The sequence below is a fragment of the Erythranthe guttata genome, chromosome 7 (assembly GCF_056151865.1).
Source record: "Erythranthe guttata isolate IM_541 chromosome 7, IM_541, whole genome shotgun sequence".
Lineage (NCBI taxonomy): Eukaryota > Viridiplantae > Streptophyta > Magnoliopsida > Lamiales > Phrymaceae > Erythranthe > Erythranthe guttata.
Genome location: NC_142539.1, coordinates 3,686,152 through 3,747,099, shown reverse-complemented (window position 1 = coordinate 3,747,099; position 60,948 = coordinate 3,686,152). Strand labels below are relative to the sequence as shown.

The 60,948-nt window shown below is 34.5% G+C and overlaps 5 protein-coding genes and 1 long non-coding RNA gene across 6 annotated transcripts; 1 reads left to right on the top strand and 5 right to left on the bottom strand.

Annotated features, from left to right (window-relative positions):
• Positions 1–2,889: 2,889 nt before the first annotated feature.
• On the bottom strand, positions 2,890–4,315 carry LOC148769003 (chalcone synthase). The gene is made up of 2 exons (XM_088820770.1): positions 4,040–4,315; positions 2,890–3,909 (listed from the first exon to the last, which is right to left on the bottom strand). Exons 1-2 carry the CDS (start codon positions 4,218–4,220, stop codon positions 2,915–2,917), a joined length of 1,176 nt encoding a protein of 391 aa, XP_088676896.1. The 5' UTR covers positions 4,221–4,315; the 3' UTR covers positions 2,890–2,914.
• Positions 4,316–11,852: 7,537 nt separating this feature from the next.
• On the bottom strand, positions 11,853–13,576 carry LOC148769002 (uncharacterized). The gene is made up of 4 exons (XR_016031994.1): positions 13,248–13,576; positions 13,005–13,157; positions 12,197–12,328; positions 11,853–12,118 (listed from the first exon to the last, which is right to left on the bottom strand). It is a non-coding gene; the product is annotated as an uncharacterized LOC148769002 (long non-coding RNA).
• A 5,224-nt stretch (positions 13,577–18,800) lies between these two features.
• LOC105950456 (chalcone synthase) lies at positions 18,801–20,681 on the bottom strand. The gene is made up of 2 exons (XM_012973820.2): positions 20,414–20,681; positions 18,801–20,070 (listed from the first exon to the last, which is right to left on the bottom strand). The coding sequence occupies exons 1-2, from the start codon at positions 20,595–20,597 to the stop codon at positions 19,076–19,078; spliced, it is 1,179 nt and encodes a 392-aa protein (XP_012829274.2). The 5' UTR covers positions 20,598–20,681; the 3' UTR covers positions 18,801–19,075.
• Positions 20,682–32,268: 11,587 nt separating this feature from the next.
• On the top strand, positions 32,269–34,366 carry NCED6 (nine-cis-epoxycarotenoid dioxygenase 6). The gene has a single exon (XM_012974092.2). It carries the CDS (start codon positions 32,369–32,371, stop codon positions 34,196–34,198), a length of 1,830 nt encoding a protein of 609 aa, XP_012829546.2. The 5' UTR covers positions 32,269–32,368; the 3' UTR covers positions 34,199–34,366.
• Positions 34,367–35,691: 1,325 nt separating this feature from the next.
• Positions 35,692–40,645, bottom strand: LOC105950708 (PB1 domain-containing protein tyrosine kinase). The gene is made up of 9 exons (XM_088820769.1): positions 40,410–40,645; positions 38,000–39,881; positions 37,808–37,894; positions 37,350–37,502; positions 37,110–37,273; positions 36,867–37,014; positions 36,420–36,542; positions 36,213–36,300; positions 35,692–36,106 (listed from the first exon to the last, which is right to left on the bottom strand). Exons 2-9 carry the CDS (start codon positions 39,590–39,592, stop codon positions 35,916–35,918), a joined length of 2,547 nt encoding a protein of 848 aa, XP_088676895.1. The 5' UTR covers positions 39,593–39,881; positions 40,410–40,645; the 3' UTR covers positions 35,692–35,915.
• Positions 40,646–42,810: 2,165 nt separating this feature from the next.
• On the bottom strand, positions 42,811–46,316 carry KAB1 (potassium channel beta subunit 1). Its single transcript, XM_012973808.2, has 4 exons — positions 45,586–46,316; positions 44,413–44,556; positions 43,230–43,394; positions 42,811–43,103 (listed from the first exon to the last, which is right to left on the bottom strand). The coding sequence occupies exons 1-4, from the start codon at positions 46,168–46,170 to the stop codon at positions 42,990–42,992; spliced, it is 1,008 nt and encodes a 335-aa protein (XP_012829262.2). The 5' UTR covers positions 46,171–46,316; the 3' UTR covers positions 42,811–42,989.
• Positions 46,317–60,948: the final 14,632 nt, after the last annotated feature.

Below are 60,948 nucleotides of genomic sequence, written 5' to 3'. Positions count from 1 at the left end.
TTTATAGGCTTTTCTTGATAAGGAAGTAGTGGAAACCTAATAGGAATCAATTTCCGCCACTTTCTCCCACCAGGATTTGTTCTTCGATTTTCGCCATGTTGGAGTCAGAATTTTGGAATGTTGTGTAAATAAGAATTGTAGACCTTGAAATAAGCTTTCCAATGCCGCCAAAATCAGCTGATTTGGAGTTCGTATGAGAGAGATATGCTTGAAATGGTGGACACACTGCCAAAGCTGTGGCGAGATTATATTCCTTCTTCCAATTTGATTTGTTTCCTTATTTGCAACTTTTTCCTTTATTTTTGATTTTATTTCCTTCATGGACACCTAATTCTTGTTTTTCACCTATAAAACACAAAATCAATCAATAAAAGCACAAATATAATTAAATATAAACAAAAGATCCACGTAAAGTAAACGTATTGAGCGTAAAATCTACACTCAACAAGTCACATGTGGTCATATACGTAGTCGTATATAGTCACATGTGGTCATATACGTAGTCATATATAGTCACATGTGGTCATATACATATAGTCATATATAGTCACATGTGGTTAGGGGTGGAAATCGGACGGATCGGATCGGATTTGGGTGTTTCGGAAATTTTCCGATTTTTTTCGGAAGGCTAAAAGGACTTCCGATTCCGATTCCGATTTTTTCGGAATTCAAGAATCGATTCCGATTCCGATTTTTTCGGAAATTTCGGAAAATCGGAATTTTTCGGAATCATTCATTTTCGGATTTTTTTCGGAATATTTTCGGAATACCAGGATTTAATAAAGAAAAAAAATGAAAACAGAATAAAGGGCGGCGGGGCTAGTGCTCGTCGAGAGAACGAGAGCGGCGTGGCGGAGAGAACGAGGGCGGTGGGGCTGGTGCTCGGCGAAGAGAACGAGGGCGGCGGGGCTGGTTTTCGGTGGAGAGAAAGAGGGCGGTGTTGCCGGTTCAAGGCGGAGAGAATGACGTAGGCAGCGCTGGTGCTTGACGGAGAGGAAGAGGGCGGCCCTGGTGCTCGGCGGAGAGGAAGAGGCGGAGCGGGTGGTGGTTGACGGAGAATCGAGGGTGGTTTTATTGGGAGAAAAGCAAAAGGCAGAAAAAAAACAGTGGGGAGCGACGTGAGGACTGAGGTGAGAAGATGAGAATGAGAGGGTAATTCAATTAGGGTTAGAATTTACATTTTAATTGTTTAGAAAATAAAGTAATAAATAATAATATATTTGTACGGTGTTACTAGTTAGTGTGTGTGTGTGTCTATATATATATATATATATATATATATATATAATCGGAAATATTCGGAAATAATCGGAAATAATTTCGGATCGGAATTCGGAAATTCCAAAATTCTGTAATGTATTTCCGATTCCGATCCGATTTTTTTCGGAAATTTTGGAATTCGGAATTTCGGAATTCGGAATTGAAAAAATCCTTCCAAAATCGGAATTTTTCGGATCGGATTCGGCGGAAATCGGAAATTTTGTTCCGATTTCCACCCCTACATGTGGTCATATACATGTAGTCATACATGTCACGTGTAATAACGTGTAGTAATATATAGTTATATATATGTAAGTTGTGGTTTTTTTATGTATAGTGATGTTGATCGTTGTATTTTTCCAATTTTTTGTTGGGTAATAATTGATTTATAATATCAAGATTCAAATTGTGAATTTTGTTGTTTGTGTAGATGACGATTTTTTTTATGTATAATCAGCGTTCTACGTAATCAGTCGACTATAACTTTGGGGTAAAAAGACAGTATATGACTAGTTACATAACTATACATGACTATAGAACATGTAGTACTCTATAGTCATGTGTAGCTTTCAGTAGTCAATTTTTATCAAATTTGAATTAATGAAAAAAAAATTAAAAAATTAAAAAATTAAATAATTAAAAAAATTAAAAAAATAAAACAAATAAAAAAAATCGAAAGATTAAAAAAAATAATTTATAAAAAAATACAATAATAAAAAAAACAGTAAAATAATATTTAGGAATAAAAACAAACAAAAAGAATTTTATTAAAATAAAAAATCAAAAAAATTATAAATGCAGATCCAAAATGGTGAATGCAGTCGGTGGAAATGTTGAATGCAGTTGGGCGAAAATTGCATTAAAATGCACAATAGTAGTATTGCCTCTCGAGGAGGTATCTCAAAAAAAAATTTAAAGGTGGACCTATCCCTATTTATTTTACATATAAATCGTGTATATCAAATGGTCCAAAAAATAAAAATAAAAATAAAAATAAAATAGAGAATAATGAAAAGCATAATAACTTAATAATACAACATATTCATTTAAACTAGAACAGAACTAGGGGTGTGAACGAGCCGAGCTCGAGCCGAGCTCGCCTCTTTTGGCTGGCTCGAGCTCGAGCTCGAGTTTATTTTGTCGAGCTCGAGCTCGAGCTCGAGCTCGTCGAGTTCTTCTTTTTCTGGCTCGAGCTCGAGCTCGTGTTAATTTTGTCGAGCTCGAGCTCGAGCTCGAGCTCGAGCCCAATCCCTTTTTTTTTTTTTTTTTCTTTTTTTAAATATTATTTTATTATTATTTTATTATTAAAAAATATTTTAAAAAATTACAAAATAAACACAAAATTGTGATTATATATTTTTTTTAATATTTGTATTTATTTCTATAATATTTTATATTATTATACATTTTTAAATAAAAATAACATATAAAAAATAAAAAATAAATAAAAAAAAATAAAAAAATATTAATAAATCCGGCTCGCGAGCTGATGAACAACTAAAATCGGGCTCGAGCTCGGCTCGTCAGAAAGCTCGAGCTCGAGCTCGAGCTCGAAAACCTCGAGTCCGAGTTCGAGCTTTTTACGAGCCGGTTCGTCGAGCTCACGAGCCGGCTCGGCTCGTTTACCACCCCTAAACAGAACCACTCATTCTTCTCAGTTGATAGCGACGCTGTGCAGAACCACCGTCTCCACCGTCAGGCCCGGCCCGAACCCGAAAAGCACACCCCAGTTCAGCCCTTCTCCGGTGGTGCTCATCCCCTCCTTGGCGGATGACTTCCTCATTTCGTCGAGTATGAATAGTACGCACGCGCTCGACATGTTTCCGTACTCGCTCAGCACGTGCCTTGTCGATCGGAGTTTCTCCGGCTTCAGTGCTAGAGTTGACTCAACCTGGTCAAGAATCGCCGGACCGCCGGGATGGGCTATCCAGAAGACGGAGTTCCAGTCGGAGATTCCCAACGGATCAAACGCCTCCTTCAAGCTTTTTCCGATGTGCTTCGAAATCAGGCCTGGAACATCTTTCAGTAGGTGGAAAGTTAAACCCACTTCCCGGAGGTGACCGTCGATGGCGCCGTGGCTGTCCGGCAGAAGCGTCTGCGCCGCCGAGACGAGCTGGAACAGCGGCCTCTCAACTCCGACCACCGGGTCGGAGCCGACGATGACGGCGGCGGCGCCGTCACCGAACAGGGCCTGCCCCACGAGGCTGTCGAGGTGGCTGCCGTTGGGTCCCCGGAAAGTGACGGCGGTGATTTCAGAGCAAACAACCAAAACCCTAGCGCCGGCGTTGTTCTCTGCCAGATCCTTGGCCATGCGGAGTACAGTGCCGCCGGCGAAGCAGCCTTGCTGGTACATCATGAAACGTTTGACGGAGGGGCGGAGGCCGAGGAGCTTGGTCAACTGGTAGTCGCAGCCGGGCATATCAACGCCGCTGGTGGTGCAGAAAACGAGGTGGGTGATCTTTGACTTTGGTTGACCCCATTCTTTTATGGCCTTCTGTGCAGCTTCTTTCCCCAACTTCGGGACCTCCACCACAACTATGTCCTGACGCGCGTCTAGAGAGGGTGCCATGTACGCGCACATGTTTGGGTTCTCCTTCAGTATTTCTTCCGTCAAGTGCATGTACCGCTTCTTTATCTGCGATTTCTCGCCTGGAAATATTAAAAAAAAACAAAATTACTATTCATGCAAAAACTTTACTATTTTCGGTCAAGCGGCGGGAGACTCTTTCTCTCTCTAGAATGAAAATTAATAATAAAATAGAATATAAAAAAATCTTACACATGCGCTGAAATTTTTCCTTAAGATCGGTCATATGTTCGCTATCAGTGATGCGAAAATAGAAATCAGGGTACTCGCTCTGTTCGACGCAGTTCGCCGGAGTAGCGGTTCCGATGGCGAGGATGGTGGCGGGGCCCTCCGCCCGTTGAGCCCGGCGAATATCCTCAATGCTGGCGGCCATTTTCGCCGGAGAAAAGTAGGTTTTAATTTCAGCGGTGGTGGTGGCAAATTAAATTAAATATATTATTTGTTATGTAGTTGTTATAACTAGTAGAAATGGAGAGTGTATTTAGGGGTATATATATCTATGGAGTTAGTTAAGTTGGTAGCTGGAATATCAAACGGTGGAGGAACGCTCTCCGGTTAAGTAAAGCCGTAACTACGTGCGGTGGAGAATAGCTACCCACGTGGCACAAACCTCCAACGTGATTCCTTTTTTGTTTTTTTTAGCTACCTAATTTTTACATTATTAGATTGTTAAGGATTTAATGTTTAGTACATAGTCCAGAATTATTTTTATTTCCTTAAGTATTGAGAATGTTAGATTATTGGGAAATGTATATTATATTAGTAGTCACGGCCAAGAAAATTTGACATAAACTATATTATATAATTTTAATTTTATATATAAAAAATAAGAAACATTAGGAGAACCTAAGAAATTATAATGATATATTTGTAAAAAGAAGTTATATATATATATATATATATATATATATATATATATATATATATATATATATATATTTCGGAGCCACTTTTTGCGCGCTAATTACTTTCACGCTAAATCTCGGCTAGCACAATCCTAATCCATTACTTCTATATCTTTTCAATTGTTCTTATTATTTTTATCTCTTATCTTCCGGCATATTTTCTCTACTTTTTCTTTATTTCATTTATTTAATAATTGATTTTATATTATGAAAATTAAGTATATAGAAAAAATATTTCACAATCAGTTTGTATTTAATAATATTTAATAATCCGGTTAAGTAAAGCCCTAACTACGTGCGGTGGAGAAGAGCCACCCACGTGGCACAAACCTCCAACGTCATTCTTCTTTTTTTTTTTTCTTTTCTTTTTTTTTTCTCTTTTTTCTTTGCTACCTATTTTTTTACATTATTAGTTTTTAATATTCAGTATCAGTAGACAAGGCCAATAAAATTTAACATAAACTATATGATATAATATTAATTAAAATAAAAGATATGTATATTTTTGAGAGAATTGAAGTTATTATTCCCCATAATTTTCAATGAAACTTGATGGCTAGCTTAATAAAATCTAAAATATTATTTTAGGTTTATGGTACTAAACCTAAGTGGTAAAATAGGAAAATTACAAAAAAAATCCCTTGAATATAATTTAAGTTAAATTTTGAAAAATACCGCCACTTATATGTAATTCTCAAGGTCCACTGATTTTTTTTGTTTCCATCTTAGTACATCAATCCCCTTACAGTGTAATTTTCCAATTCCAACTATTATTTCTCGAAAAATGTGAATTTTTCCCTTGCAAACAGCATTTATTTATGCTAATTTTTAAAACACAAAAAATACTCTCAAATGGGTAATGGTGTACTAAAAAATTGTGAATGTTTTATTTAAGAAATAAAGATTCCGCATAAAATGCAAAATTTTGTCTATTAAAAGTAGCATAAAGAAATATCACGTCTATAGGGATAGAATCGGCAATTCTCGAAAATATTATTTTGAATAAAAAAAGATTCCATGAAAAAAAATACACTGTAGGGTAACATATATGTGTGATTATATTTTAATTTAATCTAAATTTCATGGATTTCCATAATTTACCCTAGTTAAATATCACGTCATAATATTTTATTTTTATTTTTCCTAAATTTGCATATTCAGTAAAAAAATGCATTAAATAATGTCACCGTAAAACGAAGAAGAGGTAGTTGGTATGAGAGATATACGTTTGGCCACGTAGCACGTATATATTCATATCCATTTCTTTAGCATGACATTTATTTATTCATTTCACGCTTTTTTCTTTGTCTTTTGCATTCAAAGTACTGTAATGTAATAAAAATATATTTTATTACAGAAAATAATTATGTAATAACTTTTCAAATAAGGTTCTTAATTTTGAAAATAATCAAAGCTAAGAAAAATATATACATAATTACTTAATTCAAACCCACAATTAATAACTCATATTTCACTCCTTTTTAATATGAAAACAAATATAAGTATCCAATAAATATTTTTATGTTTGTAAATAAACTAGTAAAGACATATTTAACCATGCTTGGAATTTTGGGTACCCATATAAACAAGAAAAAATAGATAAAATAAAGTACAATAATCCTAATTGATTCAATAGTACATATAAAGGAGTGTTCATTCAGCCAGTAAACTGACTGAATCGAATCGAATCGAAAATTTGGTACGTGCCAAATATCGAATCGAAAATTCGATACGTGCCAAATTTGGTTCAATATGTGGTAAATATTTTTTAAAATTTCGGTATTCAGCACGGTATGTCGCATTGATGTCCGATATACAGTACCGTATCGAATACCGAAATATTAAGTAAATATGTATTTTTTTTTATTTTTTTTAAATTATCTAAGGTTATACCAAATATTAAATACTTTTAGATTGATATTTTTTCCCATTATTTACAAATTAGCCTCTATTGACAACTACCATTTGTTTGTAGAGCCGGTTATTGAAATTTGAATGTCAAATTCAAGAATTAATTAGTTTAAATATGTTTTTTTTAATATTAAAATAGGACTTTCTGTTTTATCCGTACTTAACCGAAAAAACCGAATTAATTCGGTAAAACTCCGCACCAACCAAAGAGTTCGGTACGGTAAACGGTACAAATATTTGAATTATCGAAATACCGAAATTTCATAACAGTTCGACAGTATTACGGAAAGAACATCCCTATATACATCAACATAACTAAGAAAAAAAATGAATCTACTTTGATGTTTAGCCTATTTAGGGGTAGAATTAGGCAATTAGCACGACTAATTAGTGAATTATTAATAATAATTAATACATGCCATTACTTGTGCTGCAGAAATTCCTCCCATTTATTGACTATATCATCAATCGATATTAAAATAGTTGTCACACAAGGTGCCAAGTATTGAATAAAATCATCATTTGTGCCACAAAAATTCAGATTCATGTATAATTTATTCCTTTTGTAGCTGCAATTATTTAAACGGGTATGGGTTCAATAACGTGACCTAGGGGTGCAAGTTGGAACGGAAATTCCGATTTCCGCCGGTTCCGATCCGAAAAGTTCCGATTTTGGAACAACTTTTTTCATTTCGATTTCCGAAATTCCGATTTCCGATTTTTTTGGAATGGAATTGGAATTATATAAAAAAAAATGGAATTTCCGATTTCCGATCCGATTATTTCCGAAATTAATTCCGAAAAAATTCCGATTTTTTCCCGAAAAAAACCGATTTTTTTCCAGAAAATACATCTTTGAGTAATATATATATATATATATATATATATATATATATATATATATATATATATATATATATATATATATATATATATATATATATATATATATATATATATATATATATTGATCCGCTCCAAAAACAACGTGGCTGAAGGCCTTCCCTGCTATGGCGATGAACCTGCAAAGAAAGGGAAACCGGACTGATGCCGGAGTTAGCACTCCGACGATCAAGTCAGTATATGTAGCAGTGTTTTTGTGGGATGTATCGTATTATATTTATGATATGACTTATTTAATACCCATAAAAAACCTCCTTTCCATTTGGGCCTCTAACCCCTTTTATAGTGTTTTGGCGGGATTGCTCCCCAGCTTCCTCGGACCCTGACTCGGAGGACCTGCTTTCGGCGGGGTTTCCCCTTTTCGGCCGGTCGGCCCGGGCCATCATGGACTCCCTATTCCATAGGTATCATTATACCCACAAGTCTATCCCCGTGTACTTCCCGGCCGCACATGGTCATTCGATCATTAAATGCTCTTGTCAGAGCATTTAATGGGCCTCTGGGTAAACCTGTCAGGGCATTTATTGCCCCTCCTTTTACCTATTCTATCCCGACTTCTTCCTCCTAGGTCGGGGCCGCGAGCACCTCTTTCCTGTCGAGTCCTCGTATCAGCGTAACCCTTTCCTCCTTTTTGGGCTCCGCATTCCATCTTGGGCTCTTCCCTTTTCCGTGGGCCGGTTAGGTGCCCCTTGGACTATTTCTGTGGGCTGGGGTATTTGGGCCTTGCACCTCTGGCCCCGATCCGGATCAACTAGTCCCCCACTCCGAGTCCTATATCCACGCCCGTGCTTAGGTTTTAGGGCTCGGAGTACTCTATGTTTTCGCACCTGTCTCAATCCGGTCGCACGTCTCTTCGTCTGCCTTGTTGGGTCGGGCGGCGTTCTATTTTCCCCTTGGTGCGTGTCCCTATGCAGCCGTCAGCTATGCGGGGACTCCTCGTTTCCTGTGCCTCTTTATGAGGGCTGTCTTTTCGACTGCCATGGGGGTCCCTCCTTATTTTTATTTAAAAATCTCCTCTTCTGCCACTTTCTCCTTCCTCACGCCCTCTTTACTTTTCCTCCTATTTCCTCCTTGCTAGTGTGCCCCCCGTTCCCCAGGTACTTTCTGCTTTCCCCTCTTTTCTGTTATTTGCTTACCCGTCTTTCCTGCCCTCGGCAATGGTTTCCCATAGTACCTCTACTTCTTCTTCGGAAAGGACCGCCCCCGTCCCTGCTCCTGTGCAGCCTGCTCGGAGGGCCGGAAGGCGTCCGAAGCCGAAGAAGAAGGGAGCCTCTTCTCCTTCTTCTCCTCAAACCAGCAAAAAGAAATCCGTAGAGAAACCCACTCATTCCTTAGTGGATAAATTTGACATTGAGGCCCTCTACGCCACCCAGGGTGTGGATTCTTCCTTCCACCTTCTGGTCCCTTCTCGTTCTCAATCCTCTTCTAATCCTCCCCCGGGTTACCTCACCTGGTACCTTGACCAGTTCAAAGCTGGCCTTACTCTTCCCCTGCATCCCTTTTTCCTTGACGTGGGTCGTCTATATAAGATTCCCCTCCAGCTCTTCCACCCTAACGCCATCAAATTCATGTCATGTTTCTACATAGTTTGCGTCGGTACGGGCGTAGACCCTCGGCCGGAACTGTTTTTTACCCTCTTCACCCATAACCGGTCCCCGTCCGGCTACTATCACTTGTCCTCGCGCATCGGTCGCCTTTTTGCCGGACTGGTGACGAAGATTGATTCCTGGCAACGGCGCTTCTTCTTTGTCCGCCCGCCTTCAGCTTGGCCTTTTGACCCCACTCCCCCTCCTAAGTCTCCCAAGCGCGTCACCCTCAGTGTGGACTTCGAGGACGAGATCGCAGGCCTATTGGCCCGCGTCCGTCCCCGCGCTTGGAATGTAGAAAAAATCATTAGTAGCCTTCCCCTTTTTTCTTGTGCCGGTTTGTGGCAGATACCCTCCTTCGATCGCCGTCCTTGGGGTATACCTACTTTATTTTCTCTCTCGCCCGGGTTTCAGATGTTACTCGGGTGGTTACATATGTGTTTGTTTTTTTTTTTTTTTTTTTTTTTTTTTTTTTAGGCATTTTGCCTTTTCTTGATGTGCGTCCTGACCCCTTTTGTTTGTATTTTTCTTCAGCTGAGATGATGATCGACATGCTTCTGGAACTGGCCGAAGCAGAGAAGAAAGATGCCGGGACATCAGCCCCGGAGGTCGCAACCGGGGTTGTGACCGAAGCTTCCTCCCGGGGGCTCGAGCTACCTTCGCACAGCTCCAGCTCTCCCATTCGCCCTTTGTGACGAGCACCGCGTTTGACAGCCAGGTCGGGAATCTTATTTCTTTAATATGCCCGGCCTCTAGTAATTTCCGCACCTCTCCTTCGATAATTTTGTCCTTTTCTGGCCCAAAATGTCTCCTTTTTTGCTTGACTGGATTTGCCTCTGGCCTCAGGTTTAGCTCGTGGACCACCACCGTGGGGTCGATCCCTTACAGATCTTTAGGGGACCATGCAAACACGTCCTGATTTAGGCGCAAAAAGGTTGATAGTTCCTCTGCCATGTCCGCGCTCAACGCGGTTCCTATTTTGGTAGTCCGGGTCGGGTCGCTTAGGTCGAGCTGGATCACCTTCAGCTCCTCCATTGGCTGGACATGAGCCTCCTCTTTTTCCTCCGGGTCCACCCGAGGCCTTTTCTCCTCCGTTCTTCCGATATCATCGCACCCATGCCGCGTGGCTCCTTTATCCCAGGCCACGGGGTTGATGCGTCGTTGTCCCCTGAGGGCCTGGTTGTAGCATCTCCTGGACGTCTCCTGATCTCCTCGTACTTCCCCGACTCGATCAAGGACATGGAACTTCATTTTCATGTGAAATGTGGACACGACGGCCTCAAATGCATTCATTGAGGGTCGCCCCATTATCATATTGTAGGAAGACGGGGCATCGATAATTAGGAACCTTACCGCTCGCGTCGCTTTTAAGGGGTCGGTTCCTAATGACACCGGGAGAGTAACCTCACCCATCGGTTGTACCACCTCCCCTGCAAATCCTATAAGGGCCGTATCCACTCTCCGTACTTCGAAGTTCAGCCGCATTTGTTTAAAGCATTCGTAATATATTATGTCCGCCGAGCTGCCTGTGTCTACCAGTATCCTTGCTACATCGTAGTTTGCTACCATGGCCGTGATTACTAGGGCGTCGTTGTGTGGCTGTTGTATCCCTGTCTCATCTTCTATCCCAAAGGTGATAGGTGGGGCGATGGATACCCTATACATCATCGCGAGCTCCCCTCTTAACTCCTGCAGCTCTCGTAAGTGGGCCCTTCGAGACCGATTCGAGTCCCCACCCATAGGGCCCCCGAATATGGTGTGAATGTAATTGTTGGGAGGCTGAGGGTCGGTGTCCTTCCCCGGCCTGCCTGGAATCTGTGCACTGCCCTTTCCTCCCTTCAGTGGGTATTTGGCAGTGGCTCCCGGACTATTCTCAACGAACTCCGAGAGATTCTTCATCCTGATCAGTCTCTCGATTTCATCCCTTAGGTGTTGACATTCGTCGGTAGAGTGTCCATGCTCATTGTGGAAACGGCAATAAGGTCCAGCACTAGCGGGCTTCTTTGGGACTTCTGAATAGGTACGCGGCCACTTGAGTTTTGGATGATTCACAATGGCCGTCAAGATCTCTGATGGGGCGGTGCTCAAGGGGGCGTAATTCTCAAAACGGGGTCCTGCGCGCCGTTCCGCACCCACCTCCTTGCGTGGGAACAGCTCTTGCTTCCTCACCTCCACTCGGCTCTTATCTCTGCGTTTGTCGCTCTCTCTCCGTCCGGGACCCCCGGTCGCCTCACTTGTCGGGACCGGCTCGAAGGTCCGGCTCCGACGCGCTTCCTCTGCATTGATATATTCACTAGGCCAAAACACAAGACTGGCGACGAAAATTCGCGACGAATTTTACCTCCTAGCGACGTTTTATCACAGTTAGCGACGTTTTATTTTCGTCGCCAAATCAGTCCAAAATCGACGCCAAATACCCCGTCGCAAAGTCAGCGACGAAAATACAATTGCGTCGCCAAATTTGGCGACGAAAAACACACTTCGTCGCTAAAACCGTATTTTCTGAAAAAAAATATTTATTTATTTTTCGCGACGGATAATAAAAATTCGTCGCAAGTTGTTGCTACGAAATTCGTTGCTTGTGAGGATTTTGTTTTCGTCGCAAACGTTTTTTTTTAATTAGTTTATTTATTTTACAAATTTTCTATTACAAAATAAAATCAGCTGTTAAAAAAAATAAAAAAAAAAAAACCAAAACCATATTTACTCAAAAATATTAAAAACCACGATTACCAATTAAAAATCAAAATACAACACAAACATCAATTCAAAAATTACATAAAAACTTGAAACCATAAATGTATTAGTTGAAGAGGCACACTAATTTCATCTCGTGTTTGTACTCCACTATTAAAACGCTCGAGCAAGGAGTTCAAAATACCTCGGGTTTCTTGCAATTGCTCTTCTAATCGATCAACTTTTTCATCTTTAACTTTATTTTGTTCTTGCATTGTTTCTCGGGTTTCCTGCAATTGTTGTAAGGACTCAAATCTCAATTTAACTTAATTGAAACTTAATGACTCAATTGAACTTTTGAAACTTACCCAAACTAGAAATTGATTGAAATGAAGCTCTGGTTCTTCTTCTCTTCCATGTGGGAGTTTCTCCCCCACTATTTTTTTCTTGACTAACAATACCCTTTGAAGGGTAACCTCTCCCCATGTGCATCAAAATTCCTGGAGACAAATGGAAAGAAAGAAGGGGCCCAGCGGCGATGGAATTGAATTTCGTAAGCCTATCATACTTTAACTAAATCGGACACAAACTATAGCACAAATCAGAGCTGTTGTCGATTATTTTTATTTTAACAGTTTAACCTTTTCTTCTAGTCGAACACAAATACGAGTTTGAGCCAAGTATATAAGCATTTCCAGAACACAAATACGAGTTTAAGTTTATTCCGTACTGTTAACAAAGTGAGTTTCAATAATCGTTCGAAAGTCCGTAGTTTAATTTTTTCTTGAATTATCGAATGTTATGGAATATAACATTCGATAATTAAGGATTAGCAAACAGTATATATCTTGTTTTGACCAAATTTTGTAGTAGAAGACTTCTTTAGGGAAACGCCAATAAGTTCGAAAATGATCTTCGAATGTGGGGAATCCAATCATAAAAAAAGGCAATAAGTTTCTCACTGTCACCCGAAAATAATTTGAAGCAACTTTTCCTTGTTAAATAAGTCCAAGTGTTGGGCCGAAAAAAATGTCAAACAACAATCTAAAGCCAATCAATTCACATTCAAAGAAAAATGAACATTTCAGAGAGATTAATTGCAATTCACACATTAACCAAAACAACTGCAGCAAAACAATGGAATACGGGTAATAAGTAAAATAGAAAAAACCTTACCCAAAGGGAAAAGTTCAGCAAAACCACCAATTCCAGGAGCCATCTTTGCTATTCTCCTAACAAGTTCTGAACCAGCATCAATGTCAACACCCGCATCCTTGTACGTAAGTACCTCACCTTTTTCTCCACCAGAAGAAACGTAAGTGTAGGCACCTGCAAATTAGAAAATGGAATCAAACTCGCTATTCCTGAAGAAAAAAAGAGGGGAATTAGGGTTCGGAGGAAGAAAAAAGCAATACCCACCACTCAATCCGAAACCTTAAAAATAACGGATTTTTCTAAATGTCGTTTACGGAGAGGGCTGACGGCGACAGCGGCAAGGGCTGGCGGGAGACTTCTACGGCGGAGGGCTTACGGGATCGGCGACGATTACGGTTCACGGAGGAGGGCTAACGCCGGTGGGCTGACAGGGAACGGCGGGCAGCGGACGGCAGGCAGCGGGCGGCAGGCAGCGGGCGGCGGGCAGCAGGCGGCGGTGGGCTGATCGGAGAAGGAGAGAGAGAGAGAGAGAAATTTTAAAGAGAGAAGGAGAGAGAGGGAGAAAAATGTTAGAGAGAGAAGAGAGAGACATCAAAGTAAACGAATTAGGGTCTGTGCAGAATAATTAATCTAAAATTTGCGACGTTTCTACATTAACGTCGCAAGATAATAATTTTTTAAAAGGAACCCTAGCGACGTATACAGATTTACGTCGCCACCAAATTCAGGAAAAAAGAACCATGGCGACGTATTATACATTTTCGTCGCGAGTTTTCAAATATAAAATTGCAAAATTTGTAAATCGTGCGACGAAAGTCCTGTTTCGTCGCAACAAAAATATCTTTTTTTTTTTTTTTAATACGTGCGACGTTTTTATATGTTGCGTCGCGATCTAGAGACGATTATCCAAATCGTCGCGAGGGTTTTTAACAAAACCGGGGTTAGCGACCATTTTAACTCATAAACATCGCAAACATGCTACGAACATAAAAACGTCGCTAAAAAAAACGTCGCCAGTCTTGCATTTTGGCCTAGTGATTTTTCAGCTCTCCGGAGTAGGTCGTTGAAGGAAACGGGCGCTTTTTTGGAGAGGGAATCGAAGAACTCTCCCATTTGCAGGCCCTGGGCCAGGGCGTTGATGAGGACCTCCTCGCTGGTGACAGGCACTTCAAGGGTCGCCGCATTAAACCTCTGCACATAGCTCCTCAAAGGTTCGCTGTCTCTCTGCCGCACGGCGAACAGGGTGAGTGTGCTTCTTTTCTGTTTCTTGGAGCTGGCGAAGTGGTTCAAGAACAGCTCGCTGAACTGGGTGAAGCCGTCCACCGAGCTTCGGGGCAACTGGCCGAACCACCTTTGGGCGGGACCCGCTAGGGTAGTCGCGAAGACCCTGCACTTTACTCCATCCGTTAGCTTATGAAGGGAGGCGGACGTGACAAAGCGGGACAGGTGCTCCCAAGGGTCCGTGGTCCCCGTGTATTCATACGTGACGGGCCGATAAGTGGCAGGCAGCTCGCCATATTGCAGCCTTGCCGTGAAGGGGGTTCCCGCCATTCCCTCGCTTTCTGACGGCGGCGGCATTTGGAGCTCATCACCCTCCATCGACCTCCCGGATTGTGCATCCGACTTTCGTTTTTCCCCGGTGGCGCCTCCTCCGCCTTCGGAGGGCCTGCCCTGGGCTGCAGCCGAGATTAATGCTTGGAGGTGCTCTACCGTAAGGGTTATGGTGGTGCCTGCTCCTTCCAATGAAGAACCGGCGATACCTGGGGTGGGCTCCTCCGGCGATCCTCCCGCCGGGGCTCCGCGACTGCTGACGGGCTCCGGGAGGGGAGTCACTTCCCCTTCTAATAGATTTGATAAATTACGAGCAACTTCCTGGGTTGACGCCATAGGAAGTGTCGGTGTGCTTTTAGTTGCGTGATTCCCACAGACGGCGCCAATTGATCCGCTCCAAAAACGACGTGGCTGAAGGCCTTCCCTGCTATGGCGATGAACCTGCAAAGAAAGGGAAACCGGACTGATGCCGGAGTTAGCACTCCGACGATCAAGTCAGTATATGTAGCAGTGTTTTTGTGGGATGTATCGTATTATATTTATGATATGACTTATTTAATACCCATAAAAAACCTCCTTTCCATTTGGGCCTCTAACCCCTTTTATAGTGTTTTGGCGGGATTGCTCCCCAGCTTCCTCGGACCCTGACTCGGAGGACCTGCTTTCGGCGGGGTTTCCCCTTTTCGGCCGGTCGGCCCGGGCCATCATGGACTCCCTATTCCATAGGTATCATTATACCCACAAGTCTATCCCCGTATACTTCCCGGCCGCACATGGTCATTCGATCATTAAATGCTCTTGTCAGAGCATTTAATGGGCCTCTGGGTAAACCTGTCAGGGCATTTATTGCCCCTCCTTTTACCTATTCTATCCCGACTTCTTCCTCCTAGGTCGGGGCCGCGAGCACCTCTTTCCTGTCGAGTCCTCGTATCAGCGTAACCCTTTCCTCCTTTTTGGGCTCCGCATTCCATCTTGGGCTCTTCCCTTTTCCGTGGGCCGGTTAGGTGCCCCTTGGACTATTTCTGTAGGCTGGGGTAATTGGGCCTTGCACCTCTGGCCCCGATCCGGATCATATATATATATATATATATATATATATATATATATATATATATATATATATATATATATATATATATATATATATATATATATATATATATATATATATATATATATATATATATATTATACTTATTTTACATTATTTAGTTGTATTTATTATTTATGGGCCATGTCACCTAAAAAAACCCTAGTTTATTTTATGTAAAATCCTAGTTTTACGTTTATTATTTCTTGTGCAAAGCCGAGGAGTTTATTTAATTTTTGCTAGAAGTTTTATTGGATATTATGATGTTGTTTATTTTTATTTATTTTTTGAATTGAAATTTAGTAGTTATTTTTATCGACGTGGATGTTTTTATTTTTAGCAAATTATGAAATTTTCAGCGAAGTTTCGAAATTTTAATACTTATGTCATTTCCGAAAAATTTCCGAAATTCCGAAATTTCCGAGCCTTTTGGAATTGGAATGAATTTTTAGATTCCGAAAATTTTTGAATTGGAATTGGAATTGATTTTGTACGTCCGAATTTTTTTGTAAATATTCCGAAAAGGCTAATTCCGATCCGATCCTTCCGACTTTCAGCCCTAACGTGACCAGTCGGATCTAAAAGTTGCAATTTATTAATGTTTTATTTTACTGTCTCCTATATTTTTAGAGACACATAATTAATTAATTTGTTAGGTTATGCATTTTAGCTTTGTCTAGTTAGTACACGTTTAATATATGCAATAATTTAAACAAATTATCAACGTATTAGACTTACTTAGGGGTGCAAGTTGGAACGGAAATTCCGATTTCCGCCGGTTCCGATCCGAAAAGTTACGATTTTGGAACAACTTTTTTCATTCCGATTTCCGAAATTCCGATTTCCGATTTTTTTGGATTGGAATTGGAATTATATAAAAAAAAATTGGAATTTCCAATTTCCGATCCGATTATTTCCGAAATTAATTCCAAAAAAATTCCGATTTTTTTCCGAAAAAAAAACCGATTTTTTTCCAAAAAATACATCTATATATATATATATATATATATATATATATATATATATATATATATATATATATATATATATTATATACTTATTTTACATTATTTAGTTGTATTTATTCTTTATGGGCCATGTCACCTAAAAAAGCCCTAGTTTATTTTATGTAAAACCCTAGTTTTATGTTTATTATTTCTTGTGCAAAGCCAAAGAGTTTATTTAATTTTTGCTAGAAGTTTTATTGGATATTATGATGTGGTTTATTTTTATTTATTTTTTGAATTGAAATTTAGTAGTTATTTCTATCGACGTGGATGTTTTTATTTTTAGCAAATTATGAAATTTTCAGCGAAGTTTCGAAATTTTAATACTTATGTCATTTCCGAAAAATTTCCGAAATTCCGAAATTTCCGGGCCTTTTGGAATTGGAATGAATTTTTAGATTCCGAAAATTTTGGAATTGGAATTGGAATTGATTTTGTACTTCCGAAATTTTTTGGAAATATTCCGAAAAGGCTAATTCCGATCCGATCCTTCCGACTTTCAGACCTAGACTTACTATACTAACTTATAAGTGTAAAATATTTTTATTTGAAAACCAATTACATGCAAATATATAATTTCAACAAATTTTTTTTTGAGAAATAATTTCAACAAATTTGTCGCATCATAAGTCAAGGTTTAAAAATATATTTTGCCATGAATTCAAAATTGTCAATCTAAATGTATCTTATATGCAAAAGATATATTTGACAACCCTAACCAACTCTAACCAACTCTAATGATATATTTGTAATTTTTTTTTCTTTTCAATATATTTTCTATTTTTTTATCTCATTATTATTATTATTATTATTATTATTATTATTATTATTATTATTAGTAAGTATTAAACTAATTATTGTTATTAATTTTGAAATGAATTTGCATGGGAGAATATACTAGTATTATATAATGTAAACACCAATAAAGTGGTTAACTTAAAAAAAGAAAAAGAAAAAAGTGATATAAAATTATCAATTGTTTGAAGGCCGGTTAATGCATTGGGAAAACATCAATTTAAATATATATTGTCTTTTATCCACTTCATTTTCAGAGTATAATCTCATGGAATAATCCTCAAAATATAATTAATTTGCAGTCGCGAACAAAGAGACAAGAACACCAATCCTTGTATTAGGACATCTCACATGGCATCTTTTAGTACAATAATTTGAGTAGTAACAAAAGAGTTGAAAGATTCCTTGATTCTTAATTCTTTTACTCTTCCATTAACAAAATTAAATCATTTTTTTCAAATTAATTAATATATTGAGTCAAGTATATTCCTTGACGAAATTAAATCTCACAGCCATATATACTTTTATTTTGGGAATTCTCTTTGAAAAGCTTAATTTATATTGGAAAAACAGTGAGAAAAAATAATCTAAAACATTGTCTTGTATTTCGGAAGAACATAAAAAAAGGAAAAAAAAAAAAAAAAAGAGAAGATAAAACTTTAAAATATATTATGTTCAATGACAATAACACTCTGCATTAATTGACTGGTCAACGCAGAAATATTAGTGTACAAATTTCTTATAATTGTTACAGGCTTACAGCTAGTGGTTAAAATTTCTCAATTTGTTAAATTAAAGAGATTTCTGTAAATTTAAGATTTGAGGATAATTTTTGTTATTAAAAGGGATTTGAAGTTGTTCAGATAAATGATTTTTTTTGTGTGAACCAATTGGTTAAAAGGTATAAATAATAAAAAGGGAAAATTACAGTTTTCACTCCTCAATTTGCACTAACCCCTTCAACACTTTTGGTCATTTCCGTCAATTTACTGTTAATTCATCAGTTAAGACAGTGACGGGCACAAACTTGATTCCGTTAGTACTAACGGAAAATTGACGGAAATGACTAAAAGTGTTAAATTTTTGATATATGATGGACAAAGTGTGTTTTTTATGGACATTGAGGACCAAATGTGAAATCCGTACAAACTTGAGGGATGAGAACTGTACCATTTACCGTTAGTTAAGGTAGTGATGGGAACACACTTGATTCCGCTAGTTTTAACAGAAAATTGACGAAACGATAAAAATGTTGAATTTCTGAAATATAAGCAACCAAATGTATTTTTCTGTGAATATAGAGGACCAAATGTAAAATTTGTGCAAACATGGGTTGAAAACTGTAATTTTGCCATAAATAAAAACCAAACCATGTCACAAGAAATCCATTTTCCAATAATATAAGATAGTAAATAAAATCCAAATCCAGGTGAAATAATATACCACACCTTAACAAACATTGATGCGTTATTCTTTGTTATTCCAATATCGACTTGTCACTCCCAATCCAGTAAATTATCATACATAAATATAAATATAAAAATAAAAATAAAAATAAAAAGAAAAAGAAAATAGAGAATAATGAAAAGCATAATAAATTAATAATACAACATATTCATTTAAACTACAAACAGGACCACTCGTTCTTCTCAGTTGATAGCGACGCTGTGCAGAACCACCGTCTCCACCGTCAGGCCCGGCCCGAACCCGAAAAGAACACCCCAGTTCAGCCCTTCTCCGGTGGTGCCCATCCCCTCCTTGGCGGAGGACTTCCTCATTTCATCCAGTATAAAAAGCACACACGCGCTCGACATGTTGCCGTACTCGCTCAGCACGTGCCTGGTTGACCGGAGTTTCTCCGGCTTGAGTGCTAGAGTTGACTCAACCTGGTCAAGAATCGCCGGACCGCCGGGATGGGCTATCCAGAAGATGGAGTTCCAGTCGGAGATTCCCAACGGATCAAACGCCTCCTTCAAGCTTTTTCCGATGTGCTTCGAAATCAGGCCTGGAACATCTTTCAGTAGGTGGAAAGTTAAACCCACTTCCCGGAGGTGCCCGTCGATGGCGCCGTGGCTGTCCGGCAGAAGCGTCTGCGCCGCCGAGACGAGCTGGAACAGCGGCCTCTCAACTCCGACCACCGGGTCGGAGCCGACGATGACGGCGGCGGCGCCGTCACCGAACAGGGCCTGCCCCACGAGGCTGTCGAGGTGGCTGCCGTTGGGTCCCCGGAAAGTGACGGCGGTGATTTCGGAACAGACGACCAAAACCCTAGCGCCGGCGTTGTTTTCTGCCAGATCTTTAGCCATGCGGAGGACGGTTCCTCCGGCGAAGCAGCCCTGCTGGTACATCATGAAACGTTTGACGGAGGGGCGGAGACCGAGGAGCTTGGTCAACTGGTAGTCGCAGCCGGGCATATCGACGCCGCTGGTGGTGCAGAAAACGAGGTGGGTGATCTTTGATTTCGGCTGACCCCATTCTTTTATGGCCTTCTGTGCAGCTTCTTTCCCCAACTTCGGGACCTCCACCACAACAATGTCCTGACGCGCGTCTAGAGAAGGTGCCATGTACGCGCACATGTTCGGATTCTCCTTCAGTATTTCTTCCGTCAAGTGCATGTACCGTTTCTTGATCTGAGATTTCTCGCCTGTGTTGTTGTTTTCAATAAACAGTGTTTAGATTTATAGAAACATCCAAATCAGGAAAAAAAATTCAACTACAGAATAATGAAATTAATATCAAATCTACCTAATTTGGATATAATAAAATAAATTGGAAATCCCAGAATTAAATAGTTTAATGTATGTAATAATTAAAGGACACAATTTATGTGTCGTCTCACTTGTCGGACCCCTTTAGACACGTCAATATATATATATATATATATCCATGCAAAAAATAGTGTTTCTCTCTCTAGAAATATTGGGTTTTTTTTTAACCAAAAAGAGAAGAAATTCGAAAGAGAAATTAAAAAAAAAAAAAAAACTTACACATGCGCTGAAATTTTTCCTTAAGATCGGTCATATGTTCGCTATTAGTGATGCGGAAATAGAAATCAGGGTACTCGCTCTGTTCGACGCAGTTCGCGGGAGTAGCGGTCCCGATGGCGAGGATGGTGGCGGGGCCCTCCGCCCGTTGAGCCCGGCGGATATCCTCAATGCTAGCGGCGGCCATTTTCGCCGGAGAAAAAGGTAGGTTTCAGCGGTGGTGGTGGTGGTGCAAATGTTGTTTAGGGTTGATAGTGAATTATGAGAGGGAGTGTACAAAAGGGGTATTTATATATATAAAGGATGTTGTGTATGCAGCTTATAAGTTTTTTTGGTAGCTGAGGTTGGTTCACGTGGTTAAGTAGCAGCAAAACTTGAGGTGGAGAAATTGGCAGGCACGTGGCGCAAACTATCAACATAATTCTAACATTCTTGCTACCTAATTTTTTTTTTTTCTTTTTTTCTGAATTTTAATTATTTATTTTAATTATTTATTTAATGTTTTGTAAATACTGTATAGTGGTCTATTCAATTACGCTTTTTACACCATTATTGATAATACTGGGACAACTGGGAATTCAATTAAATGGTAGATGACTAGATGCAATAATAGGTATAGCTTGAGAAACCTAAATAAAATTGAATGAACCGACAAAAGGGAACCAATAATTTGTAACAAATACTTCTATTTAATTACCATAAAAATCTTAGTTACATTTTGCATTATTAACTTATAGTTAAAAAATAAATATACACCCGAGGGGATTTGAACCTCCGACCTGTTATCGAATTGGCTAAACTTATTTTAAATAGCTGATAAGTTCTGATGTATAATTATGTTATTTTAAGAGCTGATAAGTTTCTACTACTTATTTTTAGAATTTGGTTTTTAAAGTGTTTTGATAATGAACTTATAAGCTATTTTTACTAATTATAAGATCTTAAATAAAAATGTCGGATAGATGAACTTTGTAAAAAAAATCTTAAAAGCTCTCTAGCAGCTTATTTTATGAATTTTTAAGATTTTTGTTTTTTAATATAAGCTCTTTTTACCAGATTATAAGCTTAGCCAAACACCCTCTTAGGCTTCCGGAAAAAAATAACATTTAGATGTATGCATAGGTTTTGGTTAAGATGCATATACACATGAATATGAAGTTTAAAAACAATCAAAAGATGAATTTAATTAGTTTTCAAACTGAGGTTAAAAAGGGGGAAAAAAAAAAGTTAATTTGCCTAATTAAACAGTCCAATGTAGTAAGTACTATGAACCCCTATTCAGCAAATCAGTTGAGAAATGTTAAGTTTGGCATTAGGTGGGAAAGTTATTTGTGTGACCTAAAATTTGTAGTAAAAAATGGGTAAAGCTTTTATTTATGTTGTCAAAAATTAAGGATAAATTTATGTCCAAGGATTGTGTTTTCCTACAAATAGGGATGACAATAATAAAATAAAATAAAATAAAATAAAATAAACATCTCCAAAATTCATTTTTCATATTCAGTGACGGAATCAGAATTTTTAGACTAGATGCGATATATGTAAATATATTTTTTTGTACGCCCCGCCGTGATGCAAATATATATATAATCCTATTAAAATGAAAGTTTAAAATTTTAAATTATAAAATACACAAAAAATACCATAAATGAAAAAAAATCTTATTGCAAAATTCAAATTTTTCTTATTTAAATTATTATAAAACATTAAAATTTATGTAAAATTAGTTCACATAATCAAAATTCAAATTTTTCGTATTGCAAGTTATTACGATTTCAATAATTACCAGAAATTGGAAAAGGACAAATTTGCTCTAAACATCGCAAAATTCTGACGTATTTTCGTAGCAAAGTTGTCGTTTTTTTCGTGATTCATCAGATAGCTTAAATAAGACTTGTTTTTAGTAAATAATTAATGAGGAATTTAATGAAAATCTAAAATAATTTTAATACGAAACTACGAAACAAACAGAAATAGATAACGAAAATGACAGTGTTAACAAAACATGTAGTATTAGAAAACGCAACACCTAATTTATTGTATATGGGAAGTTAGGTACCTGAATAAAAAAAATTGTGTAAACAATCCATGTGCATGGTAACAAAAACAAAATTGATTGAGATTAAAATTTACCAAACTACATGGAAAAATAAATTACTTATATGATCTAAAGAATTGTATATAAAATCAAATCATACAACCTTGGAAATCCTTATTTATTTATAAATTTCAAGTTCTAAATGAAATACTTAATCGTACTTCGCCCTTAAAAAAATACACGTAATCTCAAATTCGATATCTTAGTTAAATAGAACATAAAAAACAATCAATTTTTATATATTAGTTAAATAAAAAAAAATTGATTTTCCTACACTACAAGAAAAAAAAAATTGGATTTCAGTGACAATAGTTGTCGATATAGAACAAACATTTGTCGCTAAAAAGAATCAGTGGCAAAATATTACGTTGCTTCTGCGTTATTAAATAATCTCTCGAACGAGAGTTGAATTAGCAGATCGATCGAGGTTATGATTTGCAAGTTATAACGATGAACTTTCGGTAAATAAAAAGTTAGTAATTTAATTGCAAATTTTAGTGACAATTAACTTTAAAATAAAATAAATAAACTTCTACGAAAAATTGATTACGTGTTTCTATCTCTTCCTATCTTCTCATATGGAGTGTTTCACAAAAATATTTATTCATACGGAAATTAAAAACGTATAACTTTTGTTAAGTGATCATTTATATGTGTGTGACAGTATATAAATGCAATTTTATCTCTCCTAATCCTCATTTTCTTAATAATTATAAATGTATATATTAGTGTAACTTTGATTTTTCGTATTAATCATTTAATTATGAAGGCATGTGAAAAACTATCTATCTACCCACACACTTGCATAATGCCAGAAACTATAAATGCAACTGCAGACCATTATATTTTGTTTGGATTCAATGTATAAATATCAAGATAGAATTAACTCAAAAAATCTAATAATAAAGAATAATTAAATTGACAAAATTAATATCGGCTTAATTTCATTTTGTACTCTTGAAATGTAGAATTTTGGCACTTTGCGCTATTGAAAAATTTTGTATCATCGAAACACAATAAATTGGTCACAATGAGTTGTGAATTGAATATTTAAAACTTAGTGAGGGTATAATGGATTTAGGAATGCAGAATCAAACGTTGGGTGGCGCGAGCAAAAGTTTCGGTTTTCGGTGCAGTGCCTCGATTTTTTTTTAGATTCTCAAGACATTGCAAATAAGGTTTATATTGCTAATTTTCAATTAAAATAATATATATTATAATCTTATCATATTTCAAGCATGCAAAAAAAGAAAAAATATACTACTTATCCAAATGATTCTAATAATGTATTGTATTGCACTTAATATTTGTGTCGACCTCAAAGCATTACCCTAAATTATTTTTCAGAGGAATAATAAAAAAAATCATAAATTTTATTTTTATTGTTATATTAAATATGATTTCATATCTATTATTTATATAAGATCATAGAGAAAAAAAAACATTAAAAAAAATAAAGGGTCGCATATTTGCAAAAACTTGTAGGGGCCAAAACAAATACTCTAAAAGTATAATTACAAAATACCTAACATTATAATCACTTCGGGCTTGAGAATTTGTGGATTTTCACCAACAAAATGAATAAAAATGATAAGGATATTTTCGTAAAATAATAGAGTGAGGGGTTTCCTATAATAAAAGAAGAGCGAGGGGCTTTACTCTAATTTTGACAATTTGGTGGTAGTTGAAATTTGGACTCATTTTTTCCATTTGTCGTGATTTTGAAATATCATGTCACACTTGTATGAAAGAGAGGAATATGTCATTAAATAGGAAACAACTTAAACATGATTTTGAAATTGAGCAAATCCGAAAACTAATAATCATTTATTTATTTTAAATTCTTAAAAAAGAATACGATGTTATATACTCCCTCCGTTCCTTATTAACAGTCGTTTTTGGCTTTGCACAAGTATTAAGAAACTCAATAAATGTGTTTTGATTTTAGGTAAAATACATTAGAAAGACTAAAATAACCTTGATTATTTAATGATGTGATAAGAGAAAGTTAATACTTACTTATAGTTGAATTAATAAGGTTAAAATAGGAAAAAAAATGCATTTAATGCAGTATTGGAAATGTAAAGTGACAGATAATATGGAACAAAAATATTTTTAAAAAGAGACAGTTATTGTGGAACAGAGGGAGTAAAATAAATAATTAAATTTCGTGTATGTATACCCAACATTCAACAAACCACTGTAACACAATTATTTCACCAAATTTGTTGGAACTTATGACCTAATTTTAATGCATAAATAAATTGTGAGCTTCTTACATAGTGTAACATTTATTGATCAAAATCCAAAAACTAATGTCATCTAAATTCTTTTCTACAAAGGCCAACTACCCTAGGCATCTCGTGGACAACCTAAGGCCAAAGGAAACACACACACACACACAATATATATATATATATATATATATATATATATATATATATATATATATATATATATATATATATATATATATATATATATAAACTTATATAAATTGATAAAGTCTGAATCAGCCAAATTCTATTAATTTAGCGAAATAATAATTTAACGAAATATTCTTTTAGCACGCTGCCTTTAAGTTAGGACTAGGAAAACATATTATCTACACGAGATTATTAGTTTATCGAGTATCTACTATATATATCTCCAAATTTTGGAAGTATGTTTATGTTACTTTGTTAGGTGGATTTTTCTGTACGACGATATTATATATTCTCTTTATTTATGTGATTTCGGTTTTTAAAGGCAATATATATATATTTCTCCTTAATATTACATCCTTCATTTTAAAATATGTGATGTTTAAGATTTCGACACACGTATTATTAAGAATATACAATATAATTTTCTTCTATTTCTCTCTTTATTAGTGTTTTTTTTTTTTTTTGCTTTGGTGAATCAATATTTAAAATAACTTATAAGCAATTAGGGCAATATATTGCCATCGTCGAATTTAAAAAAAAAAATTGCAAATAATATAAAACAATATTTTTTTTTGTTTTTTGAAATTATGGGTCTAAGATTAAAAAATTTAAGGACCACTCATTCAACATATATCATTCACTTGCTATGATATCTCTAAGATCAAATATTAATTGTAGGGACGGTTGCAATAAATTGATCGACACTATCATTCACTTTCTTTCTTTTCGTCCACTTTCTTCTTTTTCAGCCATCAATTTCAACTTTAATTTAACCACTTCTTTTTTCTTTTGTTGGAAGCTGTTTATAGGTAGATCGGACGGCCATTAGTTGTCCACGTTTACGCCCCTTCTTTCTAGGACCGTCCGATTTCGCAAATTTACAGCTTGAATTTGGTCTCCATGCCCAATTGTTGTTCCATTTATATTCAATTGTTTTTATGTCACCGACTACAAATAAACATTTATAAATTTATACAATCGGAACTGATAAAATTTTATTAATTAAGTGAAATAATGAATTATCGAGCTAATAATTTTGTGGGTTAATCTCAATAAAGCCCATGACTAGGACATTTAATTCAAACAGGGACATCCAACTTTTTTGTCTTGCAAATATTTCCAGCTCATTCAAAATTATTTGCAAATAAGGAAAACCCTTATATATATACCAAAATTACTCCCAATTCATTGAAACTCATTTCAATTCCAATTTCATGATTTACGCCACAATTTAGCCCAATTTCACCAATTAACCAATTTTGACCCTAATTTTAATTTTGACCTCAATTTTGACCCGCCATCACCGGAGACCGCCGGTCAGCCGTCGTTGACTTTTTCTCTTTTTTCTCTTTTTTATTTTTGAATTTTTTTTTTCTAAATTTTTTTTCCGGTAGGTTAACCGTCGTTGACCGCCGGATCTGCGGCATTGAATTTTTTTTTAATTATGTTTTTTTTTTGTAATTTTTTTAATTTTATTTTTTCTTACGAAGAGTCAACGCATAAGACTGGCGGTCAACGGTGGTTGACCGGCTGGAAAAAAATTTCAAAAAAAAAATCAACGCCGGAGACCGGCGGTCAACGCCGGAATCTGGCCGCAAAAATAAATTCAAAAAAAAATATTTTTTCAAAAAATTATTAAAATGGGGATTAATGTGATATATTTGTTTAAATTCGGGTCAATGTGTAATATTAAGAAAGTTAGAGCATAATGGATGGAATTGACAAATTTTTGACTAAAGACAAGGGATGAGTGTATTTGAAATACTGTTTTTTTTGTGGATCAATGTGTATTTAAGTCACTTGGGATTGGCCTTCTTGTCATTCACCCTAATCTTGTATGTCTTTATCAAATTGGAACTGAAATAAATTATTATTTAAACAAAATTATTAATTTTATCGTATATTAATTTATTGATGTTCTTTGTAATTCAGTTCTTCTCTCTCCCTTGATTTTGCTTTTGTCTGAGTTAATAAAATGCTATTTTCCATCAAAAAATTATAATTTGAACCGGTCATTTGGTATAACTTAAAATTTGTAAACAAAATGAAAATATAAATTTTGGAGGGAAAAGATGAATAAATAATGATAAGAGGAAATTACACCCACACCCCTGAGGTATGCTAAAATAACGTTAAGGTCCTTGTGGTATTGATAATTACACTTACTCCCTGAAACATGGTTAGAAGCTCTAATGAGATAATACATTGGATACGTTATTCCGATAGAGTTCTAACGGACTATTAGTTTCAGGAAGTGGTTGATTTAAGAAATGTTGGGGGAACCATGTCACCTTCTAACTCTATGTTGTCTCCACCACTAGTTGAAAGTAATAATCCGTTAGAACTCTATCGAAATAACGTATCTAATGAATTATCCTATTAGAGTTTCTAGATATGTTTCAGGTGTGAGTGTAATTATCGATACCACAGGGACCTTAAAGTTATTTTAACATACTTCAGGGGTGTGAGTGTAGTTTACCCTTATAATAAATATATATAATTTTATTAATAAAATTCTTAATTTTTAATTATGAGATAATTAATTTTTTTTATCAAGATTTGGGAGAGAATTCAGTTGGCACAAAACTAAATAAATAAGGCATTTAAATTTTTTAAAAAATACTATATCATCAAAACTAAAAAGTCAAAAACTCTATTTCCAAAACCAATCATATAATCATTTCCACAACCACATAATCATAAATTGTGGTCGTGGATTCGAATGGACATATATTCCACTGATTTTGTTTCCCCTTTTAAACTAATCATTAGTTATTCATCATTTTTAGAGTTAATTGCAAAGAAGTCCCAGTATAATCTCGAATTGTCAAAAAAACTATCATGTTAAAAGAATTAGTAATTAACTCCTTTACGTTATGTTTAGGGGTGCAAGTTGAAATGGATTTTTCAATTTCCGTCGGTTCCGATCCGAAAAGTTCCGATTTTGGAACAATTTTTTTCATTCCGACTTCCGAAATTCCGATTTCCGAGATTTTTCGATTTTTTTGGATTGGAATTGGAATTATATAAAATAAATTTGGCATTTCCGATTATTTCCGATCCAATTTAATTCCGAAAAGATCCGATTTTTTCCGAAAAATACACCTATAAATACACCTATATTATACAATACTTATTTTCTGAAAAATACACCTATAAGTTTTGTTTTAGGATTTTGTCATAATGAATTGTTATTTGAAGTTTTATCAGATATTATACTGTGTTTATTTTTATTTATTGTTTTTGAACTGAAATTTAGTAATTATTAGTTTTACTTTTATCGACGTGGATGCTCTTATTTTTGAAAAATTATGAACATTTTAGAAAATTTCGGCTAAGTTTTGAAATTTTAAAGCTTATGTGATTTCCGATTTTTTTCCGAAATTCCGAAATTTCCGAGCCTTTTGGAATTGGAATGAATTTTTAGATTCCGAAAATTTTGGAATTGGAATGGGAATTAATTTTGTACTTCCGATTTTTTTTGAAAATTTTCCGAAAAGGCTAATTCCGATCTGATCCATCCGACTTTCACCCCTAGTTATGTTTTACAAAGCGCATTGCAAATTATTTTATTTTTTGATTTTGACTTCGATAAAATAACAAAATTGCCCTTAATTAGAAAAAAATGAAATCAAAATTCTGAAAGGAAAAAGATAAAAAAGAAGAAAGAAATAGAGAGAGAAAATAATGTTGAATGTTGATTCATCTTCCTCGTCAATCCAGGATTACACAAGAGTTTCTCGCTAATTAGTTTAATACGAGGATTGTTTCGACAATTTGAGATTATACTTTGATGTTTTTCGCAAAAAAGAAAAGAAAAGAAAAGAAAAAAAGACATTTTTTTAATATATAAATCGGTGATTCCAATTTATACAAAAATAAATTTATTATTAATTTATTATTTTCAATAATTTAAGGGGAAATTGGCTAAACAACCCTAATTATGGATTTATATAGGTGGAGGTCCATTCTATTACATGAATATAGATATAAGTCATTTACCCAATAAAATTAATATAAATTAAATTAAATTATTAGTGTATAGACAAAAAATCCCTCCTTAATTAATAATTAATTTTATAAGAAAGTGGTTAACAAATCCCAGTTATTACTCTTCTTCTCTCAATCAGTCTCACGTGCCCCCCTCTCTCTCTCCTACTCATTCTCTCTCTCTCTCTCTCCCCCTCCCCAAATACACGCCCCCTCTTTCTCTCTCCCTCTCCTCTCTTCTCTTTCTCCTCTCTCTGTATCTCTTTCAATTTTAATTTTTTTAAGTGAACTTTTATTTTTTGTTTGTATTTTCTAATTGATTTTCATTCGATAAATACCAAAAAGAATTGAATTGCAAAATAAATTAGCAACATGAATAGAAAACTGCAAACTGCAATTTGTAATATTACATTTTTTTTTATTGTTATTGTTTGCATATAGATTATGCATATCATATTGTTCAGTTTGTTGTTTGTAATTAAATATATGTAGTTTGTTGTTTATAATTAAATATAGACGATGCATAATGCATATCCTACACGTAATTTGTAATTTCAATTTACATTTTTTTTTGTTTTATTTATTTTATACAAACAAAAGCATGTCTTATGTTCAAAATAGGCTGCCTTATACAATATTAACCCAACTACGTGCGAATCAAAATTTTCAGTAAATGAGTTTTTTGCAAATGAAAAACGAATAAATGGGTTCTTCAAAGTACCAAAAAATATACAATCAAATAATTTATTATTTGAACAAAACCGGTAAAATGTAGAAATCCAAAACGCACATATTGATGCAAAGACAGAACACATAATTAGGATCTTCAAATGTATTGTTTTAGAATAAACATAACCAAAGTCGTAACATAAACAAACCCCTCAATTTACCTGATTTCGGGGATTGGAAATCATCATCCTCCTTTGCTGTTAAGGGGGAAAAAAAACGGGTTCTCAAATTATTATTGAAATATTTGAAATAAATAGCAAACAAACAAAATACAAAAGCAAAAAAGGAACAAAATACAAAATTTGAGATGAAAGAAAAAAAATCAAAATCAAAAACCCAACATGCAAATAAAATTTTACACAAAGGATCATTGATTACCAAGACTTAATCGTATTTTGGCCATCGTATGAACTCCAAACAACAAACCCTAAACACCAGCCGTTGATCCCGAGCAACAAACAATTTGTAAACTGCAAACAGAACGAAGTCAAATTGGGCAACAACAAATCGAACGAAGGCAAACGGAATAAAGGCAAAACGCTTAGACCTGGTAATTTGTAAACAGCAAACGAAACAAATGCAAATATTGAACAGCAAATCGAACGAATACAAAATGCAAACGACCTGGTAAAACTGCAAACAATCAAACACCCAAAACTTATGGAAGGATTCAAAATTCGTGGTGAGATTTTCGCTTTGAAGAAACAGGGAAGAAATCGATTTCCATATTTTTGCAATTGTAATTTTCGGAACAACAAACCCTGTAAACAACAAACGAAACAAATGCAAATAGTGAACTGCAAATTTGTAAACCGCAAACGAAACAAATGCAAATATTGAACAGCAAATCGAACGAAGACAAAATGCAAACGTAAAACTGCAAACGACCAAACACCCAAAACCTATGGAAGGATTCAAAATCCGTGGTGAGATTTTCGCTTTGAAGAAACAGGGAAGAAATCGATTTCAATATTTTTGCAATTATAATTTTCGGATTGTGGATTATAATAGGGAGAAAAATAGGGGATTTGATTTTGAAGATATATTTTACCGTATATTAATAGGGATATTGATAGGGGTACTTATGACAAATTATAAATACAAAAATTTGCTGGAAATTAGAGTTTATTAGATGGATTTTAACACATATAATCTCTTATACGAGGACCTATAGCAAATTGCCCCATTTAATTGTAATTGATTCTTATATTTAAGGGTGGGTTGTTGTCCTCGTTAATATGAACCGGTCTCCGGTTGATTTTTTTTTTCTTTTTTTTAAGAAAATAATTATATTATGAAGCGATATTCGGTAAATCCAACGAGAGGTCATAGCCCTCAATACGTCATTACAAAGAATTTTAGGCTAACAGATTGCCCGAGCGCTTAGAAAAGCTAAATGAACATAATTTAAACCCTCTCCCCATTTCGAGACTCTCTTCAATTAATACTCCGAACGGTAAATAATCACGATCTTCGCCTTGCGTAATGAAATTCAACAATTGATTTCTATAAGTTAATAAAATTCTTTTCGTTATTGTATGTTTTTTTTTTCTTTTTTGGTTGTTTACTATTTGTTTTATAAGTATGATTAAATGAGATAATTAATTGACAATAACATGCATTCACCCAGGCCCAGGCCCATCTAACCTTTATTTTAGCACAAGATCGACCCGGGCCTTAAATGGACAATTGGGTCGGGTCACAATTTTAAGATGGGCTTGAAAGCTAAAAAGAAAGAGAGGAACAAAATTATGAGTTAAAAAATTGGTGAAGAAAAGTAATTTTAGCTTGAATAAAATAAAACACACAAAAAGAATTATTAAAACTAAATTGAATTAGAAAAGAAAATATGTAATTGATCAAAATGGTAACTAATTTATGAAATATTTCAATTTAAGTAGTTCTCATCATCTTTTGTTGTGTTGATTTATGATATTTCTTTTGTAAGTATATTATTATATCACATCATTAAATTAAATGTGCATTTACTTTCATATTTTTAGTAATTTTAGTAATTTTGAATAAATTACTAAAATTCTATATATGTATATACATATTTGTTATACACGCAGTGTAATTATTTTTTGTTCGATTTAGGATTTACCAACCATCAATATGGGTAAGAACGTTATAAATGTAAATTGCTTTGTTTTTTGTCTAGTGGATTTTGCATGGATTTGTGATGGCTACGCCAATTGCATGCAAAGGCCAGCCATACGAATCTCACGTGCAAAAATTTATAATCAGCTGATGGTATATACAGTTAATTAAATCTTTATAAATTAATACAGTCGAGACTAGTAAAATAGATATTGAAATCGAATTGATCAAAATTTCCACTTATAGTATAATCAAATAGATAAAAAATGTATTAATTTACATTGACATGTTAAACATAATTATTGAAAATAAAAAATCACAATTCAGAAAATGGACCTAAATTAAAATTTCCAAATTTGATCCAATTAAATTTCGTTAAAAACTTAAAATTTGATTTTTTTTTTTTTTTTTAAATGGGAACGGAAATTATAATATTTATTTTTCAAAAAAACAAATTCGAATTGAAAAAAAGAATCCTTTTGACCTACACCTCAGAAATGAGCTGGTTCTTTAAATGCAATTTTCTTCTTGTACAAAAAGCCCTCCTCGTACTCCCCCATTTTTTATTACATACTATGATTGATTGATTTCTCTCTCTCTCAAAATTAATCCAACATGAATCTCTCTCTCACCCACCACCTTTTCTCCACCTCACCGCCGCCGCCGCCGTCATCCAAATCTCCATTCTTCAAAACCAAATCCAACACAAGAACTCAGCCGCCGCCGCCGTCGTCATCAAGCTGTAAAATCACATGCAAAATTATAATCAACCCATCCGAAAAAAGCTTCCCTAGAAAAAATAACAAACCACCTCCACCACCGCCGCCGCCATTTCCTCAGCCACCGGAACCACCAACCATCTTCTCCCCGACCACCATACCCCCTCCGCACCACAACCCATTCCAGAAACTCGCCGCCGCCGCCCTCGACATGGTGGAGAAATCAATCGTGACAAATATGGAAAAAAACCACAAGCTGAATCGGATGGTGGACCCCACGGTCCAACTTGAAGGCAACTATTCACCGGTTCAAGAATGCCCGGTCCATCAAGATCTCGAAGTAGTGGGGACCATCCCTACAAGCGTACGTGGGGCCTACCTTAGAAACGGCGGCAACCCGTTATTCGAGCCAATCAGCGGCCACCATTTCTTCGACGGCGACGGCATGATCCATGCCGTCACCCTGGCGGCCCCCGAAAATCGAGCAAGCTACGCCTGCCGCTTCACCAGAACCAACCGTCTGCTCGGGGAAGCCGCACTCAGAAAGCCAGTCTTCCCCAAGCAGATCGGCGAGCTGCATGGCCACTCCGGCTTGGCTCGGCTCGCCCTATTCGCGGCTCGAGCCTTAGCCGGACTGGTCAATGCAGCAGACGGCTTTGGTCTGGCTAACGTCAACGTAGTCTACTTCAACGGTCGGATCCTCGCCATGTCAGAGGATGATCTCCCCTACACCGTCAGATTAACGGAAGCCGGAGATCTCGAGACAATCGGGCAGTACGATTTCGACGGGCAAGTCAAGGGCTCGATGATAGCCCACCCTAAGGTGGACCCCGCCACGGGGGATCTCTACACCCTCAGCTACAACATACTCTCGAAACCCTACCTCAAATTCCTCAAATTCGATAAATGGGGGAATAAGTCACGTGAGTTGACCATCTCAATCGAACAGCCGACCATGATCCACGACTTCACCATGACGGAATCTCACGTGGTGATCCCGGATCACCAGATGGTATTCAAGTTATCCGAGATGATGCGGGGCGGGTCGCCCGTGATCCACGACCCGAATAAGATGACCCGATTCGGTGTTTTGCCGAAGAATGCGGTTGACGAATCGGAGATCCGATGGATAGATGTTCCGGAGTGTTTTTGTTTCCATATGTGGAATGCGTGGGAGGAGCGCGACGAAAACGGCGACAAAATTATCGTCGTCATTAACTCTTGCATGACGCCGGCGGATTCGATTTTTTCGGGTAGCGACGATTTGAAAAGCGAGTTATCCGAGATCCGGTTGAATTTGAAAACGGGCGGGTCGACCCGGAGGGTCGTCGTGTCGGGTATGAACCTAGAAGCGGGACAAATAAACAAGCAACAACTAGGCAAGAAAACTAGGTACGTGTACTTGGCTATAGCGGATCCATGGCCGAAATGTAGTGGAATCGCTAGGGTCGATTTGGAAACGGGAGAAGTGACTAAGTACTTGTACGGGCCCCACAGGTTCGGTGGCGAGCCATGTTTCGTCCCGGTAACTGCAGAGGAGGAAGACGAAGAAGAAGGGTATCTCATGAGTTTTGTGAGGGACGAAGAAAACGAAAAATCGGAATTTGTGATATTGAAAGCTTCGACAATGGAACAAGTTGCTCTAGTTAAGTTGCCTAAGAGGGTGCCCTATGGATTTCATGGCACATTTGTTAGTGCTCAAGAGATTCAAAGGCAGTGCTTTTAATATATGTAACAATATAACAATATGGCCAATGAATTAATATAGTTGTTTTATTTGAATTTTTTTGTTTGAATTAGAGAATATTACATACAATGTAAAGAAGAAAATCTCAACACATACAACATTGTTTTTCTCTTCGAAAATTTTGGAACTTGTGGTATATATAGATATTAAAATAATAACTAAGAACCAAAATACAAACTCAAAGAATCTGACTAAATCAATCATAGTATAACAGACAAGAAACATATGATATACAAACATAGTCTAGTCTAGATATATACACTTGTGTCCCCTTGACTCATGAGTGCTTGAAACAAACTATGTATATATGAAGATAACTTTTGACACAAATACTATTATTAGCACTTGGTCTCTTTCTTGATGGGAAAGTTTGTAGGTTCCGTCTTCCTTTAGATATATGTCTATAAATAGTATCTATAAAAGTGGATTATATTATAGGGCAAATGGCAAATAGGTCCGTGACAAATGATTTAAATGCACACAGGTACACAAAAAAACGATTTCGCTAATAAACTCATCCTGATGCCTTTTATCTAAAATACTCACCATAATATAATTTTTATCAATTCCCTGATCAATTATACTCTAACTTCATCAATATTGTACATTGACTCCAATTGAACAAATATATCACATTAACCCCCATTTTATAATTTTTTACTAATATTATTACTGCATGAGACAGTAATATTAAGGTCGAAGACAGTAATATTACGGTAGAAGACAGCAAAATTGTAAGCCAAGACGATAAAATTAATTAATACAGTAAAATTATTTTCTAAGATAGTAATATTACTGTCTCAGACAGTTAAATAATATTAATGAAAATAATTTTTATAAGTAAATAAAAGGTTTATAGAAAAAAGTCAACGGTAGAGACCGACGGTGACCTGCCAGAAAAAAAATTAAGAAAAAAAGAAAGTCAACTTATCTGATCGGAGGTGGTGGCCAAAATTGGTTAGTTGGTGAAATAAATTGAGGTGTAAATCATGAAATTGGAGTTGAATTAGGGTTTAAAGGAGTTTGGGGTAATTTTGGAATGTTCTCTAGTTTGTACTCGTTTTGTCCAAAAATACAGTTTCTAATGTAGCACAATCTGATACATATAAGCCAAAAAACACATCTTATGATTATCTTGTTACAGGTACAAAATTCAGAATATTCCATATAATCAAGAAGAATATTTCAATAAATTTTAAACCGCAATAGTAGACGTGAAGAAGATTTATAGTTGATGGGTGATTGTAATTACCCAAACATGAGGGGAGTTTTAGTAATTTGAACATACCTCAAGTGGTGGTTGTAATTTAACCAAAAAAAAAAAAACAGATATTATTTCAAGCAACCACAATATTATAGTATACATTTTGACACTCCTTATATATTTGTTTTATTACTTTGACACCCCTTAACTCATATAAATTATAAGGGTACTTCAGTCCGTCAAAAAAGTCAACAAGTTTGGTCAACAAGGTCAACCAAGGGAAAGAAACTGGATAATTCGCAAGGTCAACAAGTTTGGTCAAGAAAACAAAAAAGAGTATATATATATATCTACATATACAAAATTGGTTTACAACAAATTGAGTAGAATGAGAGAGCGATAGACTAATTTAATTTACTTACACAATTAAATCCACATATCTTTTTCACTTAGGCTGGGATTAATTAATAATAATTAAAGATTAATTAAATCTCATCTTTTGACTCTATTACTGCATCTCTTTTGCTGGAGCTTTGTAGCTATAACACGAAGCCGGTTCGTAATCTCCGTAAACGACGGCCTTTCTTCCGGATCGTGCGACCAGCATTCTTCCATCAACTTTCTCCACTCCGGATCGCACCGTTGCGGTATCGGTGGTCTCAGTGTGTTATTCACAATTCCACCTTTTTTTTTTAAATTAAAAAAAATTAAATTAAAAATAAAAAAAAGAAAAAATCAAATAAGCGTAATCGATAATTTCAAGATTCGTTGTCCGAAAAATGTCGTTACCTATGATGGCCCCGCAGTGCATGTTCGCGTATGGCTCTTCTCCCGCCAAAATCTCCCACATTGCAATGCCAAATGAGAAAACATCGACCTGCCCGAATAAATTCTTTGATTTTTAAATTTATGATAAAAATCGTAGAAATATGTGAAACATATATAATTACATGACATAAAAATAGGAATATAATATAGTTAATAGAGATGTCTAACTTTCTCGGAAACGCGACTACTGCTTCCGTTTAGAAGCTCCGGAGCCATCCATGGAAGGGTTCCTCGGACGCCACCTGAGACGAGCGTATTCTGTTTAATTCTCGACAGTCCAAAATCACCAACCTGATAAATCAACAACCAACTTATAATTTGTTCAAATTTAGTATTTTTCCATCATTTATATTTAATAAAATTGTATTTTATTTTTTAAATTTTTACTCAGCACCCCAGTACTTACTCTAATTGTTTATTTTGTATATCATCTGCAAAGTTCCAATAATGCATTAAATACAGTTTTCCAATTTTACCCTTATTATCACCTCAATAAATGGTAAAGGGTATTTTAGTCTTTTTTCACGCGTCTTTCCTAAACTTCGACCATATTTAATAACTTCATTAAACCTTAAACAACAGATATTATGGAACCAATGAAACAGCTGTTTTTACCTTACATACAGGACGTTGCGGATCGCCCAAATTGACGAGCAAGTTGTCGCATTTTAAATCGAAATGAACGATATTTCTCAAATGGAGGTATTCCATGCCGAAAGCAGCATCCAACGAAAGCATAATCTTTTTCCGCCAATCAAGTCCTCTGCAATTAAAATTCAAATTCCACGGATCAAACTTTTACAAACTATACGATGAATAATCGGAAAATAAATAAATAAAAAATAAATAAAAACTTACCGATCCTTTCTCAAGAGAACATGCCTTAGTGAACCATTGGCCATATATTCGGTAACAGTAGCCAACGTACTTCCGGGTCCATCGGGAACCACACCGTAAAACGCAACTACATTTGGATGATGAAGTTTCGATAGAATCTGAGCTTCCCTCCAGAAATCTTTGGTCTACAAACAAAATCGAACTTTTGACGAAATAGTTTTTTTTTTCCTTTTCTTTAATATATATAAAAGTGAGACGAACCAATTTATCTTGTTCGGAAGATCTGCCAGCAAAGCAGCTCTTTTTTATCCTCTTGATCGCGACATCCGTACCCCGCCATTTGCCGTGGTACACTGTTCCGTATGTACCGGATCCCAACTCTTTTAGGTCTTCAAGATCGGCATTTCTTATGATCTGTTAATACGATTTCGTAATCGAGTCAAAATTATGATATTTAATTTCATTTTTTTACAATATACAACGCATCAACCACGATACTGCTAAATTTATGAAATCAAATCTGCATTTTGTAATTGTAAAATAAATTTACTAATTACAGTAGAACCTCGATAAATTAATAACCTCGCTTGAATAAATAGTTTCTTCTGGTCCCGACTCAGTAAAAACTTACTAAATTAGTTCGATAATTTAATATTTCGCTAAAATTAATAGAATTCTGTTTGTCCCGACTGCATTAATTTATAGAGATTTAACTGTACCTGCAAACCATACATGCCGGCTTCCATTTCAATTACAGCAGCATCGCATATCGACGCATCCTTATCGTCTTCATCAGGTTTAACATCCTACATTAAACGCCACACGAAAATCGACATCAATTTAACATTAATCCAAAAAATAATAATAAATAAAAAATCAATAAAGAACTATTTATTTAATAAATGCCATACTCCATATCCAGATTCAGGGGTAGCGGTTTCAGCTTCCGTTTCTTCGCCACGCGATCCACTATCATCGTAATCTTGTACATGCGGGACCGCTTTCGAGTGCGATCCAACGCCAGCTGGCACACAGCCAGTCACATCTTCAACTACTATCGGCACATAAGTTTTAGGACAACTATCCGACGATCGAGAACGGACCAAATTGCTCTTTCTACTTTTTTCCTGTTCTGGTACAATGTGACGAGAATCTTTCAAACTCCTCTCGTAATAATCGTACATAATTTCGTCGTCGATATAAAGCTTGTGGTCGTTGTTACTTTCTTTTTGGCTCTTGAACGGAGAATCGAGCTCGTTCGGACTCGCTTGATAATTTAACGGAAACTCTTTGGTCGTATCTTTCGCCGAACTACGCGAATCTAACGAGCATATTATTTTCGCCAAATTCCGTTTTCGTTCAAGAAAATCGGAATCCGAAGCATCGTATTCTTCGATAGTAGCTTCGTTTCTCTTATCCTTATTCTTGATTTTTTTATATTTCTCTATCTTTCTTTGTTGCACTGCACCTTCTTGAAACGAGCTCGACCTTTCTTCATCGGAATTCATAGGAGATTTATCCACCCTCCCTTCTTCGTTCTTCGGTGCGGTTTTCTCGTAATTAACTCGATCGTTCGAAACACGGGAACAACTGATCTTATTTGTATTACTAAAATCACGAGAAATCGCATTTGAATGCATCGACTTGAGATTCGACAAATTCCTCCGCAAAATCGGGCTCGAATCCAAACTCTCTCTGCTAGATGTCATCATCCCATTAACCGCAACCACATACTGATAATCGGTATCCCTTTGTTGAATAATGACGTTATTACCCCTCCCTTCTAAAGAACAAGGGCTCTCGTTACTACTATCGCCACAAGAAACGAGAAACAATCTTAATCTCTGACAACTTCTCTCCAAGTCGTGGTATTCGTCTATCATGTGATGTAGATCCTCGTCAGAACAAACTGACACGAGCGCGTCCAAATCTTCGCCCGGAAGTTGATATTTAATCGTATGAGGGTGGTTGTTGCAGATGGCGTTGGTCTTTTTAACGAGCTCGAAGAAATTTAGCGTCTTACTTATCGAAATAACCCTCGTTTCTCCACCGACGTATCGAAGCTTTCCGTCGCTCGGTCTCGGCAGTATTTTGCCTCCGTAACTGCAGAGGAACTTCATTTTTTCGTAGAGCGGGAGATCGGAGAATCCCAACCGTTGATTGTAGTAAGGGGAATCGGACGAATAAATCGACGGACTCGACGGAGTTGTTGCTCGGTTGATGATTTCGTCATGAGAGAACTTTCTGCGGTGCAGATAGGTGTTGCTGTTGCTCGGAGAAAAATCGTGGAATTCTCGAGTGTCGAAATTCAGTTTGTTCGTAGGGGTATTATGGTCAATATCTTTGGCGAAAGGGGTTATTCGAGACGTGAGATGATCTCTCAAGAACTCGGGCGAGAATTCCTCGCCCGTCTGCAACGAGATGTTGTTGTTTAGTGGTTTGACGTTGTCGGAATTGGCGTTGTTCGGTTTTTGGCTCGTGCGGCAGCACAGTTCTCTTTCCATGTTTTTTCGATCGGAGACGAACTTTCACTCGGCATTAGTGTTTTATATCAGCCCCTTCGAACTTGTTATTCAATATCTATCGGCATTGTGCATCATTACTCGTACGATGCAATTCGTCGAGTTTCGAATTTCGAAATCGAAAAAAACAGCTACATAGACTACTTGTTCCTAGGCAGCAAACGAAATCGGAGGTTCCCCGAAACATTAATTAGGGCACTTCAAATTTGCTTGCCCTCACAAACTATTCATCATCAGTCAGACAATCATCATCAACTTGTTTTCGCGGAAACTAGAAAAAGCAAACCGTTAGAATCGACAATGCAATCCCAAAATCATTTATAGTACAGGCTAAATTACGGCCACCCCTCAGATAAGATTGAATTACGGAAAAAAAAACCTCCTATTTGAATAATTACAATCATTCCTCAACTATGAATCTTCTTACACGTCCAGCTTTACGGTGTCAAATTCAACAGTATATTCTAGATTCCGTGGAATATTCTCTAGTTTGTACTCGATTTGTGCAGAAATGTAGTTTCTGATGCATCACAATCTGATAATTACAAGCCAAGGGGACGCATCTTATGATCATCTTGTTTCAAAATATAGAGCTCGAATGGATAAAACGGGTACAAGCTAGAGAATATTCCATATAATGTAGAAGATTCCATTAAATTCGACACCGTAAGAATGGACGTGTAGGAAGATTCATAGTTGATGGCTGGTTGTAATTACTCAAATATGAGGGAATTTTTTTGCTATTTGACATGAGCTCAGGGTGGGTGGCCGTAATTTACCCAAATAACAAAATACTTACCATTTTACCAAGCCTGGTAAAATTATTCATCCAAGCATCTGATTAATCGTTTGTCGGTTTCATTATGCCCAAATGAAAAAAAAAACAAAAAAGAAGAGAAAATGGAGTTTAATACAGATAATAGTTATCTGGTAAGAAGAAAAAAATGCGATTATATTATTGCCCCCTTTTTTTTTTTGACGTGGTTTAGGGTAAAATTAGGGCGGGGCTCCTCCAGAAAGAAGAAAGTGTTGATTGATGAACAATGGGGGTTTTGTTTTGTGAGGTTGAGGTTGATAGAGAGAGAAAGAGATGAGAGAGAGAGAGAAAGATGAGAGAGAGAGAGAGAGAGAGAGAGAGAGAGAGAGAGAGAGAGAGAGAGAGAGAGAGAGAGAGAGGGAGGTATGAGAGAAGGGGCATTGCATGGATTTCGGAATTTCAGAGGAAGAAATGGGAGTGACCATTTTTGCAAAGAATCATCATGGAACAAAATAAATATATAAAATAAAATAAAATAAAATCAATTGGGGTTTTGAGATTGTTGCCTAACAAGGATATATAAATAATAAATATATACTCCATATGTACCCTTTTAATCAATATCTTTTTTACCTTTGCACAAGGATTAGAGATTTTATTAATTGCGCCTCGCACCAAAAGTGAAATTTATCGCCTTCAGAGCCCTCATTCCCAGGTTCGACAAGTATTTAATGAGTAATGTAAATCGGTGACTCAACGGTTCACTAAAGGTAGTGAATCCGGACTTGGTCTTATAATTAATAATAGAGAGAACTAAGTGTTTAGAAAAGGGCAATTTGCTAGACATCTTTCGACGATAATACCCTTTCAGATCAAGGACATTAATATTTTTGTATTTTGCTACAAGTACCTCGTGCAGCTTAGTTGGAGAATTTAGACTGAAGATAGTTATTTTAAAACGAAAATACCTTATTCACCTCTAACTCATCCGTCCTCAGAACAACACCTACTTCCAAAAATGGCATTTCTATCCATCCCTTCTAGTCCTCTGCCGCAGACTGTCTAATTTCCGCTGACAACATTATTGGAACATGTTATTTTCATTGATTTTCAATCTAAGTTGTCTATTTTCAGTATAGACTGTCTAATTCCAGTCTAACAGTTCCAACTAAGTTGTGTATTTTTAATTCAAATTCTTCGATTATGCTGCTGTCTATTTCCAGTCTATACGTTCGATCTAACTTGTTTGTTTTCAGTTTAAGATGTTTATTTTCCGTCTAATCTGTCTATTCAATCTAAGCTACCCGATGGATAGAACCTCCTCATGAAATATAAGTTTTCATGAAACTGATCTTGAGCCACCATCCAAGCACGAATACCTTCATTTAATAGAATATTTTTGGTGTAGAAAGTCTCAAATTCCGGATCTTCCGTTGCGCGAATTTCTTGAGAAACGAAGTCATAGGCACGTAGGTTCAGGGCCGAGTCGACTACTCCAAGAGCACTCATCCATAAACCGTTATAACAAATTCAAAATATCCGCCCACCCTGTTAGTTATTCAAAATATTTTTAAGGGAGTTTTAGCCAATTTTCCCTAAGAAAAGAGTGTTGGAAAGTGATTAATGCAGTGTTGAAAATTTAGCATGAATTTTATAGCGATTTGGGACTAATGTTCCCTTACTTTTCAGAAACTATTCATGAAAAATAGCACACAATTAGAAAGAAAAAAAAAAAGTTATACTTTCAAATGAACTAGGAATTTTGCCACGTGCACAGAACAGGAAATACATATTCCTAAATCAATCTCAAAATAAAAATGTATCAGAAGTATGAACAAAAATGATATTGTCAAAGATAAAAACAGTTATCATATTTCCATATTCAAGTGGTATGTTTTTACATAAATAGATGATAAATGGTTTTTGCATAAATAGATTATATTTCTTTTTAGGAATTGAATAAATTGATGATAAATTCATACCAAAGGCACATGACTTCAAAAATTCCCCAAATAATTAAGAAACCATGTTTCAATTTCAAGCAATTTATTAAGCTGTGTAACTAAACTATGCAAATAAGTTGTTTAAGTTGTGCAACTAAGTTGTTTGTGTAAGTTGTGTATATGTTGTGGGAAACATATATTCTTATTTTAATTTTTTCGTAACTGTATTTTAAGTTTTAAGTAAGTTGTTGCTTATTAATTAACTAAGATGTGCAACTAAGTTTCGCGAATTACCATGTCGCTGTTACTGTTAGCCATCCTAAGCGATTCCGTTAGAGTTGGATTCCGTTAGAGTTGGAGCACACAGGGACTTTTAGCAAAATAACAAAATGCGCGTGCCCTTCTTATGGCTAGATAACATTTTGAGGGACCTCCAGCTAATTTCCTTATATGATGTTTCAATTTCAACCAATTTATTACCAAAAAAAAAATAACCAAAGTGACAACAAAATAAATAAATAAAATCACATTATACAAATATCAGTCACTAATCATGTTTTACAGTTCATCACCACACTCATTAAAAATACCCGGAAAAAAAAATTACGAAAAAAAAACTCCGAAATAGCAAATACCAATCTTTACGATGAAATGACAACGGGCAAAATAATGATGTCGTCTACCGGTAGGAATCGGGGCGTTTGGGTTTGCTTTGAACAACAGCTTCGATCTTCTCCAACACTTCAGGTGTTAGCAAAGGAATAACATTAATAGCCTTCATATTCTCTTGAATCTGCATTTGCCCGAAATTATTCGATCAATTATTTTTCAGAATAAGAAATGAGTTTGTAAAGAACTATTACGATAATTGGTCATAAAAAAATTAAATAAAAAATAAAAACGGGACGATTATGCTGACCTGGGCCTCTTTTGTGGCGCCCGTAATAACAGACGATACATTGGGATTCGAAGCACACCAAGCAATTGCGAGTTGAGATAAAGGCACGCCCAACGCATCTGCGATTGGTTTCAATCCACTCACTTTCTTAAGTACATCATCGACCAATGATCTGCTCGCAAGATTCTGCATTAACGGTCAAATATATATTATGATAATAAACTCGATATTACATTCATTATTTTGTAAGTAATCTTTCGCTCAAACAAACAAAAATTCAACTCTCGTGTGACTATAGGTGGAAATTGGAAAGGAGTTTCTGATTTCCAGCGATTCTGATCCAAAATTTTCCGATTTTGGAACAATATTTTTCATTCCGACAATTCCTATTTCTGATTTCCGATTATAATTTCCGAAAATAATTCGGAGAAATACACTTATAATGTCGAAATTGTTCTGTATTTGGGTAAATTACAACCACCCATGAGGTATGGTCAAATTACGAAAAGAAACCCTCAACTATGAATTTTCTTACATCTCCACCCTTATGGTGTCAAATTCAACATAATCGTCGTGAAATGTTCTCTAGTTTCTACTCGTTTTGTGCAAAAATACATTTTCTAATGCACTACAATTTGATAAATACAAGCCAAAAGACACATCTTATGATCATCTAGCTTCAAAATGTGGAGCTCGAATGGGATAAAATGGGTTCAAAATTGAGAATATTCCATATAATCTAGAAGATTCCACTAAATTTGAAACAGGGTAGACGTGTAAGAAGATTTATAGTTGAGGGGTGGTTGTAATTACCCCAACAGGAGGGGGTTTTCGTAATTTGACGGTGCTTGTAATTTACCCTATGTATTTTATATGTTACGTTACTAAAAGTTGGAAATTTTCGAATTCCACCATTTCTTATCCCTAAATTTCTAATATTGGAACAAGTTTTGTTCCAATTTCTGAAATTCGGATTTCTGATTTTTCAATTTTTTTTCTCGGAACGGAATTGTAAATTAGTTTTTCACTTTTTAAAAAAAATTGGAATTTTGCCGAAAGTGTTAGTTTTAATCAATCCAATTCCTAAACATGACATTCGTGGAAGTAGAAACTAGAAAATCTTACAACAGCAACACGAACAGAGAAAGAAAATACCAACACCGAATTTTCCCTACAAAATTCAAGATTAATGTTCAATACTTACCTTATAATTATCCAAGGCAAATCTACTATCCGATGGAATATTCCCTGCGTTATACTTGCCGGTCAGAACCCCAGACGCAAGTGGGCTCCACGTGGTTAGGCCGATACCATAGTTAGTATACAAAGGGAGAAACTCCGACTCAACCTGCACCATATCAATACAAAACTGATATAAGATATCATAAATAAAATCCGAAACAGACACAAAATCTTCAAAAAGATTGCATTTTTAACCGTATTGTTTTACCACAAAACACGAAAAAATACAACAAATTTACGAACTTCATAGTTCACAGACACACACACACACACACACACACACACACACGAAACGGCATAACCACACAATATTCTCGATCGCTGATTAAAAGAAAAAACAAACAAATAATTCAATATATATTTTCAAGAAAACAATTAATAAACAACACCCACTCTTCATACAACCACCAAAACCAAATCATAAATTTTCAAACAGCTTTAATTGTGCACAATGGAATTTTCCGATTTTTGCCCGAAAGGGATAACTCATAACAGCAAATCAATATTACAGAATTGCCATATATGACCACACCACATATTCAATTACTGAGATAACAATTAAATAAAAAAAATCAGACAGCAATTAAATCCACAATTCAATAAGAACGATACCGTAGTTGAATACAAACTGATATAAGATATCATAAGTACAATCCGAAACAGACGAAAAATCTTCAAAAAGATTGCATTTTTAACTGTATTTTACCACAAAACACAAAAAATACAACAAATTTAAGAACTTCACAGTTCACAGACACACACACACACACACACACACACACACACACACACACACACCAAAGAAAAGAATAATAGATTTCTCAATAATTACGAAACGGCATAACCACACGATATTCTCGATCGCTGATAAAAACAAACATATTAATAATTCAATATATATTCAAGAAAACAATTAAAAAACAACACCCACTCTTCCCACAGCCACCAAAACCAAATCATATAATTTCAAACAGCTTTTAATTGTGCACAATGGATTTTTCCCGATTTTGCCCGAAAGGGATAACTCATAACAGCAAATCAATATTACAGAATTGCCATTCAGGACCACATCCACATCTTCAATTACTTAGATAACAATTAAATAACAACAATCAAATCCAGAATCCAGAAATACCTTATGCCTGGAGAACAAATTGTACTCGGGCTGCTCGACAACGGGCCCGACAAGATCGAGCCTCTCGGCCACACCCCACGCCTCGGTAATCTGCTGAGAAGACCACTCACTCGTCCCCCAATAATAAGCCCACCCCTTATCAATCACGTGATTCATAGCCCGAACAGTTTCTTCAATCGGAGTATTGATATCGGGCCGGTGGCAATAGATCACATCCACATACTCCATATCCAGCCGCTTCAGAGAATTCTTGGTTCCTTCGAGAATGTGCTTTCTCGACAAACCCTTGTCGTTCGGGCCGGGCCCGCCCCAGAAGATCTTGGTGGAGACGACAATGTCGGATCTCTTCCAGCCCAGCTCCTTGATGGCTTGGCCCATGATCTCCTCGGCGCGGCCATTGGCGTAGACCTCGGCGTTGTCGAAGAAATTGACGCCGTTGTCGCGGCAGCACTGGAGGAGGGATTTAGCCTCCTTGACGTCGAGCTGGTTGCCGAAGGTGACCCACGCGCCGTAGGAGAGCTGGGAGACTTTGAGGCCGGATCTGCCGAGGTTTTTGTACTCCATCGTTTGGTCTGGGATTTTCATCGAACAGTTGGTGGGCGTGGTTTTGTTTGATTCGAGAGTGACCGAGTGATGAGTGTTGCAGAGTGTTGATGCGTGTGACGATGTACTACTGGAGTTTGCTTTATTGAAATCCTAGGTAATGACAGCTGTGTAAATGCGTTGTAAATCACTAAATTGTAATGTTTTTTTTATTTTATTTTTTTCTTTTTTTTTAGAATTATTTTTTTTTAATTTAGAATTGAAATTTACCATTTTTATGATGTAATAATTGAGAATTATAATTTACCATTTGTTTTAGGATTTTTTTTTTTGTATTAATGGTAATATTAAATTAACCCACAGCACCAAAAACTTTTTTATAAGATTATCGGCTCGTTGGCTCGTTTAGCTACCGTTATAAAGTTATTGACTAAATAGTCGAGCTAGTAATACGTTCAGTTGGCAAGTTCCATATTTTTTCAAGCCGCTTCTAAAATTAAAGTCCGCTTTTAAGGGGACTAAACAAATAGAGTAAATACTATTTCATCATGCAAATTACATGTCAATTTTATTAAATAAAAGGTTTTATAGAAAAATCACATATAATACCAGAATTAAACAGATTTACATAGCAAATATTAAGTAATTAGTAAATTAGTCAGTAGTTAATTAATTCAATCTCTATAATCTAAACTTATCTGATATAGGTAACCATATGAGCCCAATATTTACTATACTATTAGAAATGTTTTATTTATTAAATATTCTTATTATTCAAATTAAATATCATTAGATCAGATTATTTATGTTTTTTTATGGTGAAAATATGTTAGATGTGTTCATTAGTGGTGATGTGATTGATTTAAGAGTTTCTAGTTTATCATAATTCATATTTTAGAAACAATTAATGTAAGATGATTTATATTTTAAATAAGGGTTAATATGCGATACCCTCGTTTAGAAAATGTTTTAAATTAAACTCAATTGAATTTAAAGACTTTTGTCATAACCCAAATCTCAATCTAAATTAGTGAGACCTTCTTTACCGCATATGATAAGATTATAGTGCCTCTATGTGTTATATTTTTAACGTGATACAATTTTATTTCTCACTCTTGTGCATCTCTCCCTATATCTGTCATTCTCTCGCTCGCTCGCTCGCTCTTTCGTTCACATTTTTTTTCTTCAAATCCATAAACCACTGTCGCCGGAGCCAACAACGCCCTTCAAACACCGTTGCAGGAGGCCCTCATCCGCCGATGTTAGAGATCTTCTCCCCCCTTTCCAACACCACCACATTGACGCCTGGTACAATTGGCGGCGACGCCTCACCGAGCTCGTCGCCGCCCTCCGTCGGATGCGTAATTTCTACATGGAGATTCCCCTTCTATCACCGTTGAATACCAATATATACGTTTCAATTTTTTTGGAGTGCGACAATTGAATTACAAGATTAGTCGGTTGTAGTGCAGTGTATTTTACAGAGTAGTCATATTGACAGAGTAGTCACATAATAGTCATATTCCCACTGTGTTGTTCAGTCACTGTTATACAAACCATAGTCACATAATAGTCATATTCGTCACATAATAGTCATATTCTCGCTGTTTTGTTATTTGTCTGTTAATTTCCACTGTCCTGTTAATTACACTGTTTTACAAAGCACAGTCACACAATAGTCATATTCTTTACTCTTATCTTAATAATTATGCGTCTACAGTACACTGGTATACACAACCTAGTCACGTGATAGTCATATTCTCACTGTTATGTTAATGCCTACATCGAGATTTGAATGTGACTACTTCAAATCAAAACCAGAGACTGTATATGACTAGTAGGGGTTAATGGATGTATGACGTTGTACCAAATGTTTTTGATTTTTTGGTATGTGACTGCAGTTTCGAAGCAAGAAACTTTCAATTTGGGGGAGTTTTCACTTTCGTGCGTCATCTTCAACGAATTTTATGTAATTTGATTTTTTCTTTTATATATTTGGAAGCAGTTTTGATAGGAAAGCGGATATCAATGCTAAATAATAGGGATTTAGGTGCCCATATTATTAGGGATTTCGAAAATTATGGTTATGTGTTACAAATCATGATAATTGCTGCAATGGCAATATTGAAAACAAATATTCTAGAGTTATTACAAAGGAAAAATTATAGTATGAACATATCACTGTCTTTTGTCTATAGAAAGAGGTTATTGCTAATGATCCCTTTAAATAATTGTCAAGATAGTGATAACAACAATTAATTAAACTAAATCTAAAATTGAAGATTTAGCTTGTACAGATAGTTTAGAAGGTTTGATAAACTATAATTAAATATATTAAAAAGCTCAACAATATAATGATGTAATTCAACACCTTCGCCCATCTATCAAATTGGGCCACTACTTTTTTATTATTGAAATCTAATGGGCCGGTCCCTTGAAGATATCGCGAATCAAATCAATTATGGTTAAATTACGGCCATCCTCTGAGACAGTGTTCTAAGCGGCGGTCGTGGCGGTCGATATATTGGCCGCCATATCGGTATTGATTATAAACTTTTACGATTTTGTTGAGGCGGTTTGGAATATCGGTTTTTTACGGCGAGGTGGTTTCCGGCGGTTTTTGGCGGGTCAAACCGATATATCAGTCAATAAATCGGTTTTTTTTTTTAAATTAAAATGAAAATAGGTTTTGTTTTGTTTTTTTCAAATTCTTTCAACTTCCAAAACCAAACCAAGTACTACCCTGCAACTTGTAACTGGCAAGAAAGAAGAACTTGGCTATAACCCAAAACATGAGTTTATGCTTTGTTATGTTTATATTAATTGTTGATGCGAAAGGACTTGCGTAAGATTTGTATTTCGTAAGAATCTTTTATTATATTATGATCTTATTATTTTTATTTTTTTGTTATTTATTGAGTAATTAGAATTATGTAATAACATATGAATGATGTTCAAATATTCTTTTATATATATTTTGAGTATTTACAAATAATATTTAGAAATATATTACACTAAATTTAAAAACTTATTTATTTCCGATTTATTTTCGATACATCACCGCCGCGTCGATTTATCGTGAGGCGGTCCCTAATAGCCACGAACCCGATAACCGCCTTTTAGAACCTTGCTTTGAGATAATGTCAAATTGCTAAGAACTTCCTTATGTTCGGGTAATTACAATCACCCATCAACTGTGAATCTTCTTACACGTCCACCCTTAAGGTGTCAAATTTTATGGAATCTTTTAGATAATGTAGAATATTCTCCAGTTTGTGCTGTTTTATTCCGTTTGAGCTCCACATTTTGAACAAGATGATCATTAAGATGTGTCTCTTGGCTTATAAATATCATATTGTAGTGCATCACAAACTGCAGTTTTGCACAAAACGAGTACAAAATAGAGAACAATTCTCGAAATCTAGAAGATTCTATTAAATTTGACCCCAAAACATTGAACATGTAAGAAGATTCATAATTGAAGGGTGATTGTAATTCTCAAATAAGATAAGGTTTTTCTTAGTTTAACTTTACTTCAGATGTGGTCGTAATTTACCTATCAATATTGTAATTAGATTACTATAAAAATGGTCAAAAAATAAAAATAGAGGATTGTCACTACAAGCAATAGTTGCGCATACGAAAACATTTACTAATTAATTACCTTCTCACATTCTAAATCACGAAAATCTCACCAATATTTACAAAATAAACAATTTTCTTCAGATAATTATAAATAGGACCCTAATAGTAGTCAAAGAATTATCAAATTTTATATATATTAAAAAGAAAAAAAAAAATTGGTGGTGAAAAATTAAAAACAATGGCTACAAAAAATATGTTGCTGATTTTCTTGGTGGTGAACACAATAATCCCAATTGTTTTCCCCCTTACATTATACGATTGGCAAATTCTGATTCGAAACGAGTCCCGTAATCAGAATTTAACGACTCATTGCATTACGAATAATGGCGGTGAAGATGTCGGGATCCACACGCTCCAACCTACTTGGAAAGAATTTTTCGTGTGTCACGTGCTTGTTAAGAAGAGGAGTTTGGCATCATGTGACATGAGCATGGGAAATTCGCATGTGCATTTAGATGTGTACGATTCCGACAGAGATAGTAAAAGGTGCTCCGGTAAAACGTGCATTTGGGATGTGAATGACGATGGATTGTTTTTGGAAATTAATGGCCAACGGGTTCTTCAGTATCGATGGTCGTAGGTTGCTTTAATTTTATTTTATTTTATTTAATTAAAAAAATTATTTGTGTTGTATCAAAATAAAATAAATTGGGTGTGATGAAATGGTACATGATTGATTTTATGGATGTTTTGATGTGTATATGTAAAGAATAAATTAAATAAATAATGGGATTTCTATTTTATTTTTTTTTCCTTTAATGCTCAACTCAGCTCTATAGATAAGAAAATTCAGATTATTCAATAAGATCTAATTGTGAATTATAAGTTTAATAAACTGTGGAGGTTTAAGTTCTTTATATGGATAAATAATATCTGATGAGCTTAAGCAGGTTAATTTGTATCTAATTATTAAGTTTTTTGAATTAAACTTGAATCACAAAAAATTGGATGACGGGAAAGAAAGATATGCATGAATTCATGGACACTGTTTATAATTTTGATGTTTTAAGCGATCTAAAATTCAGAATGTTATTCATTGATGCATAACTTTGTCACTCTACATCCGATTTAGTTAAATCAATTTGGGTTACAAAGATACTTAAGGACTATAACTTTTGTGTTTTGAGTTTTCCCAAAATTGGACTAGAAAAAAGTCAAAATCATTCGATATTAGTAAAATTGAAACGATATTTAACATTTTAATTTGAGTATTCGAAGCAATATTTTTGAACCATGCAATAATATTATATTGGGTAAATTACGGCCCTCCCCTGAGGTAATGCCAAATTACGAAAAACCTCCTCATGTTTGGGTAATTACAACCACTCCATCAACTATGAATCTTCTTACATGTCCATCCTTGCGGAGTCAAATTTAGTGGAATCTTTTAAATAAGATGGAAAAGTTTCCATTTTGTACTCGTTTCACCCCCTTCGAACTCCACATTTTGAAACAAGATAATTATAAGATGTGACTCTTGTCTTGTAAATATCATATTGTACGTAGTTCATCGGAAACTAATGTTTTGCACAAAACAAGTACAAATTAGATAACATTACACGGAATTTAAAAAATTCTATTGACTTTGACACAATAATAATGAATGAGTAAGAAAATTCATATTTTAGTGGTAGTTGTAATTATTCAAGCAGAAGATATTTTCTGACATTACTTCAAGGGGTTGACCGTAATTTAGCCTATTATATTATATGACTTTTGTATGCGTCAAGGTATGGATTTACACAAATGAAAAGTTGGACTCGGCTTATCATTTTGGGCTTTAATCTACAAAACATTTTGGGCTGCACCGAAAAGCCCATCTTTATAGAAATAAATAAATCAACTCAAATTAGTTGAAGCTTATAAAATTTTGGTCATATTTAATTTGTAATTAAAGAGTTTATAAGCTTTCAATATAAAAATTAGTGACATATATGTAAACATTTCCATAAAGAATGATAAATTGATTTCATATTATTTAACATTCGACGCATCGATTTGTTTTGATTTTTTTAGCTTCTCAATTCAAATCTAAAAAGAATTACGATTTTACGTTAATCATATCGATTTTTATATGATTTATTCCCATTCAGTGTTATTTTTATGATTCTAACATTTTTTTTAATGATCCAAAGTTTATTTGAACTTTTATATTGAGAGTAAAATTGGCATCTTGGTTGAAATGTAATCAAGTAAAAAATTACTGGAAATATAATATATGTATTAATTTTCCAGTAATTTTGAACTTTGATAAGGACATATAAAACTATTAGGATTTGTGATTCATAATAATATACAATATGTATATTTAGCAAAATAACTTTTTATTTGTGAACATGAAAAAAGTCAAAGAAGAGGAAAATAGCTTAATTATTAGTATAACTTTTCAAAAAAAATGTGTCAATTAATCCAAGTATCTTACTTTTACATACTTAGGTCGGTGTTTGCAAAAGCTTTTAAAAACAACTTTTGAGTTTTTCTTTGTTGTTCCTAATCTGTTTTCAGTTGTTTGCAGTATCAAAATTTGCTTTGCTTCTCTTAAATTAAGATGTAAGTTCATTTTTCAGAATATTTGCAAACATCAACGACTGTTAAAAATAAGTACTTAATACTCACTTAACTCACAATCACTGACTTTTACTTTTGAATAAACTTTTGCAAACACCACCTTATTAGGTTTTTGAGATGCTACACCTGGTGAAATATAACGAGTAATTATTAACTGTTGATGTTGGGAAATAACTTCCCGCTAAGCACACATACACATAGAAGTGTGTGTGATTGTGTGCATATCAACGGTTATTAATTATCCGGTGAATTTTCACCGGGTGTAGCACAAACAAACCACCTTATTACAATCTTGTTATCAATTGTGTATGTAAGCTGGCAAAAGATTTGTTGCAAAAGAAGAAAAAAGAAAGTGTAAAGAGTCCACCAAACCAAATCATGTAATTTTGACAAGAGATAAGTCCACATTTGTTAGTGGTTGCTTTAACTCTTTGTTTTTATCTTGATTGACAATTTGTTTAACTAATACAATTTCAAAGTCTTGCAAAGTGGTTATATTGTAAACTAATACTTTATTGTATATTGAAAAATGTTATGTGTATATATTGATAATATGATTAAAATGACCATACAATTAAACTTCATTATTATTAATTCAAACTTAGATTTTCACTATTAATTTGGGGCTTTGATATATTGTGAAGGTAAGGCCAATGAGATGTTAAGTTCTTATATTGAAGTAAAAAAAAGAACTTATTAAGTACTTATCTTTATTAATGCTTATAGTATGTAAAAGCAATTGTTAAGTTCTTATTTTGAAGTAAAAATTAAAATGTGGCAAAATTACGGCCAATCTTCTAAGGACAAATTGCAAAACCATTCAACTATGTATTGTCTCATACTTCGACTCCTATGGTGGAAAATTTACCTACTAAATGAGAGGGATTTTCGTAAAAAATACATAATTGAAGAATGATTGTAATTACCTAAACAGAAGGGGGATTTTTGGAATCTTACACAAGTGAGTCACAATAGTAAAACTAAAGCAAACTAAAAATATTTACAGGAAATTGAAAGGGTAGGTACAACTAATTAAAAAATATTTACAATAAATCTCAATTTTTTTTTCTAAATAAAAATAAATTTTAATTACTCAATATATGATTGAAGAAAATAGCAAAGTCTAATTGATAGCCAATGGCGCAATGTCTGCCTAGAGTCTAGACATGTGTTTGGTCAATTGGATACATGAATAAGACAATTTTCAATTTAAGATGAAAACACTTATTGATAACTAAATAATAGTATTAGCTATAAATTAAGTTGCATGTATATAGCGTGTAGATATAAAATGCTATGAATTAATAGTTGCTTAAAGATTTGGTAACTACACATGTTGCTAGTTAAGTCTAGGCTAACTTCTCTAATTTCAGAAAACGATTAATAAGTCTCGCAAGGGATGACCTAGCGGTTGGAGCAAGTGAGTCTGTGTCAATTGATCCAAATTCGAATCCCTTTTGTCAACGGTCGCTAGGTGAAGTTTATCACACATGATTAACCTAGTGTGGTTTATGTCTTTTATATGATTTGCAAGCTATTATACGAGAGTGTATGTTTACTCAATGCACTAATATGGTTGGCTGAGGGTTCCTTCATTCAAAAAGGGAAAAAAAAAACGACCAGTACTAAAAAAATTACTCACTATGTTACTAATACAGAAAGCCCGCGAGCAATACAATCATGCGAGAAGTGTAAACTATAATATAACGGGAAAAGCTGTACAATGAGCTTAATTTAAAAAATGTTGACAAACGGATTGAACTGTATTCGTGTATTCATCGAAACTTCTCAAGTTAACTACACAATGTTATACCAATTGAGAGAATTTATTGAAATGTTTCTAGGAGGTAATATTGATCATTATGTAGAAGAATATATATTACAAATAAAGTGATTATTGTTCCAATAAAATTTCAATGATTGGCAATTTGCCATGAATGGTGGCTGAATTAGTAGCCAAATTATATTATGTATTTATTTAAAAAAAAAATCGTAATGAATAAATCTGCAGCCAATCATATGGTTGCAATATGTAAACTTACGCTCTCGTATAATAGCTTGCAACCCATACAAGAAACGAGAAACGAGAAACGTAAACACGAATAAGATTATATTTTTATGGTTGATTGTGAAAGAATGTTTATGACCACATAAGTGTTTCTGTTGACCTTTCTTTTAGGGAACGTGGTTAGTTAGGCTGGCAAATTAAATATATTATCATCACATTTGACCGTCAATCACTCCGCAATAGAAGATCTTCTTGCCATTTATTTCTTTTTTTTATTAAAAAAAAATAAAAACAGAACTTTTATTTATTTTATCAATTATCATAATAAAAAATAAACCCGTGAATAATATTCTTATCTTTAAATATTTTCATTATTTTCATATAAAATTTTGGGTGAATTACAAGCTTCCCCTGCATTATAATCTATTTACAGAAAAAAACCATCATTGTTCCAAGATTATATCCAACTCTACAATTTGCAAATTAGTACATTAAGAGCATCTCCAACAACATGATGTATGTCTATAATTTACATCTTTTACATATTTTAAACCAAAAGTTACAACTCCAACAACAAAATGGGAAAATGCAAAATGTTTTACATTTTAACTTTGCATATCTAAATTTGAGAAACCAAAACCACAATTTGACAAATTGTGTAAGAATAAACAATAATAAAAATTCCATCAGTGCTATTTTTTATATATTAAATATAATAATTATTTTGCTATTATTCACATATATGTTTCCATGTATGATTTTTATTTATAAAATAAAGAGTGTTTCGTTTTTTCGTTTTTTTTTTTAATATATGTATATATAACATTAAAATTATCCTTTGCAATATATTTTAATTCCAAACAAGTTTCTGAGTAAAAATCTAAAACAAGATATATGTATGTATTTGAAATTAAAATTATAATTGTTAAAATTAATTCAAAACTAATTTTTTTGTAAAATAATAAAATATGATAATTGTGTAAAATATAAATAATGTTGTTGGAGTGTGATGTTAAAAGTGGTGTTGCATAACACTGTTCGTCTCTTAAATTATAGATATAGACAACCGATTTTTAAACAACTGTTGGAGATGGCCTAACACCCTTCTTTACATTAACACCCTTTGGTTGGGCCAGGATCCGATTCCAGCTACAAACGGGTCGGACTTTAAATATAGTGTTTAATCCCACTTTGCACCCCTAATATATAATATTTTGGCACTTTCAACCCTTAAAAAAAATTAATAGCACTTTGCACCTTCAAAACACAATAAATCGTTCACAATGCAATATAAATTGAATATTTAAAATTTAATAAGGGTAATTTCAATTTGTATTGGCATTTTATTTCTGGGGGGCAAAATAACAAATTCAACTATGGTTGTATACTGCCTCCAACAAAAATTCAAGCATACAAATGTTTTTATTTTTCAAAATGGAAATAAAAACCAATAAAAATTGAAATTAACTTCATTAAGATTTAAATATTCAATTCAGGTGCACTGTGAGTGATTTGATTGTGTTTCGAAGGTATAAGGTGCTATTAATTTTTTTCAAGGGTATAAAGTGACAAATTATTATATTTCAAGGGTGCAAAATGGGATTAAGCCTAAATATAGTTACATAAAAGTTATATATATCCTAACTTTTTTGCCAAGAATTTGGTTATGGCATATACGTCATAATTAGAGGGTGTTTAAATAAGCTTATAAGTTTGGTAAAAGAAAAGCTTTAAAAAAATCTAAGAGATTATAAATCCTTTTAAAGTGTTTTGTAATTTATTTTAAAAGTACATATACCCCACATTTTTATTTAAGATTTTATAATGGGTAAAAATACCATATAAGATCATTATTCAAATACTTTAAAAATTAATTATAAAAATAAAACGAAACATCTTATCAGCTATTTGAAACAACATATAAGATGTACGAGCTTATCAGGTGTTTAAAATAAATTTAACCAAAGGAGCCCTTAATTTATAAAATAGACTATCCTATATCGGTAAAGTATGGCCCACTCATATTTCTTGTGGGAGAAAATTTTGTTTGATAATGGGTACAATTTAGGTACTAGTTATTTTCGAGCATTTATTTACATGATAGAATAAACTAATAAATACATCAAATTAATGCAACGTTTGTTAAACTGCATTGGGTAAAAATTTATTTGTTCTTTTACACATTAATATGAATATGTATATTTTTATATGTGAACGAATGAGTTTATACACTCAAACCATGATATATTTTACCAAATATATATGTAACATTAAATAAATCGAAGAATTATGTGAAAAAAAACATCTTTTCATATACACACATTATTGTGTCATAACACGTAAACCTTAATGGCTAATGCACACATAATTCGTGTTTATCGAACCTATTTTTAGAATTAGTTTCTAATGTTTCGAAAAGATGCGATTAAGGAAGAGTTCGAAACTGTCTTTTTAAAGTTGTAAGGGTAAATTACAACCACCTCTAATCTATGGTCAAATTACAAAAATATCCCTCTTATTTGGGTAATTACAACCATCCCCTCAACTATAAAATTTCTTACACATCAACCCTTGCGGTTTCAAATTTAGTGGAATCTTCGAGATTATATGGAATATTATCACTTTTGTACTCGTTTTATCCCATTCAAACTCCACGTTTTGAAGCAAGATGATCAGAATATGTGTTTTTTGGCTTGTATATATGAGATTGTGGTGCATATATTTTTACACAAAACGAGTTCAAAATAGAGCATATTCCACGAAATCTAGATGATTATGTTGAATTTGACACCATAAGGGTGGATGTGTAAGAAAAAAACATAGTTGAGGGGTAGATGTAATTATCCAAACAAGAGGTTTTTTTTTCGTAAATTGACCATATCTTAGGGGCGTGGTTGTAATTTACCCAAGTTTAAACTATCCGAACCTTCAAAATTGCATATTATTATTATTATCAAATGGCATGCTAAGTCCCACACTAAAATTTACTAAATCTCACACATAAATTTAAAAAAAAAAAATTCTCTCTCTACTCATATTCTCTCTAACTTCTATATATGATGATCTTATCCAAGTCACTCAAAATTCGTTAATTTTTCACGTGAATAATCATAAAAAATGAGTTGAAGTTTATTTAATATTTATTAATTTCATTATGCCTTTTTAATTATTCAAATTTATATCAATTCGATTTTTTTCCTCAAATTCCAACTTTTATTTTAGTTTGAATACGTGAAGATTTTTCTCAAATTCGAACGTGGAATGCTAGGGACGATTTTAGTGTGTGATTTTGTGAAAAAAATTAGGGAAAAAGAAAAAGAGTGGGGAAGCAGAGGAGGAGATTTTAGAGACAGATATTTTCAATTGTGTGCGTGATTTGATAAAATTATTATGGGATTTAGCATTTCAGTATTATCAAACATCGGTAGTTCATTTAAATAAAAAAAAAAACATCGGTAGGTAAGATGAAAAAAACTTATGCAATTTTCAATTTCGATTCGACTTTTCAATCATAGAATCAACCCTAATTATACATTTTGTTCTCCCCCTTAATCTTTTATATAATGCAAAATAAAAAATAAAAAATAAACTAAAAAAACAATTAGGAAAAACATTTTGATAAAAAAAAAATTAAATTAAATGATGTGATATATATATATATGATTGATGGCCATTGTTTCCACTTAGCACATGGTGCACACATGCAAAGTCTAGTTTGCATGAACCAATGAAGTGGATTCTTCTGCTGTACACGTGTCGTGGAATAATGGATCAAAGAATCAACAGTTAGGATCGGAATATCCAATTATCCATTCAAATTTAAATTTCTAATTAATTAATTAATTAATTATTTTAACCAGAATTGTAAGCTGGAAGTGAATAATGTTGATGCATCAAATGGATTATTCAAATTGAGTTCCATGTGCGCTGCACGTGTATTGTATGGGCACATAGTTTTTGCCTTAGTTGAGTCATCAATTGCCAATTCAATTTATTGATTTTTTTTTTTTTATAATTTGTAATGAACGCACTCGCAGATAAATTGTATAAGTGTACTGGATAAATCTACAATTTCGTACAATAGTTTGGAAACTATACGAAAGATATAAGCCGCACTAGACTAACTATGTGTGAAAAGTTTGACCTAACGACCGTTGTACTTCATTTATTCTTTATTATACTTTGGTTTGTCTGTAGAATGAATGTGATTATTTACAATATGTTTTTTCTTCAAATTGAATTTAGACTATCAAGTAAAAATTGGCTTAGGAGATAATATATCAAAATTCTATAAAACATAGCATAGAGAATTATCTAGTATCACAATATGAAGTTTAAGCCATTTTTCCTCTTTTGTACTTGCTTATTCTAATTATTCGAGTAGGGTTTTTGAAAATTATATTATTTGATAAAAATATGGCCATTGTTAGGGGCGTCGCATCCAACTAGGGAAGGAAATCAGACAGATCGAATTGGATCTAATTGTTTTGCAAAAAATCTGAATTTTAAGAAGTAAAAAACTAATTCAATTCCGTCCTAATTTTTTTTTTTTAAAATCCGAATTTCAAGAATCGTGATGAAAAACTTACTCCAAAATTGGAAAATTTTGAATTGGAATCACCGGGATTTGGAAAATTTTAATTTTAGTAACCTAAAATGTAAAATTCATTATTAAAACATGATGTTCTAAGCAATCGAAAATAAGAAATTTTAATTCCAATCCAATCCAATTTTTTTTTCAATTTATTTCCATTCCAATTCAAAAAAAAAATTGATAAAACAAGAAAGCAGAATTTTTAGAATTCAGAATGAAAAAAAATTATTTCAAGATCGAAAAAACTCGAATCGTGATCGAGGAAAATCGGAAATTCTGTTCCAATTTCCACGCCTACCTCCAACCTCATGGATAAGAAAAAGGAGGACCCAAACAAAAACTCACATGCCCAAAATTTAATTTATTTTGGGATTATTCTCAATTTGTCCAAATTTTAATTTATTTTGGGATTATTCTCAATTTGTCTTCTCTTCATCTTGATTTTTGTCCCCTAATTTTCTATGACCAAGTCCTCTTAGGAGGGCACTGATGTAATTTGTTCCTTAAAAAAAATAAGAATAATAAATTTGTCAGTTAGTTAACGGCTCCAGGAATAACGGTCGTGAAACCCACAAATTGAATTAGGATTTGTCAAAGGGATGATTGATTCGTTTGGTGTGTTGCAGAAACATGTAACGTGCTATAAAAACCAATTAGGCTATTTGATACGTAGCTTTCACCAACTCACTTACCTCTTATCTGCTCCAACAAATTGACATTTCATTTGAATTATGGTTATAAATAATATTCATTAGAAAATAATATTACATGATCCAGAAACCATTTATTTCATATATTAATTAAGGCCTCGTTTGGTTACAAGATAAGATTAGTCAAAACAAGACTAAAAGGGTGTTGTTTGGCTAAACTTATTTTAAACAGCTGATAAGCTCTTACGTCTGATAAGATGTTTTTAAAGCTGATAAGTTGTTACATTTTATTTTTATGATTAATTTTCAAAGTGTTTGGATAATGAGCTTATTTCATATTTTTACTCATTATAAGACCTTAAATAAAAAGGTGGGGCAGAGGTACTTATTTAAAAAGATCTTATTTGGTCTCCAACAGCTTATTTAAAAAAAAAATTAAGATCTTTTTTAAAAAATATACCAAACACTTTGGAAGAGCTTATAAGCTCTAAAACATCTTATAAGCTCCTTTTAACATCTTATAAGCTTAGACAAACACCCTCTAAATACTCTAATGAAACTCAATTTATTTTATTGGACACGGCAAGTTATTGGGGATATCAGATATCCAACAAAGTCCAACTATTTAGTTAAGCATGGATAATCGACCCAACCAAACGGGGCCTAAATAGAAAAAATAGTACACTCCCTAAACTTTTGTATAGTTATAGGTAGACCCTTATAATTTGGAAAATTATTCATACTACCCTTGAAGTTTTGATGTTAGATAACAAATTTCATTTTTAACCTTGGTCAAATATTAAGTAAATTACATTAACAGAGGTTAGGCATAACTATATATACACCTCTCTTTTTTAGAATATTATAGATACTTGAAAGAGTAGTTTTAATTAAAAATTGAATTTTAACTAATTAAATAATATTTTAATCTAGCTATTTTGAATAACCACAAATATAATTGTTTGTTTATAAAATTAATTTATAAATCTACAAACAAATATGGATAATATCAGGTGGCAATAAACTTCGAGAGAGGCCCGAGTAATTTTCTAACTCGAGGATTCGGAAATGAAGGGGTCACCATGTAATTAGGTCTAACGCATGGAAGATAATATAATTTACTCACTATTTTATAAGGGTAAAAGTAGAATTTCTAAAAATCAATGGTCGAATTAGTCAAAGTGTTAGCTAATATCAAAGTATCAAACTAATTGAGGTATGCATAAATTTTCAATTCATAGGGGTCTAGCTGTGATTACACCAACCTCGGAAGGGGTAGGTGTAATTTATCCTAAAAATAATAACCACATCAAAAAAATATTGTCACATTAATTAGAGTGACTTTAATCGAAATA

Excerpts from the sequence above, each read along its gene's own strand:
- NCED6 (XM_012974092.2), top strand. The coding sequence starts at position 32,369 with ATGAATCTCTCTCTCACCCACCACCTTTTCTCCACCTCACCGCCGCCG.
- LOC105950456 (XM_012973820.2), bottom strand. The coding sequence starts at position 20,597 with ATGGCCGCCGCTAGCATTGAGGATATCCGCCGGGCTCAACGGGCGGAG. Across the intron at positions 20,071-20,413 it reads GGAAAAATTTCAGCGCATGT|GCGAGAAATCTCAGATCAAG; the intron begins GTAAGTTTTTTT and ends ACAACAACACAG.
- LOC148769003 (XM_088820770.1), bottom strand. The coding sequence starts at position 4,220 with ATGGCCGCCAGCATTGAGGATATTCGCCGGGCTCAACGGGCGGAGGGC. Across the intron at positions 3,910-4,039 it reads GGAAAAATTTCAGCGCATGT|GCGAGAAATCGCAGATAAAG; the intron begins GTAAGATTTTTT and ends TAATATTTCCAG.
- LOC105950708 (XM_088820769.1), bottom strand. The coding sequence starts at position 39,592 with ATGGAAAGAGAACTGTGCTGCCGCACGAGCCAAAAACCGAACAACGCC. Across the intron at positions 37,015-37,109 it reads GTTCTCTTGAGAAAGGATCG|AGGACTTGATTGGCGGAAAA; the intron begins GTAAGTTTTTAT and ends TTTTAATTGCAG. Across the intron at positions 36,543-36,866 it reads CGCAACGTCCTGTATGTAAG|GTTGGTGATTTTGGACTGTC; the intron begins GTAAAAACAGCT and ends TTGATTTATCAG.
- KAB1 (XM_012973808.2), bottom strand. The coding sequence starts at position 46,170 with ATGAAAATCCCAGACCAAACGATGGAGTACAAAAACCTCGGCAGATCC. Across the intron at positions 44,557-45,585 it reads ATTTGTTCTCCAGGCATAAG|GTTGAGTCGGAGTTTCTCCC; the intron begins GTATTTCTGGAT and ends GATATGGTGCAG. Across the intron at positions 43,395-44,412 it reads TTGCCTTGGATAATTATAAG|AATCTTGCGAGCAGATCATT; the intron begins GTAAGTATTGAA and ends CCGTTAATGCAG.